Below are 72,089 nucleotides of genomic sequence, written 5' to 3'. Positions count from 1 at the left end.
TCCTTTAGAAATGTAATTATTGCTGCGGCATATTCTATACATTGCACAGATGCATTACTTTACAGGCAGAATAAGGGGACCCCCCAGGTATGATATTTAAAGGAATATTTTATTTTTATTGTTTCACTTTAAGCATCATTAAAATCTCTGCTCCTTTAAAAACAATTGTTTTAAAAACTTTTTTTTGCATTGATACATGTTCCGTAGTATAGTACCCGGGTCCCCATACACTTTTTATGGCAATAACTTGCATATAAGCCTTGAAAATTAGGACATATTCATGCCCCGTAGACTTTAATTGCGTTTTCATGTTTGCTAGAACTTTTTGCCTGTTTAAGATGTTCTGGTCCAAACCGGGGGGGGGGGGGGGGTGTTCAGCCCATCCCTTATCATATCTAGCTGATCCCCCCAGAAGCTGGAAATCACTGTAGTAGGTATATGTCCCATGCCGAGTGCTGCTTAGCAAACACAGGAGGCAACCTGCTTAGCACAGGCACCATTCAGAGAACTTTGCACTTTCTCAAATAATGCAAAGAGTTTTCTGATTGGAGAGGTGGCATCCTCATCCAGGCAGATAACTCTTAGCACTTATTGAGAAAATGCAGGGAGTCCTGTGAATGCCACCCTTGCTGAGCAAGTGACCTCCTGGCAGGGCAACACAGGACCCAGAAGCCAATGGAAATCACTGTAGTAGTGATGGTCTATGCTGGACTAATATAATTGGAATTCACCTTTAAGCTGTTTATATATACTGTATATATCAAAAATACTGTTTAAATACTGTTAATATAACTATATTTGTTAAATTGAAAAGTGCAATGGCCTCCCGGCTTTAGCTGCGAACCCTAATTTTATTAGTATCATAAATCTAGAATTGTAGCCTATTCATATGCTAATTCATATTATTTGTTAATGCTGATAATAGATCTGATGAAGAGCACACAGCCCACAACATTGTTTTGTGTGTTTGCCGTGTTTGTGATTTAATAGATTGGCCTCGGGGGAGAAGCAGTAAAATAGTAATGTTGCTTTAAATAGCTAGCAACATGGTGTGTTCCTGCATCTCATTACATGTCATCTGACAAAACCGGACTTGGTTGCTCCAGCCTTGTTCAGAATGTGCCAACAAAGCAAATGTGGGGATTAGAATTTCTTCCATTGTTACAAAATTCAATTATACTGCCCACCGTCTCCGAATCAATACAGAGCATTAGTAAATGTGCTGTAAAACACTGACATCTTGTGGTATTGGATAATCCTGGAAGATTAATAGGAAATTGTTTAGTGAAAGGTTGCAAAGGTGGAAGATAAGGCCAGATATAAACATTAGTTGGTAATTAGCCAACTGCATTTACCATAAGTCACTCGTGTACTGGTGTCTTAGGAAGTAGGGATACAGGGCTCAGCACCAAGAATACAAAAAAATTTATACATTAACTGCTTAACCTCCAGAAGATTTAACCCCCCCCCCCCCCTTCCCATGACAAGGCCATTTTTTGCGATACAGCACTGCGTTACTTTCACTGACAATTGCACGGTCGTGCAACGCTGTACCCACATACAATTTATGTCCCTTTTCCCCACAAATAGAGCTTACTTTTGGTGGTATTTGATCACCTCTACTTTTTTATTTTTTGTGCGATAAACAAAAAAACTGACAATTTTGAAAAAAATAGCAAAATAAGCTTGATTTAATAAAAGCAAATTGACTGTGTACTTTGCAAAGTGCAGTTGCCCCAGAGCTTAGTAAATGAGCAGAAGCTCTGCTGACTTCCATCATCCAATCATGTGCAAGCAAAATTGCTGTTTTTTACATTTTCCTTGCAAGTGATTGAGTACTTTTATGCAACATAAAGCCTTACATCATTTACTAAGCTCTGGAACAACTGCACTTGTCTTTAGTAAATCAACCCCTATGTTTTACTTTCTGCTATAAAACCTAATAAAAAGATTGAAAAAAACGGGCAATATGTTTTCTGCTACATATTTTTGGTAAAATAAATCCCAATAAGCGTATAGTGATTGGTTTGTGCAAAAGTTATAGCGTCTACAAAATATGTTCATTAAAAAACTATTTTTATTTCATTTTTTTTTGTATGTTAAAAAACTATTTTTATTTATTCATTTATTTTTAACTAGTAATGTCAGTGATCAGCGACTTATAGAGCAACTGCAATATTGCAGCGGACAGTCTGACGCTTTTGACACTTTTTGGGGGCCAGTGACACTAATACAGTGATCAGTGCTAAAAATATACACTGTCACGGTACTAATGACACTGGCTGGGAAGAGGTTAGCATCAGGGGCGATTAAAGGGTTAACTATGTGCCTAACCAGTGCTTTACTATACTGTAGGAGGTGCTTTTACTAGGGGGAGAGATGGATTTAAATCCCTGCTTTGAGGGGGGCGTGGCATGAACAGACATGCTGACTGAGAGTGCTGCTCCACAATGCCCGGGCTCCAGGAAGACAGGCAGCGGTGGTTCCGCAGGCTCCTGACCAGCTATGGCATGTCTACACACCGCCACAAAGCTGCACTCCCACTCAGTGGTGGGGGAAAGACCCAGGCGAACAGGCTCAGAGCCTACCTTATGGCACAGCGCGTGGACTCAGGGAGTGCAAGTATGAGAACCCCTGGCCTAGGAGGGAAGGAAATTCGGCTCCCCTGATCTGAAGGGAGAAACGGGGAGGGGCGGACACGCTGTACAGGGCCGAGGAGCGGCGGGCTTAGGAAGGGGAATTATAGTACCCGGCAGCGGTCGTGCGTCCCTAAGCCCACGGCAGAGCTGCACAAACATGGAAAGGGACCTCCGAGGAGAAGAGAGAGACCCCATGGCTCACGCTGATGAAATTGTGGGCCTGGAGGGTGAATGTACTGGAGGTGGCCCAAATCTTCAGGAGGGAATTCCTGTCAGGGCTGGCTCAGCCCTTCCTTCTCTGGGCTGGCTGCTAAGTTGTTGGCTAATTGCCAGCTCTCATCTCTCTCCACAGTCACCCAGCTGTTCCTGATCCTACTCGTCAGACCTGCCTACTTAAAGCTGTCCAGATCACTTCATCTCTGCCTTTGCCTTGGTCACATCACAAGAAACCAGCTCCTGCGGTTCTGTTTAAAGACTGGCTTGCTGACATCCCTTCTGGCTCCTTGCCATGCTTGCTGTTGTTCCACTTGGATCCCTGACTTCTGGCCTGGCTGATTACCCGATCTGGTTATTGAACTCTGCACTGGCTGACTACTCGATCCGGTTACTGGAATCTGGCTATGCTTTGACTATGCTTACTCTATTTACCTTTTTATTTTTTATTAATAAACAAGTGTGATTTAACTGTATTTTTGTCTCGGTCTGGTTCATGGTTTCTGACAGTAGGCGAAGGCCATGAATTCAGGAGATACAGTCAATCCACTTGTCTGTAATATTTTTTCCAGATTGGATGAGCAAGATCACCGCATGGATCAGTTTTCCATATCGTTACAAATGCTCCTGAGTCGCACGGCTCACCTGGAATCCCCCACTGTGGCTGCTCCTGAGTTGCAGGCCGTCCCTGCTGCTGTGCCAATCTCTGTGCAGGCACCCGCCTCGAGTATTACCTCTATAAGAGGTATGTCTGGTTCCGCTCTGCTTCCCCAGCAATTTGGGGGTGATCCAGTTCAATACAGAGGGTTTCTCAACCAGGTTGAGATTTACTTTGAAATGCTGCCTCAGGCATTTCCCATGGACAGAAGCAAAGTAGGTTTCTTGATATCTTTGCTTTCTGAGAGAGCCTTGGCCTGGGCAAACCCTCTATGGGAGACGCAAAAACCTGTTGTTTTGAGTTACCCTGACTTTGTGGCCTCCTTTAAAAGGGTATTTGACGTTCCCGCACGCTCCACTTCTGCTGCCAAGTGCCTCATGTCCATCAAACAGAGTACAAGAACTGCTCCCGACTACGCCATTGAATTCCGTACTCTGGTAGTAGAGGTTGCTTGGAACAATGAGGCCCTCGTGGCTGCTTTTTCTCATGGTGTTTCGGATTCCATTAAGGATGAGATAGCAGCCCGAGATATACCCACTGAGTTGGAGAGCTTGATCTCGTTTGCCATCCTCATTGACTCCAAACTCAGAAAAAGATCTTTTATGAAAGAGCGCTTGCGGAAGCCTCCCGTACGTGTGCCTCCGAGCTATGCAGTCCCGCCCATGCCCCCCTCATCTCCCATGCCTCCTGGTACCGAGTCGGTCAGTGAAGATGAACCCATGCACTTGGGCTTCACGCGTCTCTCTGCGGATGAGAGAGCCTTTAGGGGGAGGGAGAGATTGTGCCTTTATTGTGACCAGGCAGGTCACCTTTTGAAGTCTTGTCCTACCCATCCAGGGAACGCACGAATCTTGAGGTCCTGTCATGGACAGACCTTAGGTGGCATTGTTTCGTCCCCAGTTATCCAGTAGGATAAGCCCTTGGTTCCGGTCATCCTTTCTTGGGCTGAGTCGTACATCGAGATACAGGCTCTAATCGACTCTGGAGCTGCAGGCCTGTTCATTGATGCTGCATTTGTTTCACAGCACTTGATTCCGCTGCAGCTGCGTGACACTTCACTTGCCATTGAGGCTCTTGACGAGAGACCTTTACAGCCTGCCCATGTGACTCATGAGACGGTTCCGTTGTCCATGGCCGTAGAGGCTTTTCCCCATGAGATAATCCAATTCCAAGTTATTTCCTCACCCAGGTTTCTGCTGGTTATTGGTTATCCTTGGTTATAGAGGCATAACCCCTCGTTTGATTGGCTCCGTGCTGAGGTTCTCTCCTGGTCACCACAATGCAGTGAGACATGCTTCCTAAAGGTATCCAAGGTCCTGTGCACCTCTTCCCTCACCTCCCTGCCCAGGGAGTACCGCGATTGGCAAAGATCAAGCTGGTAGTTTGCCTCCACACAGGTCTTATTATTGCACAATTGACCTTCAGCCTGGTGCCATACCTCCTCGTGGCCAGGTTTACCCTTTGTCGGCCTTGGAGGATAAGGCCATGGAGGAGTATGCTGCAGACTCACTTTCTCAAGGTTTCATCCGCAAATCCTTGTCTCTTGCTGGTGCTGGTTTCTTATTTGTGAAGAAGAAGAGCGGTGAACTGAGACCTTGTATAAATTATAGGGGTCTCAATCATGTCACGATTAAGAATGCCTACCCGATTCCGTTGTTTCGAGTTATTTGACCGTCTCAAGGGAGCAACAGTTTTCACAAAGCTTGACTTGAGAGGGGCATACAATCTCATGTGCATTAAGGAGGGTGAGGAGTGGAAAACTGCGTTTAATACCAGAACAGGCCATTATGAGTACCTGGTAATGCCTTTTGGCCTTTGTAATGCCCCGGCAGTTTTCCAGGAATTTATTAACGATGTCCTCCAAGATTTGTTGCAGTTATGTGTGGTGGTTTATCTCGATGATATCCTCATATTTTCCATGTCCCTGGAGAGCCACCACACAGATGTCTGTCGTGTGCTTCAGAAACTAAGAGAGAATAATCTCTATTGTAAACTGGAGACGTGCGAGTTCCATCGTGAACAGGTTACATTCCTGTCATTTCCACTGCTGATTTTTTGATAAACCCAGAGAAACTTTCGGCAGTCCTACAGTGGCCTCGACCTGTAGGTTTACATCCTCTGCAGTGTTTCCTGGGCTTTGCCTAGTGCTATCGGAAGTTTTTTCGTAACTTCTCATCTCTGGTCAAGCCCCTTACTGATATGACCAGAAAGGATGGTAACCCACAGAGTTGGTCTCCGGAGTCCATTAAGGCCTTTGAGACTCTCAAGGCTGCCTTTGTTTCTGCTCCTGTGTTGGCACATCCTGAACCTATGTTGCCTTTTATCCTAGAAGTTGATGCTTCTGAGACTGAAGTTGGCACCCTTCTGTCTCAACGTCCTAACTCTGAGAGCACTATGCATCCGTGTGGCTACTTTTCCAAGAAATTGTCACCTGCTGAGTGCAATTGTGAGATTGGTGACAGAGAGCTGTTGGCGATCATTTTAGCCCTGAAAGAATGGAGACATCTCCTTGAAGGTACCACTGTGTCGGTTCTTATTTTTACTGACCATAAGAATCTTACATTCTTGTCTGAGGCTAAGCGCCTCTCTACCAGAAGGGCGCGATGGGCTCTTTTCTTGTCGAGTTTTAATTACATTGTCTCATTCTTACTAAGAATGTAAGGGCTGATGCCTTGTCACAACAATTTTCCTCCACTTCCAAGTCGGAGTTGGTACCGGTTCCTGTGATTCCTCCTGGTAGTATCTTGGCTACAGCTTGCACCAGTCTTACTTCTCCTTTGGGTGACAAAATTCCTGCTGCTCAGGTCCATGCTGAGTCCCTTGGTCTAAGATAATCTCCTGAGGGAAACCAACCATGGCAAAGATTCAGAGCAGGGCCTCCACTACTGTCTCTGCATGGATGTTTATCAGAGGAACTGCCTCCAGGTAACGAGTAACATAATCCACCACCATCAAGATATATCTCTTCCCAGAGGGACTGGGTTGGGGTAATGGTCCTACCAGGTCTATGGCTATCTGGCTAAAGGGCTCAGCTATAATCGGTAGGAGGTGCAAAGGAGCTTTAGATCGGTTGCCCTTCTTTCCTACAAGTTGACAAGTATCACATGTACAGCAATATCCCCATTTATCCCTGGCTAGAAGAATAATTGAGTCAAACGGTGAACAGTTTTGGTCACTCCAAAGTGACCAGCTAGGGGAATGTCATATCCGATGCTAAGCAGGTAACGCCAATATTTCTGCAGCACGACCAGCTGTCGCTTGGGCATTGGATGAAACCTCTTTCCTTCGGTCACCCGATAAAGTAATTACCAATCCCACTCTATCTGTTCCCTTTCTAATCCCCCGATGTCCATCCCTGCCCTCTCCCAGTAACTAGCTAACGTTGAATAGTAGTTAGTAGTAGTAGTTCCTGAATAAAGTCAGTCAGGGTAGCCCAGGTAAAGGGTGGTACAGTCTGGTCGGGATTATGGAAGTTAGGCCTTACCCGGGTCCCATCATCAAGTGCCTCCTCGGCTCTCCTTGCCTGCTGCTGGGTGGTCACACTAAAGGCTTCTGGGGATAAATCAACATGGAAAGATGAAGAATGATGTCCCAAATAATTTCAAAGTAGAACATCTGTGGGTATATCTCTCATAACTCCAACTTCCACGTCTCTGTATCCCAAGCCCCAATCCATATACACAGTAGGGATGCGTAAAACTTCACCTCCAGCCACTCGCACAGATATGGAGCTCCCGGTTTTCCCAGGCATTGTAACCATGCTGGGTTGCACCAAAGTAATAGTAGCTCCTCTGTCCCTGAGTCCTTGGGCAGGTCACCCATATACCCATATGGCCTGTCGGTGATGCCTGTGATTATCATCGGCAGCAGCTTGTATTGGGTGCACCTCATGGAGTAGCCCAAATTCCTCTTCACCCCAGCCAGTGGAGGTAGATGGTGGGGCAGCTTCCAGGTAATGAGCAGCTGCTCGGGCTGGGCCAGGGGCAGAACGGTTCCATGAAGTGATATTGACATTTTGAGGATAGTTAGCTCGTTGGTGTCCTATTTGATTACACCCATAACAGCAAGGCCCAGTCTTCTTGATGGGTATAGGCGGTCGGGCCATTGCAGGGTGGGCGACTGACTACTGGGTGGATGGCTGGATATGGGCAGGTGCTGGCGGTGGTCTGGAGATACCGCAGGGCTCTGGTTGGTGGGATCTTTGGGTATCCATATACTGGTCAGCTAGTTCCTCTGTTTTGTCTACCGTCAAGGGCTTTTGGTCTTGGACCCACTGGCGAACTTCACTAGGGGATTGGTTGTAAAACTGTTCCAGTAGGATCAGTTGGGCAGCATCCGCTAAGGTAGTTGCCTGACAGCCGGAGAACCATGCATCTACCAATCGGGACATCTGATGAGCCCATTCCATATAGGGCTGGCCCTCTTTCTGTTGTAGGCGAAATTCAGACCTATGAGCTTTGGGGCTGATTGGTATCTTACCAGCAGTCGCTCCTTGACTCGTTCGTAGTCTTTTTTGTCTTCCCCAGGTATGGCTTCAAAAGCATCCCGTGCTCGACCTGACAGCTTGCTGATGAGGATGGTGACCCAATCAGCTTTGTCAATTTCCTGGAGATCACACTGGGTCTGGAAGACATGTAGGTACCAGTCGATTTCCTCCACCCCATCCTGGAAGGGTCGAAAAGCTGTGTAGGGTTTCTTGCGGCTACCCCGTTCTGCAGCTGCAGTACCCCTTATCTCCTTCTGAACCTCAAAGCATTTTCAGATGTTTCATGCCTGCAATTATCTGGGTGATCACTTCTTGGGGGGGAGTGGTGCTGTATAGCGACAGCTGCCACTGGATGTCTCGCTGGAGCTCGGCCATCCTGGACCCCTCCATAGCTGGCCCTCTGCTTCAGTTGCTGGCCTGGTCATTTTCCATCAACTTGGCAATTATAGTTGCCTTTGACTAGTTGCTGGCGTTCTGTACCCTTGATTCCAGCAGATCCTTCAGTGTGCTTCACTTAAGGCTGGAGTAGCAAAGATCCCTCCAACAAGGTCCCGTTGGTGGTTTGGATGTTCCAGGCACAAGAAAGCATCCCACCACTGCCAACCAAATGTGACAGACTCCAGACACCCTGTTGGGTATTTCTGTCAAGAAGCTGCTTCCCAAGTCCTGGAACACAAGATCCAATAAATCTGGCTATAGAAACCCCAAGGACCAGACACTAGTCTTGGAGTACACCAGAAAATGAACTGCTTTATTTTTAGAAACACACTAAATTTATACAGCAAACCATCAGATAAGGGCTACTCCTATTATCTCAGACAAAGGTCACCTTACACAGTAGAGCTAGTCCTATTATCATAACAATGACCTTCTTAGACAGTCCGGCTCCCCGGATTAACTTGCATAAGAAGCCACAAGCAATTAGTGACCAACTTAAAGCGGGAGTCTGCCGGGAGTCCGCCGTTTTTTTTTTTTTTAAAAGCCAGCAGCTACAAATACTGCAGCTGCTGACTTTTAAAACCCGCCCAGAGCGCCCGCGATGTCGGCACCCGAAGCCGATCTCTCGATCGTCTCTCGGGTGCTGCCGCCGCCATCTTGGGTATGGGAATCAGGAAGTGGAGCCTTTCGGCTTCATTTCCCGGTTCCCTACTGCGCATGCGCGAGTCGCGCTGCACAATAAGGATGGTCCCCGCTGTCTCTGGGATCCGTGTGTTTCCCAGCAGGCAGTGGGGGACTTTCGGAAAGGGGCGTAGATTCTGCGGAAAGGGGCGTACCTTCTGCAGAATCTACGCCGGAAGTGGGTGCAGATACCTGTACTGTACAGGTACCTGCACCCCTCTCCCTCTGAAAGGTGCCAATTGTGGCGCCGGAGGGGGGGAGGATTCCAATGAGCGGAAGGTCCACTTTAGGGTGGACCTCCGCTTTAAGAACACATTAAAACACAGAGTTCTACAGGGAATGGTTCTCCTGCAGCCCAAAGTCTGTGACAACTGCCAAATAAGAATGGTATAGGAATATAAATGGAAGCCCAGGGTTCATGAGGTATCCTGTTCATATTTTTAACCATCTTTCCCCCAATAGGTCGGTCCTGAGACAGGGGACTTTTTATTCAGTGGGATGTACAGATGGATCAGTTCAGGTGGCAGGCATAGACATGGTCAATAAATGGGCAAAGGATCAGTCCAAGCAACAGGCAGAAACGTGATCAGTCAAGAGGGTCATTAGAGCCAGCAGGCAGAGGCAACACTGCACTGGTGTTTTAGTGATCATGAACACTGTTTCTGCACAGGAAAATCGCCAGTGTTAAAATCCTAGTGTTATGTTGTTTAGAGTAAAGTGTTAATATGGTGTTGAATTACAGGGAATTAACACTATCAGTGTAAACAAATCTCTTTAGCCGGTGAAAATACAGAGTTGAACAACTTTTATGAGTGTTAATTTAACACTGACATTGTGGATTATATAAACACCAGGAAAGTGTTTATATAAGGTGCCTTGCATAAGTATTCCCCCCCCCCCCACCCTTGTCATTTTTCGTGTTTTGTTGCCCCACAACCTGGGCTTAACAGAACATGCCCACAACTTTGAAGATGTTTTTTATTTTTATTGTGAAGCAAACAACAAATAGGACAAAATAACATAAAAAGTCAATGTGCATAACTATTCACCCCCCTAAAGTCAATACTTTGTAGAGCCACCTTTTGCGGCTATCACAGCTCCAAGTCGCTTTGGATAAGTCTCTATGAGCTTGCCACATCTTACTACTGGGATTTTTGCCCATTCCTCCTTGCAAAACTGCTCCAGCTCCTTCAAGTTAGATAGTTTGTGCTTGTGAACAGAAATCTTTATTCTGACCATAGATTTTCTATTGGATTGAGGTCTGGGCTTTGACTAGGACATTCCAACACATTTACATGTTTCCCCTTAAATCACTCAAGTGTTGCTTTAGCAGTGTGTTTGGGGTCATTGTCCTGCTGGAAGGTGAACCTCCGTGCTAGCCTCAAATCACACACAGAGTGGTACAGGTTTTGCTCAAGAATATCCCTGTATTTAGCACCATCCATCTTTCCCTCAACTCTGACCAGTTTCCCAGTCCCAACTGAAAAACATCCCCACAGCATGATGCTGCCACCACCATGTTTCACTGTGGGGATGGTATTCTTTAGGTGATGTGATGTGTTGGGTTTGCGCCAGACATAGCGTTTTCTTTGATGGCCAAAAAGTTCAATTTTAGTTTCATCAGACCAGAGCACCTTTCTCCATACATTTTGCTAGTCTCCCACATGCCTTTTTCGCAAACTCAAAACGTGCCATTTTGTTTTTTTGCTAAAAGTAATGGCTTTCTTCTGGCCACTCTGCCCTAAAGCCCAACTCTATGAAGCGTACGGCTTATTGTCGTCCTATGTACAGATACTCCAGTCTCTGCTGTGGAACTCTGCAGGTCCTCCAGGGTTACCTTCCATCTCTGTGCTGCCTCTCTGATTAATGCCCTCTATGCCTGGTTCGTGAGTTTTGGTGTGCGGCCATCTCATGGCAGGTTTGCTGTTGTGCCATGTTCTTTCCATTTGGTTATGATAGATTTGATGGTGCTCCTGGGGATCATCAAAGATTTGGATATTTTTTTTATAACCTAACCCTGACTTGTACTTTTCAACATTGGCCCTTACTTGTTTGGAGAGTTCCTTGGTCTTCATGGCAGTGTTTGGTTAGTGGTGCCTCTTTGCTTAGGTGTTGCAGCCTCTGGGGCCTTTCAAAAAGGTGTGTATATGTAATGACAGATCATGTGACACTTAGATTGCACACAGGTGGACATCAGTTCACTAATTATGTGACTTCTGAAGGTAATTGGTTGCACCAGAGTTTTTTATGGGCTTCATAACAAAGGGGGTGAATACATACGCACATGCCAATTATCAGTTTTTTATTTCTGAAAAATATTTTCTCAAATAACATTTTATTCAGTATTTTGCGGTACATAAAAAAAGAAGAAGAGTAATGCAGCACATGTTATGTTAGTAAAGAAAAAGCAGGGAGATTTCTGTTAGCACATATCGTAGTCCTTGCATAGCATTACTTAAGGAAAAAATCTCTCTCACTTGGCTGATAGTAGCGGGCCTAAAGTCAGTCGGCCTGTGCTTACTCATGAGTGTTCTTATAACATGGTGAGAGTCACAAGAATACTCCCAGTAGAGGGAGAAAGAAGGAAGATTAGACTATTGTGTTCTGATCCATTACATATAATTCAGATTAAAAAAACATTGAACTAAAGGCTGTAATGTAACAAAATAGGTAAAAAGCCAAGGGGGGTGAATACTTTTGCAAGGCACTGTAATCCCATATAGTGAAATTTAACACTGCTGATTTTCCTGTGTGGCTCTGGTGACACTGTACTGATACAGTGCCAATTAAGGACAATGTTGCTAGCTGCACTGGCTCTGATGACACTGTACTGATGTGGTGGCAATCAGGGACACTGTTGATGGCTGCTCTGGCTTTATTGACACTTGGACCAGTGTGGCTAGTGATCAGGAACACTGTTGCTGATTTACACTGGTCTGTTGACACTGAAACTGATGTGGCTGCAGCCAGGTACCGTCATTGAGTTACCCTGGTCCAGTGACACTGGGACTGGTGTGTTGGTGATCAGGGACACTCTTGCTGATTCAACTGGCTCTGGTGTGGCAGTGATCAGGAGCACTGTTACTGGCTTACACTGATCCTCTGACACTGTGACTGGTGTGGCAGAAATTAGGAACACTTTTGCTGGCTACACTGGACTGATGACACTGGGGCTGCTGTAGTGATGATCAGGAGCACTGATGCTGGTTGAACTAGTCTGGGTCATTGGCACTGGTGTGGCAGGAATTGGGGAACACTGTTGAAGGCTGCATTGTATTGACGACACTGAGACTGGAGTGGTAGTAATAAGGAACACTCTTTCTGACTTAAAGCCCTTGTACAGACGGTCGGACATTCCGACAACAAAATCCATCGGATTTTGTCCGACGGATTTTGTCCGAAACTGGTGTTGCATACACACGGTTGGACAAAGTTGTCGGAAAATCCGATAGTTCGGAACGTGGTGACGTTAGTTTATTACGATGGGACTACGTTCAGGCTAGTAGCCAATAGCTTTGGTCTCGTAATTTGATCTGAGCATGCGTGGCACTTTGTCAGATTTGTAGAGGAATTCTCTACAAACGATTGGACAAAGTCCGATCGGATCATGTTGTCGGAAAATTTTATAGCCCAGCTCTAAAACTTTGTCGGTCGGATATTCCGACGGAAACAGTCTGATGGCGCCCACACACGGTCGAATTATCCGACAACACGGTCCGATCGGACATTTTCCATCGGAATGTCCGACCGTGTGTACAAGGGCTTACACTAGTCTTGTGACTCTGGGACTGGTGTGGCAGTGATCAGAAACATTGTTGCTGGCTTGTGCTGGTGTGGTGACACTCGGGCTTGGTGTGGCGGTGATCAGGAGCACTGTTGCTAGCTGCACTAGTTTTGTGACACTGGAATTGGTGTGGTGGCAATCAGAAAAACTGTTACTGGCTTAGACTGGTATGGTGACTGGCCGTAGTGATGAGAAACACTGTTGCCGTATTATACCGATATGGCGGAAATCAGGAGCACTGTTGCTGGCTTACACTGGTCTGGTGACACTGGAACTGGTGTGATAGTGGTCACCACACCACATTACAGTGTCACCAGCCCAACGAGGCTAGCAATAGTGTTCCTGATTTCAGCCACATCAGTTCTAGGTGCAGCAATTACAAATACAAGTCCAAAAGTATTTAAAGTGGAACATCAGTCATTTTTTCATCTCTCCATTTATTAAATCTTCTGCTCTTGTTGTTTCAATTTTGGATAGTAAAACATTTTTTTCTGCCAGTACATACCTTATACAGCTCGCTTCCTGTTTCTTGTCTGGTAAAAAGCCTAGGCTTATGACATCATGGGAACAGGGGTGGTAGGTTGCGCTATGGAGCTTATATGTAAGTATAGATAAAATAAAGTGAAAATAGGTAGGAGCTGCCTCTATTAGTATCCACCTGGTGGGGTGGAGAATGTTAGATTGGGGGTTGCTATGAATAGATCTGGCGCTATACCTATATATAGAAGTGTGTCTCCAGGGACTTAATAGATTAAAGGTGTTATTATAGCCTGATATATAAGTGACAATGTGCAATATGCTATTCCAATAAAAAATATGTAAGTAAAAATTGAAAAATGTGTAAATAAAATTATTTATCACATTGGTAGATATTTGCCAGCGTGCTGGCTGTGAAATGAAATTATGTGCAAAGCCATAAATAAGTGATCATTTCTTATCTAAAACATATAAATACCCAAAACATATAAAGTGCTGCTGCTAAGTTTGCTTAATATATGGTGACAAGTATGAAATATAAACGCAGGTTTACCAAACTATAAAAATTTAAGGTGCACAAATGTGACGGTGGAATATGCATGCAATTATAAAATACACAATAAATATATGATAGATATCAGTACATCAAATGGAACATGCCAAAAAATGGGAGTGAAAAAAGTGAAAAATTAAAAAAGGTAAAAATGGAAATGTTGAATATTAGTCCAAGAGAATAAAAATGTATAAAAAAAGTATAAAACGCATAAAAAGAATATATATGAAAAAGAGCAAGAAGTCTCTGGTGCAGTGCGATAAATGTGGTTTCTTCCGTGAATAAAAGGAGGGGATGTGATAGATTCAAATCTATTCTTCATGCATTGTGGGCACTTCTAGGTTGTACTCTCACCAGAAAAATAACCCCATCCGGGGAGGATCAGCCTTCACAGTATGAGCTACTGTGTCGCTCTCTGGCTTGCTTCCAGTGGACTGCTGGGGATCCCTCGTTATTTCCCGGTGGAGTGTGCCACAGTATGTATATGTTAAAAGAGAGGACCATCCATAGTGTGATACCGTATAAAACAATTTATTAATCAAATACTTAAAACTACTCACAATTTTCGATATAGGTAATGGCATAAAAGGTTTGCTGTATGAGAAGTAAGGAAGCTGCTGCGAGCGTTCCGTTCGGCTTCCACGCCGTTTGTGTTAAAAGTGTGTGTTCGATAAGCCACGCCCTACGCGTTTCGTCACTAGGACGTCATCTGGAGCGGCCATCTTCACACACCTTACGCTCTATATAGAGCACAATACATCTACAGCGCATGCGCGGGCAAACGCCACCATTTTAGATATGGGAATGCCCTTATGTCGAATAAAGCGATGCGGTGATTGTGTTCCTGCTACTATCCTTTGGTGTATTCTGCAGTTTAACCCACCGGAGGTTTTTCAAAGCCTCCTAATCATATGTGTACATATTCATGTATATATGCCTATTCTTTATACTAAAACCAAAGTTATGATTACAGACTAATAAAATATGAATATAAATATGAAAATACAGAAAAAATGCAAATAAAAATGACATTAACAATAAACAGACCATGCTATAAAAAGTAGAGTACAGATGCCAATAATAAAAATAATAGTAAAAAAATTTTTTAATAAAAATTTTTTTTAAATGGATAATACTTAGATTTGATTATGTGATGCAAAGGGAAGGAAGTATGTTGTGAATAGGGATGGTCATTCCTTAGCAGCATAAAGTATATCTGGGCAAAAATTAGGATGCATGTGTATATTGAAGGATTGGATTAGGATGAAGTGAATGGAATTTATTTACTATACTGCAGAATACACCAAAGGATAGTAGCAGGAACACAATCACCGCAGCGCTTTATTCGACATAAGGGCATTCCCATATCTAAAATGGCGGCGTTTGCCCGCGCATGCGCTGTAGATGTATTGTGCTCTATATAGAGCGTAAGGTGTGTGAAGATGGCCGCTCCAGATGACGTCCTAGTGACGAAACGCGTAGGGCGTGGCTTATCGAACACACACTTTCAACACAAACGGCGTGGAAGCCGAACGGAACGCTCGCAGCAGCTTCCTTACTTCTCATACAGCAAACCTTTTATGCCATTACCTATATCGAAAATTGTGAGTAGTTTTAAGTATTTGATTAATAAATTGTTTTATACGGTATCACACTATGGATGGTCCTCTCTTTTAACATATACATACTGTGGCACACTCCACCGGGAAATAACGAGGGATCCCCAGCAGTCCACTGGAAGCAAGCCAGAGAGCGACACAGTAGCTCATACTGTGAAGGCTGATCCTCCCCGGATGGGGTTATTTTTCTGGTGAGAGTACAACCTAGAAGTGCCCACAATGCATGAAGAATAGATTTGAATCTATCACATCCCCTCCTTTTATTCACGGAAGAAACCACATTTATCGCACTGCACCAGAGACTTCTTGCTCTTTTTCATATATATTCTTTTTATGCGTTTTATACTTTTTTTATACATTTTTATTCTCTTGGACTAATATTCAACATTTCCATTTTTACCTTTTTTAATTTTTCACTTTTTTCACTCCCATTTTTTGGCATGTTCCATTTGATGTACTGATATCTATCATATATTTATTGTGTATTTTATAATTGCATGCATATTCCACCGTCACATTTGTGCACCTTAAATTTTTATAGTTTGGTAAACCTGCGTTTATATTTCATACTTGTCACCATATATTAAGCAAACTTAGCAGCAGCACTTTATATGTTTTGGGTATTTATATGTTTTAGATAAGAAATGATCACTTATTTATGGCTTTGCACATAATTTCATTTCACAGCCAGCACGCTGGCAAATATCTACCAATGTGATAAATAATTTTATTTACACATTTTTCAATTTTTACTTACATATTTTTTATTGGAATAGCATATTGCACATTGTCACTTATATATCAGGCTATAATAACACCTTTAATCTATTAAGTCCCTGGAGACACACTTCTATATATAGGTATAGCGCCAGATCTATTCATAGCAACCCCCAATCTAACATTCTCCACCCCACCAGGTGGATACTAATAGAGGCAGCTCCTACCTATTTTCACTTTATTTTATCTATACTTACATATAAGCTCCATAGCGCAACCTACCACCCCTGTTCCCTCCTTTTATTTTGGAGCCTTTTTGACTCCCAATAACAGGTTGCAGCAATGGACCTTTTTAAATATGTTGACAACAGAGCCATTAATCTAATGGAAATTTTTAACCAAGAACATGTAGCCAATAAACAGGATTTAGACAGTTTGTTCAAACAATTAAAGCACAATTTAGAAAAGCAACTAAGAGTATGGTGGGACATAGCCATCCTGGAGATGTACATCTCAGCAAAAATCACCCCCAGGAGGCTAAGATGGGATATTTCCCCCAACGACGCTCTAAATGACAAACACCTAATGGAAGACTGGTTTAAATTTTTCAATGAAAGTGAAACTCTGCTACTACAAAAGATTGTACTGAGAAGACAAGTCAAACTCAAAAACATTGAAGTAGAGATTTCACAGATTAAAGAACAACTGTCACCATATAAAGAAACAACCGAATACAAGGAAAAAGAACAAAATTTGCAAGAAGCAATCAGGAAATATGATAAGGATGTACAACAAAAAAAGCAGAAAAAATTCCGGAGGGATGTACTGGATTATAAAAATCAACAAATCTACAAGTGGCAAATGGATACCACTTATACAGATGAGGACAACAACATTTCCATGGGTGATGACCCAGATGAAGATCAAGGAAATGGAGGAGATGTAGAATGGCAACAACCCACCCAAACACCCAATAGGGCAATTAGACTAACAGAACCCTATACACCTAATTACAGAGGATCAGAAACCAATCAGAACACAAACCGGGACAGAAGAGAATGGGACACTCCTAGATATGTCCCTCAACCACACCAGGATCCTTATAACATTCCAAGACATTATAACAGGTACTCCCCTCTCAGAAGATACCCTCAAACCACCCCCTCTCATGGCAGGTACCAAAACGATTTTTTTCACAGGGGGCAAGGACACAGACCACCGAGAAACCCCCCTTTTGGACCAAGAGATGGCTGGAGACCTTTCCGGTACCCAACAAGAAGCCATCATCAGAGACCTCCGAGGAGATATGGAGGATGGAATCCCAGGTGGACAGGTCCAGGAAATACGAGAGAAGATCATGCAACACAACAGGGCTACCGAGAGAACCAAGGGAGAGAGTACAGACCCCCAAGGTGGGCAGAAGGAAACGAAAGAGGGGCAAAAGAGGAGGCCTCAAGAAAAAGAAGGCGAGAATATTAGGTGAAGGTATATACAATCTAAGTGGGACCACTTTCTGCGAGGAGGAACTCAAAATACTTGATTTAGGCTTAAAATATGCGCCGGACAAAGATTTGGATAAATTCGAAACCTTTATCGACCTACAAAAGTTCATTAGGAAATTAAATATAAAAAATTTTTTTGCCAACAATAAAAACTCAGAAAAAGGGAAGGAAGCAACAAGTTTTAAACATTCTGAGTTGAGAAATAATTCAATTTTTAATCCCAATCAGCAGCAAAACGAGGGAATTAAAGTTTTCAAAAAATTGGTTGAAAGAGACATTAGGGAATTAACAATTAAACCCTCTAAGAGGAAGGGAATTTGGAAGACCATAAAACAGCTGGAAAAAAAGAAAGATATAGTTATAAGACCAGCGGACAAGGGAGGTGGACTGGTCATACTCAACAAAACAGACTATGAACAAGAAATGGCCAATCTTCTGAATATTCCAGACACGTACCAACAATTGAAGAAAAATCCAAAAACTATATATAAGAACAAACTTAGCAGCTACGTCCAAAAAGGCCTAAAGAAAGGGATTCTTAATAAAAAAGAAGCCCAATACTTAATTCCAAAAGCACCAAAAATTCCTGTAATTTACTATGTCCCAAAAATCCACAAGAGCCAAACGCAACCCCCAGGGAGACCCATAGTAAGTGGAATTGACTCCCTCTTTTCGAGACTGGGAGCATATGTGGATGGTTTTTTACAACCATTAGTAACCAAAGGCAAATCTTATCTAAGAGACAGCAGACAATTATTGAAGGAACTGGATAACATCAAGATAGATGAAAAGGATTTATTAGTCACTATTGATGTCAATTCTTTATACACTAACATTAAACAGAAAGACAGCCTTAATGCGGTAGAATGGGCCCTCCACAGAAGATCTGATTTAAAACAAGAACAAATAGACTACATATTGGAAGGATTAGACTTGGCAATGAAACATAACCACTTCTGGTACAAAGACAAATATTATGTCCAGACCAAGGGAGTTGCCATGGGGGCCAAATACGCACCCAGCGTAGCAAATTTATTCCTGGACCACTGGGAGGAAGAGCAAATTTATGGAACCCCCAGAAAGAATCTAAAAATGTACAGAAGGTATATAGATGACATTTTAATAGTCTGGGGGGGCTCCCAAGAGGAACTACGGTCCTTTCTGGAAGAAATAAATCATAACATTTATGGCATCACATTCACAGATAAATGGGACACACAAAGTATAGACTACCTAGATCTACAAATTTTTAAGTCAGAAGGATCACTAGGTACAAAAACTTTCTTCAAGGCTACGGACAGAAATGGGTACATACCTACATCAAGTTGCCACCATCCAAGATGGATAGGCAATATACCCAAAGGACAGCTCTTAAGAATATATAGAAACTGTACCAAAAGAGAGGATTTTGAAGCACAAGCGGAGGTTATAATTAGAAGATTCACACAGAAGGGATACAAAGAACCCTATCTCAGAGCCCTCAAAGAAACCATAAACAAAACGGAAAGAAGAAAACTAATAGAGGACAAGACGACCTCCAGGAGCAAGAAAAATATAGAAACGGCTTTTTTTACAGGTTTCAATAGACATCACAAACAAATAGAAAAGATCATAAAGAAACATTGGCCAATCCTAAAAACAGATGAAACGCTAAAGAAAATATTACCCAATAACCCCGCTTTTATTTACAAGAAGGCCCCGAACCTAAGAAACAAATTAGTTAAAAATACTATCGATCCCCCACGACACATAAAAATCAGTAAACACCTGAAAGGCTTCTTCAAATGTGGACAGTGTCTCCCATGTCGCAAAAGCAAAAAAACCCAAAGAAAAACCACCAAATTCATGTCAGCTACCAATGGAAGGGAATTCCTCATAAAAGAACTGATTTCCTGTAAAAGCACGCATGTGACATACGTTATAGAATGTCCGTGCCGCAAACAATATGTAGGAAGAACAACACGGGAACTACATATAAGAATCAGTGAACACATCAAAAACATTAAAAAAGGATATGACAAACACAGTGTCTCGAGGCATTTTAGAGATTTTCATAACCAAGATCCCAATCAAATGATTTTTTATGCCATTGATAAAGTGAAGGGACACTGGAGAGGAGAAGACATGACTAAAAAGATTTCACAGAATGAAACAAGGTGGATCTTTAATTTAGAAAGCCTACACCCAGCAGGAATGAACATAGACCTGGATTTGAATTGTTTTATAACTAATTTTTAATTCAAAATTTTTTTAAAAAATACTTTTAAATTTCCAACAAATTTAATTTCTGATTAAATTTCTAATAATCTTAATTAATTTTTTTTAATTTTTTTAATTAATTTTTTAATAATTCATCCAGATCGTATGTAACTCTTTCTACAATATTACCAAAGGTATAATATATTACTTAGTGTCGAATTTGTGATCGAATATAGTCCACAACATTTTAGGCCGAATGCTCCACTTAACACAAGCTACCATTCAAACATTAAAGTAAGGTCGAATTTGGATCGAATGAAGCCTGTAGTACCGAGGGTCGAATGTCATCTATTCGACAAAACAACATCCCAACCCATTATTCAATATAAAAAACAATAACTGTGGAGGGGCATTTTTAACCTTGAAACATTCCTCTCTTTGTACATACGTATATATATATATATATATGTGGGTATATATGTGTGAACATAGGGTTTTATATAACTTAAGTAGTCGGAAAGTCCAAACATCTTATAGTAAATAAATTCCATTCACTTCATCCTAATCCAATCCTTCAATATACACATGCATCCTAATTTTTGCCCAGATATACTTTATGCTGCTAAGGAATGACCATCCCTATTCACAACATACTTCCTTCCCTTTGCATCACATAATCAAATCTAAGTATTATCCATTTAAAAAAAATTTTTATTAAAAAATTTTTTTACTATTATTTTTATTATTGGCATCTGTACTCTACTTTTTATAGCATGGTCTGTTTATTGTTAATGTCATTTTTATTTGCATTTTTTCTGTATTTTCATATTTATATTCATATTTTATTAGTCTGTAATCATAACTTTGGTTTTAGTATAAAGAATAGGCATATATACATGAATATGTACACATATGATTAGGAGGCTTTGAAAAACCTCCGGTGGGTTAAACTGCAGAATACACCAAAGGATAGTAGCAGGAACACAATCACCGCAGCGCTTTATTCGACATAAGGGCATTCCCATATCTAAAATGGCGGCGTTTGCCCGCGCATGCGCTGTAGATGTATTGTGCTCTATATAGAGCGTAAGGTGTGTGAAGATGGCCGCTCCAGATGACGTCCTAGTGACGAAACGCGTAGGGCGTGGCTTATCGAACACACACTTTCAACACAAACGGCGTGGAAGCCGAACGGAACGCTCGCAGCAGCTTCCTTACTTCTCATACAGCAAACCTTTTATGCCATTACCTATATCGAAAATTGTGAGTAGTTTTAAGTATTTGATTAATAAATTGTTTTATACGGTATCACACTATGGATGGTCCTCTCTTTTAACATATACATACTGTGGCACACTCCACCGGGAAATAACGAGGGATCCCCAGCAGTCCACTGGAAGCAAGCCAGAGAGCGACACAGTAGCTCATACTGTGAAGGCTGATCCTCCCCGGATGGGGTTATTTTTCTGGTGAGAGTACAACCTAGAAGTGCCCACAATGCATGAAGAATAGATTTGAATCTATCACATCCCCTCCTTTTATTCACGGAAGAAACCACATTTATCGCACTGCACCAGAGACTTCTTGCTCTTTTTCATATATATTCTTTTTATGCGTTTTATACTTTTTTTATACATTTTTATTCTCTTGGACTAATATTCAACATTTCCATTTTTACCTTTTTTAATTTTTCACTTTTTTCACTCCCATTTTTTGGCATGTTCCATTTGATGTACTGATATCTATCATATATTTATTGTGTATTTTATAATTGCATGCATATTCCACCGTCACATTTGTGCACCTTAAATTTTTATAGTTTGGTAAACCTGCGTTTATATTTCATACTTGTCACCATATATTAAGCAAACTTAGCAGCAGCACTTTATATGTTTTGGGTATTTATATGTTTTAGATAAGAAATGATCACTTATTTATGGCTTTGCACATAATTTCATTTCACAGCCAGCACGCTGGCAAATATCTACCAATGTGATAAATAATTTTATTTACACATTTTTCAATTTTTACTTACATATTTTTTATTGGAATAGCTTATGACATCATGCACAGCTCTCTCTCTTTTACTCTCCTGAGAGTTTGCCAGGAAGGGAGGAGCGTGAGTCATAAGAGGGCCAATGAGAGCTGCAGAGCTGGAGGTGTGCCTCTGTATGTCTGTGTAAATCCAGGAAGTGAACAGGCAGCAGCTTCAGCTGCCCACAGTTAAAATGCATACAACCAGACTTAGTGGAGGAACATTTCTGCAGCATATTTGGCAAGTACATAATCACAGTATATATAAAATAATATGCAATAATATGCTTGGAGGGAAGCTTCAGAATGGCAAAGATGTTTTTATTACAAATTATGTAAGCAGACTGCAGTTACTCTTTAAGTGAAGAATCCATCCAACGCCACGTGCATTGCAGCATAGGGTCAATGCTTCACTGCCATCCAATCAACATGCTCTTCTCCCAGATAGCTAGGCCTCTATTTATATTATATTTCCTGGATATATTTATATTATATTTCCTATATTTCACTTCCTGGATTCGGCTTCCATGCTGTCTCAGGCAGCCTAGCTGTCTTCCCAGTATTTAGGAGAGTTGTGGCTTCCATCTGTCGTTCACTTCAGAATATGCTGCCATAGAATCTCACCCTTGGATATCACTGAGACTCCTTGGGACTACCAGAACACCAGAACCCCGGACCACCTGCCATATTACTAATATGATGTGCTTTTACCCATCCACCCTTTAGTAAGTGTTTTTAACCCTTTTGGGTAATATAAAGTTTTACTTCTGTACTTAGAAGTGCCTTTTTTTCTTTTCATTTTACTTTTGTTTCTCTCTTCAAGTGCTGCCGAAAGTGCATGAAGATGCACTCTAATTCTATATAGACTGATATCTGCTTGGTTTGTTACTCAGAGCACCCTAATACACACTTTTATCTATATTTGCAGAAACACACTAAAGTCCATTAACATGGATTCCTATGGGGCACGTTCACATCTCTACATTTTATGGAAAGGGCCAGGGATTTTTTTCTTGTTTTTGGTTCCATAGACTTCAAAGCATCAAAAACATGTATTGAAAAACACAAAATGCACCCGGAATATGCAAACTGCAACCTGCATAGGCCTGATTCACACCTATGCATTTTTAATGCTTTTTGCATTTTGCAGATTTGCATTACAGAACGTGTTCCATAGGAAACCATGTTAAAGTGGAGTTACACCCATAAATGGAACTTCCACTGATCGAATTCCTCCCCCCTCTAGTGCCACATTTTGCACTTTTCAGGCAGGAGGGGGGAGCAGATACCTGTCAAATCCAGATATCTGGGAAAGATCGCTACACATAGCGGTGAACTATGTAATATCTGCCCCTCCAGCTGCCTTCTGGGAGACACAGGTCCCAGAAGACAGCAGGGACCATTCAGAAAGCGCAGTGCGACTCATGCATGCACAGTAGGAAGCAGCCTGTGAAGCCATAAGGACGGGTGGACTTTGGGTGCCCACATTGCGGACTCCAAGGACAGGTAAGTGTCCTTATGTTAAAAGTCAGCAGCTACAGTATTTTTTTTACTCAGGCAGAATTCCGCTTTAAATGGACTGTGCTGCAAATCTGAAAAATGCAAAAAGCACAAATAATGCATAGGTGTGAATTGGGCCTTAGGCTTGATTCACACTAACGCGTATTTTGATGCATTTTGCATTTTACAGAAATGCAGAGAAATTTTTTAACATGGGTTCCTATGGAACATGTTCACATCAATGCATTTTTGTGCCTCTGCGTTTTTGGAAAGGGTCGGGGACTTTTTTTCATGCAAAATGCAGCGTTTTGCATGTAATAGAAGTCAATGGACCTGCATCAAAAATGCAAGTACCACTTTTTACCGTGTTTTACCGCAATTTGCGTTTTGCGGTTTTTTTTCTCATTTTTTGTATATCAAACTTTCACTGTATATATCTGGTTTCTAAGCAACCACAGTGTAAAAAAAGAAAAAGAAAAAAAAAACGCAAACGCAGCAAAATCGCGGTAAAAACGCATGTCCAAAAACACGACAAGCACCACAAAAAGCACTGCAAAAACGCTCAAAAGCAACATGCATAGATGTGAATCGAGCCTTAGAGAACCAGAGCCAGCAGCATTGAGCCCTGGTTCACACTGATGCAATGCGGTAAACGCACAAGATTCACTCCCTTTCCCAGCATTGTATCACACTGCTTGGCAATCACACGCCATCCATAGGATCTGCTGCGGGTGTCAATGTTAAATGAATTAATTATTCCCCTGATGAAGTCACGTGCCGTGACGTAACATGTAGGGCGTGGTCAGATGTTCGAGCAAACCGAAAGTGACGTAAGGATAGTATTTTGCACGTGTATTGCACTGTACAAGCCCGTTTTTAGCTACCTTTATGTAAGAACCCACTTGGCACTTTAATAAATATTGATTGTTTATACATACTACACTATGGGAGGTTCTTTTATATTCTTTCTTTAATGACCAATACCAGATGGTAACTGTGTCATTGCGAGGTCCCGAGGAAAATTTGGTCTACAGCAGAGGGAAACTAGAGCCCGACAGATCCTCACCCACACTCAGAACTCCCCATACGGACACCAATTGGAGATTCGTGTGCTGTGTACCCATTCCCATCACAAGATATCCATGAGGCTCAATATACCCCATATGGAGGTAAGGGCTCTGCGAGCATTAAGTGGTTGTATAGTCACGAAGACCCCCCCCCCCTTAAAGCGGTTCTAAATGAATTATTTTTTTTTTTACTCACCTGCAAAGGAAAAGGCATAATGAGCTAGTATGCACCGCATACTAGCTCATTATGAAATACTTACCTTAGAACGAGGCCGCGACATCTGGCCTGTTCCACGCCGAGGGAGCTGACATGTTCCCTCAGCGTTTCTTCCGGGTATCACGGCTCCAGCGCTGTGAGTCGCCGGAGCCGCGATATCGTCACTCCCGCTCATGCGCGCGGGAGATTTCTCTCCGGCAGAGTCCGGTGCCTGCTGGACTTTCAGGCGAGAATCCCCCATGCACATGCGCGGCAGCAGTCAGCGGCGCATTGCGAGGGGAATATCTCCTAAACTGTACAGGTTGGTTTAGGACATATTTTTTTTACCTACAGGTAAGCCTTGTTATAGGCTTTCCTGTAGGTAAAAGTCCCAAAATTGACTATAAACCACTTTAAAAAGCATATGTATTCATTATATAGAAGATTTGTCTCATTTTTATTTTCACTTGATTGGGCCATTATTCATTGTCATTTTTATCACCACAACTTTTTGAATATTTTGGACTTTAATATTGCATTTCACATTTTGGATAGAGCTCACTTTGAATTTTTGAGTTTTGATGGCACACTGTACTTATTGGTTTATTGGATAGACTCTACCTAGTGCTTGGCACAACTTTCACTACTCAGAAACTCGCGCTGATCACATCATTAATTTATTATTGTTTTGTGCATAGTGCACCCTTAGATTCAGCAGCGATTTCATTTAATTTCCATTTAGTTTGATTATTACGAAACAGATCACAAAATGCAATACGATTGCCAGAATTGCATTGCATGGCTGTGAACACCCATGCGATTCAGGTGTGGGGGAGAAAAATGGGTCCTGCCCTCATTTTGGTGCGGATTCGATTTGAGTCATACAAAATGTATGTTAAAAACATCGCATGTGATATACACAAGAATGCTGTGTAATCCATGCACCAGTGTGAACCTCGCACTATCAAATCTTGGTATAGGGATTTGAACAAAGAGTTTACTGCAGCATTTTTATTTTCTTGTGCTCCATGTGTTAAGCTAGAAATCGAAGAGGGATTAATACTATTTTAAGCATATCCCCTCTGAATTCTAGATGAAAAAAATGCAATGAAAATACATATCAATGCTCATTAAAACGCATGTCAACACACAAAGATAACACATGACAACTCACCTACTCAATGCTACAAAATATGTATCTCTATGAACATGCATACATCTGAATGGGCCCCAAATAATTATCCTGCCAACCAATAAGAAGACATTTCAGATCCAGGATTGCTGTTTGCCAAAAATCCACTCCATTTTTTCACTCCGAAAAATAATTGTTTAAGTGTTTTGTTTTTGCTTGTTTCTGTTTAGGATTTCAACCATAAACAAATGTTTTTTTTTCTGTGTCAGTTTTGCTAAATCTTTTTTTAGGAAAGAAAATCTGTTATGCGGATTGAAGAAAATAAATGAATAATGTGGCAAAGTGTTTTGTCAAAATGTAGGATTTTTTTTTTTTACAAATGCAGATCAAGTTATATATAATCTGTCTGCAGTGTGACACTTGTGTGTAATGTTTGTGCATAGCATTTACCTTAGAGATCGGAAATCTGTTCATTCATATCAAAATAATGTGTCAAGCGTATTTAGACTTCATTTCTGCAGCACATATCAACAGGCCATATGTGGAAGAAGAGGATGGTAGGATTTGAAGGAAACTAATTATTTTGGAGCGTGTGATCCATTTTTATTTTTTTGCAGATTATTTTTTTTGATTTTTATTTTTTACTTATGTATTTGGGGAATAATAACCCCCTTTATGTCTGGGCAGCAGATCGTTCACAACCAACATTTAAAGTTTGCCTGTCATTTATTACAAACATTCTGCACTGGAAGAGGCTAGGATGCATAAGAAATCTCATAAAAAAAAAAAAAAGAGAAAAAGTCATTAGGTATTAGGCAATCAAAAATATAAAAGTACTTTATTTTGAATCCAATAAATACATCCACAATACACTTACTAAAAGTGCCCTAAAAAAATACATAAAAACAATCCTTTAAATACATTAAAAAACATTTGAAAAAACATTTTTTTTTAACTTACCAGAAATGCCTGTTGCTAGGTAGATCATCCTAATCTGCCTCTTCCTATTCCGCGGTGATCTTCAGTCTTCTCCTCCTTGCGTTGACCTCAGGGGAATGGGGCGCGCTGTGTTCTGGGAACTGTGTGTGTCCCAGAACACAGCGCACCCCATTCACAAAGCGCTGCCCGACTCGTGCATGCGCAGTAGGAAACAGGCAGTGAAGTTGCAAGGCTCCACTGCCTGTTTCCCTTAGTACGAATGGCGGTGCTGGGATCTGAGAGCCGATTGATGGTCGGACTCGGGTGGCTGACATCACGGGCACCCTGGATAGGTAAGTGTGCTTATTAAAAGTCAGCAGCTACAGTGTTTGTAGCTGCTGACTTTATAAAAAAAAAAAATTCTTCAGCTGGCCCTCCTCTTTAACCTCCCTGGTAGTATCATTATTTCAGATTTTTGATGCTCTAAGCGGTACAATGTTTTGCATGTAAATTTGGCGTTTTATATTGTAGGCCTGTAATTGTTATGCCATATACACACGATCGGACATTCCGACAACAAAATCCATCAAATTTTTTCCCACGGATTCTGGCTTTACATATTCTTGCATACACACAGTCGCACAAAGTTGTCAGAAATGCTGATCGCCAAGAAAGCGACGACGTACAACGCGTACGACGGGACTATAAAGAGGAAGTTCAATAGCCAGTAGCCAATAGCTTCCGTCTCGTAATTTATTCTGCGCATGCGTGGTACTTTGTGTGTCAAAATTGTCTACACACGATCGTAATTTACAAATCTACATTGGATTTTGTTGTTGGAAAATTTTGGAAAATTTTATATCCAGATCTCAAACTTTGTGTGTCAGAAATTCCGATGGAAAAAGTCAGATGGAGCCTACACATGATCGGAATTTCCGACAACACGCTCCGATTGCTCATTTTCCGTTGGAAAGTCCAACCGTGTGTAGAGGGCATAAGGAATAACACACTTAAAGCGGGAGTCCACCGGGACTCCGCGTTTTTTTTTTTTTTTTTTTAAAAGCCAGCAGCTACAAATACTGCAGCTGCTGACTTTTAAATAGTGACACTTACCTGTCCAGCGCGCCCGCGATGTCGGCACCCGAAGCCGATCGCTCGCTCGGCTGCCGGGTCCCGCCGCCATCTTGGGTATGGGAATCAGGAAATGGAGCCTTTCGGCTTCATTTCCCGGTTCCCTACTGCGCATGCGCGAGCCGCGCGGCGCAATCCGGACGGTCCCCGCTGCCTCTGGGAGCTGTGTGTTTCCCAGCAGGCAGTGGGGCACTTGCTGAAGGGGGCGGGCGCTTGCGGAACGGGGCGTAACGTACGCCCCGTTCCGCAGAGAGCTAGCCCGGAAGTGGGTGCAGTTACCTGGATTATCCAGGTAACTGCACCCCCCTCCCCCCTGAAAGGTGCCGATTGTGGCGCCGGAGGGGGGGGGGATTCCGATGAGCGGAGGTCCATTTTAGGGTGGACCTCCGCTTTAAATCTGTCCAAACAAGAGTCTAGTAAACATCCTGGGTATGATAAAGTTTGAAACACTAAATCATAAATTATAATATAATAAATAACTATAAATACCATATTTATCGGCGTCTAACACGCGCTGGCGTATAACAGGAGGGAATTTTAAAGTAAAAAAACTTTTAGAAGGGAAGTTTAAGGAAAAAAACTTACATTTAAATGCCCATTAATGCAGCCTTGTCAGTCATTTGCAGCCTTGTCAGTCATTTGCAGCCTTCCATTGCAGCCTTGTCAGTCATTTGCAGCCTTCTATTGCAGCCTTGTCAGTCAAGTGCAGCCTTGCATTGCAGCCTTGTCAGTCATTTGCAGCGTTGTCAGTGTCTTTTGCAGGCTTGCCATTTAAAAATTGCACCGCCGAGATACAGAGCGGATGTTCTGTGTATCTCGGTGGCGCTCGGTAGCTCTCGGCTGTCCTCAGCGGCTTTCAGCTATTTTGGCCCGCATGCGGCGCTCGGCTGCACTGGCCATTCTCGGTGGCTTTCGGCTTTCCGAAAGCCACCAAGAGCAGCCGGGAGCGGCCAAAAGCCGCAGAGAACGGCCAAGTGCGGCCGGAAATAGCCGAGAATAGCCAAAAGCCACCAAGAAAAAAGTGTGCGATATACGCCGATAAATATGGTAATTATAATAATTAATAATATAATAATCTAAATCCTGACATTAATCTTGGGATTTCTCCAGAGTCTGAGTGACGTCAGCCGATAACGGACATTTGCCTGCTCTTGGCTAAATACAGGCCTCAGGAGTGGAGATGGGCCCAATGACCCCCTGTCTGGTTCGCAGCAGAACTTTGGAACATCACAAACGTTTGGAACTGAATAACAAACCCCTTTGAAGTCTAAGGGACCCGAACTGGAAAAATCAAAAGTGCCCAATTTGAAGATTTATATGCAAGTAATGGGGCATACAAAGGTGATGGGGGATCTGGGTCTGCCCTGGGGGACATATATCAATGAAAAAAAAGTTTGTAAAAAACATAATTTTTAAATGAGAAGTGATTTACTGATGCTTAAAGTGAAACCATAAAGATGAGAAATAACAATAAAAATGAAAAATCCCTTTAATTATAGTGCCTGGGGTTCCCCTTAGGCCGCGTACACACGAGAGGATTGTCCGTCCAACTTAGTCCGCTGAAACGTGTTTCAGCGGACAATCCGCTCGTGTGTGGGCTTCAGCTGACTTTTTCGGTGGACAGTCTGGCGGACTAAGTCTTTCGGAATTTCCGTAATATTGTCCGTCCAAACTTGGTTTCAGCGGACAATCCGCTCGTGAGTAGGCTAGTTCGACGGACTAAGTATGGCGCATGCTCAGAAAGGATTTACAAGGCCGAAGGTTGCATTGCAGTGTATTGGACGTCGAATTTCTAGTCCCGTCGTACGTGCCGTACACGTCATCGCGCAAGCTTTCGGCGGACTGTCTGTTCATCGTGTGTGGTCAAGTCCGTTCATTCGAAAGTAGGACGGACTGTCTGTCGGATTGTCTGACGAACTTAGTTGGCCAGACAATCCGCCCGTGTGTACGCGGCCTTAGTCTGCCTGTAATGTGGCACATCTGTACCATGTATAGTGCCTGCTACAGCAATGACATTTATAAAGCCCAAAAAATGTCCTTCTTTCATTCAAGCTTTCTTTATTTTATAAACAATTGCTTGAGGAGCCAGTCTGTATGATGAGGCCACAATTTTGTGCAATTGGAACAAAATTATAGATTTTTTGGATAAATTCTGGTGTCTCTTTCACAGACTTAGGATAGAACTGACAGCTGCGGAAAAAATGGTCTTTGGGTGTCGGTAGTGCCTTCACACTGTAACCCTATAGATATACTCTGATATCAAGGCCAATTCTTGCTTTTATCAAAAGATTGAAGTTATATACACCTGTCAAACAGGTGTGGAAAAATTGGTCCTAGGGTGTTATTTGTGTCCATGAAACCTACACAAAAAATAATAATTCCAGATGAAATCAACACCCACAAAGCTAAGCAGCCTAGACAATCTTTCAGAGATTCCAGATCCAGAAAGCACTTAATCAGTGACATCGGCATCAGGGGCTTGATAGCTGCTGCTAATCCAGGACTGATTCATTTTGATATATGCCAGCCAGTCCACAGAGTCTGTGGACAGACACACTCTCTTATCTGTTACAAAACCTCTGGCATCACTGAATGGCCATTCAGAAAGCATACTGGATGCAGGGCAGTCCAACAGCTCAACTGTATACTGGGCAAGTTCTGGCCAGTGGTCTATTCTCACGATCCAGTAACCCAGTGGATCTTCAACTGGAAAGCTCTCTATGTCTGTTTTCGGCTCTAGATAATCTCCCACCAGATGATGAAGACGCTGGTGATGGGATGTGGAAGTTGACAGCTCTGGGTGCCGAAGACTAAAAAATTTTAAAAGGCATCACTGAGGCCTAACTAACTAATCACTGAGGCCTAACTGACTAACAGAAGCCTAAAAACTAAATTTTCCACCAAACTGTAACCTTCTGCTCCCTCTGTGGGGATGGAATGAGTTCTAAGACTTTCCCCTTCTAATGGTGGTCAAGGAGGGTTGCCAACCAGTAGTGATCCTTCTCCTTGATGCCACGTATTCTCGGGTCCTTTCGCAGGCTTCGAAGATTGAGGGAGCCCTCAATGTGGAGACATAAGAAGAAAACTTCTTGGGGTCACTGAGGATTATAGAATCTGGAACTGCCTCCTCACAGCTACACACTACTCTCAAGGGTTCTGGGGATGGAAAACTACCTGTTAAGGGTTGACGTATGTCTTGGGCTGCTTCAATGCCTCCAAAACTGCTAGAATCCTCCTCTTCCCTTGTGTGTTCTGTGGCAAGGAAAGAATGATGTCTGCATGAAGTGGTCCTTAAGAAGAAAGGAAGTCCTCCTCTTCCTCCCGCTGCTCTGCCTCAAGTGCCCTGTCTATAATGCCGTGCAGAGTCTGCTCCAGCAGGAACACAAGGGGGATTATGTCACTGATGAATGCATTATCACAGCTCTCCATCTTTGTGGTCTCCTCAAATGGTCACAGTACAGTGCATGCATCCTTACGACCAGCCATTGGTGTGGGGAAAAAAACCAGAGCCAGCCTGAGCCTGTTGTTGTGCCATACTTAAACAGGTACTAGTTGACGGCCCTCTGCTGCATGTGCAGCCACTGCAGCATTGCTAAAGACGAGTTCCACCTGGTGGGCATTGCACAAATCAGGCAGTTTACGGGCAGGTGGAATTTTTCGCTGAATTTCAGCCAACCAAGCATTGGCTGTGTATGATTGCCTGAAATTACTACAGACTCTTCTGGCCTGCTTTAGTAGATCTTCCAACCCTGGGTACCTATTTAGGAAATGCTGCAGGAGGTTTGTGCCATTATCACACACCGCCATTCCTGGCTCCAGCTGGCATGGCATGAACCACCTCTGGGCCTGCCTGTGCAGAGCTGCAAGAATCTCTAGATAAAGCGACTGAAGCACTGCATGACACCTTTTAGCCTGACTCATTGAATGGCCCCTTGAACACTTAGTGGGTATTTGTAGGTCATATGAAAATTCAGCAGAAGAGGGCATGGAGGAGGAGGAGAAGGGGATAGAGCTGACAAATCTCGCATCATCACCACTAGCTGTATAAAGACATGGTGGCACAACAACCTGCAGCACTGATACCTGACCTGCATTCTTCTGAGTTGCAAGCAGATATACCCAGTGTGCTGTGGATGAAATATATTGTACCTGACCATGCTTGCTGGACCATGTGTCAGCAGTAATGTAGACCATGTGTCAGCAGTAATGTAGACCTTGCCCAACAATGCCACAACAATGCCACAAGTAGAGAGCTTCAATGGCATTTTGTAAAAAAAAAATAGCAAATGGGAACCTGCCATTGTGGTACAGCACATTCGGAAAATTTGCGTAAGGGGGCAGAATCCACCAGAAGGCAGGAGTTGTAAAACCAGCAGCTTTGACAAGCTTGAATTTAGACGCTAGGCATGTGGGTGGCAGTGACTGTATTTTTTTTACACTGCAGCAGATGGGGCATAGAAATTTGCTTGCTATAGTCTACAGCCAGTTGTGTGCTACTGGCAGATGTGCTGCAAGGACCTGGGACACCCTGCATTATACGATCATCCCTGTCAGTGGTGACTGCTGAGAGGTATAGTGAGGGTAGACCGGGAAAGCTGAGGAGTGAGGAGGAGCAGAATTGCATCCCTTCAGTGTGGCTTTCAGGTGTTCTTGCCTATGGGCTGAGTGGTGGGAGGTTAAATTCATTGTCAAGCATGTGGTACCCAAATGGCTGGTGTTTTTGCCACGCTTGATGTGCTTGAGGCAAAGTTTGCAAATTTCAACAGTGCGATCAGCTGCACATGTGCTAAAAAAGGGCCAAACAGCTGAGCTGTGGGAAGAGGGTCAGGAGATAATAGCTCCATAATCTGGTGGATTATGGTGGCTACTCTCTACTCTTCCTCGATGACTGCATCTTTGGGGTTGTGCCTCATCCTCACTTTCCTCCTCTGCTCTATGCGACACCAAAGTCGTGTCAGTGACCTCCTCCTCATCATAATCATCCCATCCATCCTCATTATCACTGGAGACAACTTGGCAATACACTGCCACTGGGGTAACCTGAAAGCCAATTTGTTGTTTACCAGTGTTCTCCCCTCACTGTAATCACATGTTCCCACCTTCTTCAACCTCAGAACCAAGATCTGAATCAACTAATGGCTGTGCATCTTCAAGGAGCAAATGGCTGATGCTGTGTTCAAATAACTCAGCTGACTCCTCCATGCCTGATGCTGGCACTATGACCGGAGTAGTTCTGGACAAGGGGGCAGAATAAGCTGGAGAATGAGGATGGTTTAGTGAGCCAGTCCACCACCTCCTTTGCATACTGTGGCTGGATAGCACGGACATCATCATTAAATAGAGGAAATGATGCCCTGCCTGAGGATGGACCAAGTTCCCCTTTGCCTGTGGACACATATGCTGCTGGCCACCTCACAGTGCCGTGGGAACTTCTGCCTCTCCATGGTTGGGGGGGAGGTGCTTATTAACAAAATGCAATAAAGATGTGGAAATGTGTACGTGGATGCACTTTAATCAATGGAAAGTGGTGTTTGGTGCACTTTATTTAACTTGAATACTCACTACACAGACACACTCCACTGACACACTACATACAGTATTGCTGCAGTAAAGCTTCACTGATGCACTGCATTATACTGTGGTAAACATGCAGTGACGCACTGAAATATATTGCATTAAACTGCAGTAATGCACTGAAATATACTGCAGGAAACCTGCCCTAACAAAATAAACTGACACTCGAGTAAAAATGAATGGTCACATTACACTCACGCTGCACTATCACTAGATTCACACTAAACTGATATTCTACACTGACAATAGAAACAGAATATCACACTATAGCAGACTAACTCGCTAGTAGCACTGAACAGAGCCCTGTTCTATACCTCTCCACGCCAATATCACACTACAAATGGCCGTTATGGGGAGAATATTTTTATAGTGTGGGGTGGGACTATGAGCAATGAGCCATGATTGGATAGAGTCATCATTACTTTCTCCAATCATGGCTCTGACAGTACTCTGCGCCATAATTGTGCAAAGCTTTCATTGCTTCAGCAAATCAGGGCTTTCACGGCACTGTGCAGCAATGCAGTGCACTATGGTTGTTCAGCAGGCCGAATAAAAGGTCAAATGCGCGGATAATTCGGGTGTTCATTGAACATGTGAACAGCCAATGTTCGGCCCAAAACTCATGCTCGGGCCGAACCATTCGCCCAACTCTACTCAGGAGTGCTTTGGCCCTACCTCTCCTTTAATGAGTTTGTGATAGTTGCAACATAAGTGCTCTGCACTGTAGAGACTTCAGGAGTGGTGTAAGTAAAGGGGATGTAAACATTCTATGCATTAAAGTGAAAAAAACATCCGACGATTAGCGCCCCCAGCCCCACCGTTTACTTACCTGAGCCCTCGAAAGTCCTGCATCGTGAACGTGCTGGCTTCTTGACCGGGCTTCTTGGCTCTTCTGGGCTCATTCATCAGATGATTGATAGCAGCACAGCCATTGGCTCCCGCTCCTGTCAATCAAATCAATGACGCAGCGCGCCGGGGGGGGGGGGAGTGATACAGTCGGCGGCTATCATGTGGATTAGCTGATGCGGGAAGGAGCTGAGACAGCCACCGGGGGACTCCAGAAGATGAAGATCGGGGCCACTCTGTGCAAAGCCAGCTGCACCGTGGAGGTATGACATGTTTTTTATAAAAAAAAAAAGGAACCTTTAAAACCCCTTTAAGGAATAGTGTACTTAAGGACCCTGTTCAGGAAGTCAGATTATAGACTGTAATTCTATGCAAACACTCTTTAGTAAACATTGAACAGCATTGTTGGTAGTGTTGTGAATTTTTTTATTAATGTATGTTGTCAGATGTCCCCCAGTGTCAGTTTTGCTGTAATACACTCATGCGAGCGTATTCGCACATACAGACAATGGTGGAAGACCATTGACTGTGGAAACCTTCCCGTGGACACGGCAGATCTGTTTGCTCTTTTAAGGATGGTCATTCATGCCTCACCAAGGGACGGGCCACTTTATGGCGACTGCATTAACGCTCCCAGTAAGCAGATCTGCGTACATGGGAACCATAGCATAACCATACAAAATTAAGGCCCACTGAGCCATGATAGAGTACGGCTTGCGTCATTGGTAGCAATGGAAGTGCACGATTGTGTTCAGAGCCCTGTAAGCAGTGTTCAAATTATAAGGCACTTTTTGTCTCACAGGACCATCTGCACAAGTCACTACTGGCATTCTATTTGAATATATACATGTGTGTAATTGGTTCTTTTGAAAGAATGATTGGCTGATTCTGAAGCCACCTCCTTCCTTTGTTATTCATGTGAGCATTCTATGGCAGGATTCTGCTAAGCTCAACGTGATATCAGCATCTGTGTCTGTGTTACTTGGAGATATACAAGCGCGATTTCCCGGCATTATACAAGAGAGCTGTATTTGTGCTTTTAAGTGCAAAGAAATGATTTGCTTATAAGGAGAAGCTTACAATTTCCAGGACAGTAGACATTCTTTATACAAGGGTGGGCCTCATGACTGAAGTGACGGTGACACAAAATGGCAGATTCTCTCCTAACAGACAGGTGTGTAGGTGCTAGGGTTGCCACCTTTTCTTCAAGCCAAACCCGAACATTTTCACGGCGCAAGCAATTTTTTTGTAGTACACGCTATAGGATTGTAAAATACCTTGGGTTACCCAAAAAGAGTAGTAATGAAGTGTGCTACAGTGAACAGTTGCTATAGCCAAATTGCATTAACAGTGGAGGGACTTAAAGGGGCATGATTAAATAAAACAAAAGCATTTAGTGTACCCATAAAATATGATTTGATTAATAAAAGAAATGTCAGTGACAATAGCCTACCTTAAAAGTGGACACTGTCAGCCAGTAGGGCAGCGGACAGTGTCAGTAGAGCAGTAAATGGTGTCAGTAGAGCAGTGGACAGTGTCAGTAGAGCAGTAAATGGTGTCAGTAGGGCAGTGTACAGTGTCAGTAGGGCAGTGGACAGTGTCAGTAGAGCAGTAAATGGTGTCAGTAGAGCAGTAAATGGTGTCAGTAGAGCAGTAAATGGTGTCAGTAGGGCAGTAAATAGTGTCAGAAGAGCAGTGGACAGTGTCAGTAGAGCGGTAAATGGTGTCAGTATAGCAGTAAATGGTGTCAGTAGAGCAGTAAATGATGTCAGTAGGGCAGTAAATGGTGTCAGTAGGGCAGTGGACAGTGTCAGTAGAGCAGTAAATGGTGTCAGTAGAGCAGTAGACAGTGTCAGTAGAGCAGTAAATGGTGTTAGTAGAGCAGTAAATGGTGTCAGTAGAGCAGTGGACAGTGTCAGTAGGGCAGTAAATTGTGTCAGTAGAGCAGTGGACAGTGTCAGTAGAGCGGTAAATGGTGTCAGTATAGCAGTAAATGGTGTCAGTAGGGCAGTGGACAGTGTCAGTAGAGCAGTAAATGGTGTCAGTAGGGCAGTAAATGGTGTCAGTAGGGCAGTGGACAGTGTCAGTGGGGCAGTGGACAGTGTCAGTAGAGCAGTAAATGGTGTCAGTAGAGCAGTAAATGGTGTCAGTAGATCAGTGGACAGTGTCAGTAGAGCAGTAAATGGTGTCAGTAGAGCAGTAAATGGTGTCAGTAGGGCAGTGGACAGTGTCAGTAGAGCAGTAAATGATGTCAGTAGGGCAGTAAATGGTGTCAGTAGGGCAGTGGGCGGTGGCAGTGGACGGTGTCAGTAGGGCAGTAAATGGTGTCAGTAGTGCAGAGGATGGTGTCAGTAGGGCAGTAAATGGTGTCAGTAGAGCAGAGGACGGTGTCAGTAGGGCAGTAAATGGTGTCAGTAGACCAGAGGACGGTGTCAGTAGACCAGTGGACAGTGTCAGTAGGGCAGTAAATGGTGTCAATAGAGCAGTGGATGGTGTCAGTAGGGCAGTAAATGGTGTCAGTAGGGCAGTGGACGGTGTCGGTAGAGCAGAGGATGGTGTCACCCGGTGAGAACTGTATATATGGCTGGTGTCTGGGGGAGTGAAGAACAGTATTTATGGGGGGACTGTATATATGTATAGTGTATGGCGGGGGGAGGGGGGTGTATGGTGGGGGGAGGGGTGTATTCTCTCCTAACAGACAGGTGTGTAGGTGCTAGGGTTGCCACCTTTTCTTCAAGCCAAACCCGAACATTTTCACGGCGCAAGCAATTTTTTTGTAGTACACGCTATAGGATTGTAAAATACCTTGGGTTACCCAAAAAGAGTAGTAATGAAGTGTGCTACAGTGAACAGTTGCTATAGCCAAATTGCATTAACAGTGGAGGGACTTAAAGGGGCATGATTAAATAAAACAAAAGCATTTAGTGTACCCATAAAATATGATTTGATTAATAAAAGAAATGTCAGTGACAATAGCCTACCTTAAAAGTGGACACTGTCAGCCAGTAGGGCAGCGGACAGTGTCAGTAGAGCAGTAAATGGTGTCAGTAGAGCAGTGGACAGTGTCAGTAGAGCAGTAAATGGTGTCAGTAGGGCAGTGTACAGTGTCAGTAGGGCAGTGGACAGTGTCAGTAGAGCAGTAAATGGTGTCAGTAGAGCAGTAAATGGTGTCAGTAGAGCAGTAAATGGTGTCAGTAGGGCAGTAAATAGTGTCAGAAGAGCAGTGGACAGTGTCAGTAGAGCGGTAAATGGTGTCAGTATAGCAGTAAATGGTGTCAGTAGAGCAGTAAATGATGTCAGTAGGGCAGTAAATGGTGTCAGTAGGGCAGTGGACAGTGTCAGTAGAGCAGTAAATGGTGTCAGTAGAGCAGTAGACAGTGTCAGTAGAGCAGTAAATGGTGTTAGTAGAGCAGTAAATGGTGTCAGTAGAGCAGTGGACAGTGTCAGTAGGGCAGTAAATTGTGTCAGTAGAGCAGTGGACAGTGTCAGTAGAGCGGTAAATGGTGTCAGTATAGCAGTAAATGGTGTCAGTAGGGCAGTGGACAGTGTCAGTAGAGCAGTAAATGGTGTCAGTAGGGCAGTAAATGGTGTCAGTAGGGCAGTGGACAGTGTCAGTGGGGCAGTGGACAGTGTCAGTAGAGCAGTAAATGGTGTCAGTAGAGCAGTAAATGGTGTCAGTAGATCAGTGGACAGTGTCAGTAGAGCAGTAAATGGTGTCAGTAGAGCAGTAAATGGTGTCAGTAGGGCAGTGGACAGTGTCAGTAGAGCAGTAAATGATGTCAGTAGGGCAGTAAATGGTGTCAGTAGGGCAGTGGGCGGTGGCAGTGGACGGTGTCAGTAGGGCAGTAAATGGTGTCAGTAGTGCAGAGGATGGTGTCAGTAGGGCAGTAAATGGTGTCAGTAGAGCAGAGGACGGTGTCAGTAGGGCAGTAAATGGTGTCAGTAGACCAGAGGACGGTGTCAGTAGACCAGTGGACAGTGTCAGTAGGGCAGTAAATGGTGTCAATAGAGCAGTGGACGGTGTCAGTAGGGCAGTAAATGGTGTCAGTAGGGCAGTGGACGGTGTCGGTAGAGCAGAGGATGGTGTCACCCGGTGAGAACTGTATATATGGCTGGTGTCTGGGGGAGTGAAGAACAGTATTTATGGGGGGACTGTATATATGTATAGTGTATGGCGGGGGGAGGGGGGTGTATGGTGGGGGGAGGGGTGTATGTATAGTGTATGGTGGGGGGTGGGGGGAGGGGGTGTATGGTGGAGGGAGGGGTGTATGTATAGTTTATGGTGGGGGAGGGGGGGTGTATGGTGGGGGAGGGGTGTATGTATAGTGTATGGTGGGGGGAGGGGGTGTATATAGTGTATGGTGGGGGAGGGGGTCGTATAGTGCATGGTGGGGGGAGGGGGGTGTATATAGTGTATGGTGGGGGAGGGGGGGTGTATGGTGGGGGGAGGGGTATATGTATAGTGTATGGAAGGGGGTGTATATAGTGTATAGTGGGGGGAGGGGTGTATGTATAGTGTATGGAGGGGGTTGGGGTGTATGTATAGTGTATGGAGGGGGGTGTATATAGTGTATGGTGGGGGGAGGGGTGTATGTATAGTGTATGGTGGGGGGAGGGGGTGTATGGTGGGGGGAGGAGAGGTGAGAGTACTATGAAATCCTGACAATGAAAAAACTTACCTTACAAGCTGGGCTACAGTCCCATCGATCTCTGCACACATTCCAGAGCAGCAGAGAATAGGGAGGCTCCGCCCCCCTCCTTGTTCCTTATGCAGCCAGCCAGAGGATTGGAGGAGAGCACCATGGAGGCTCCGCCTCTGCCTCTGTGTCTGACTCCCGTCCCGCACTGACAGCTGAACAGCAGCTGAAATAAAGCAGTGCTACGCCGCTGCAGACCCGAAATTGAGGAGACACGGCCGCGCAGGGAGCCAGTGACGGGTCTGAAATGAATAATGTGCCCGGGTCTCAGGTGGTCAGAGACCCGGGCACATGTTTCAAAACCCGTACTGTCCGGGTGAATCCCGGACAGGTGGCAACCCTAGTAGGTGCCCTATCCAGAGAAGAAGTGGGAACTGGTCCAGCTAGGTGGGGACCACTGTCCAGGGGCGGTGGCATATACAGAGTAAATGACCGCCTTGTTTATGGGTTTGTGTACAGGCATCCTATGTTTCTCTGTAGGGATGCAGCGGCTGTACAGACTGCTTGTCCTTATGTGACAGGCATGAACTGCTTTGGGGCTGCTAAATTGACTGTTTAAATATGGAAACATGGGTGTCCCCATACAGAAACATGGGCTGCCTGCAGATCCAGCTAAAAAATAAGGCACTTATTCACACTGTATGGGCCACAGTGCCTGTGTGAAGGAGCCCTAAAGAGTCAAGATAACAGCCAGTGAACAAGCAGTTCCCAGAAGGAGATCAGCATGGCGGCCCCTACATGTCATTAGTTATTTTATAAACAAGCACGTTGTGTTCAAAGCAGAACTAAACCCATCGATTCTGTTTAAAAAAAATAAAAACAGTTACATTCCTGGAATGGTGGGATTCAGGGGCGTAACTATAGGGGGTGCAGCAGTCGCGACCGCAACCGGGCCCTGTGATGCAGGGGGCCCATGCAGCCCCCTCTACATATGTCCGGCAGCAGCATAGGCAGCTAGGGGTACCAGTGCACCATGCACACGGGTGGCTGGAGGTGGAGGGTGACTAGCAGAGCTCCATGCTCGACTATCGCACTGACTGCTCTTTAGTTGTGCATTCCCCGCATGACCTGTGTCCTCGGCCGGCTCCTCAGAGTACCCCTCTCCTGCTCCATGCATTGCCGCTCAGTCCGATGTCTGTTCTCCCCAGCCAGAGTCCCGCCCCCCCCCCCCCGAATCCGGCCCACACTGCACTGCATACTTCTCCCGGGTAAACAAACTTTAAGCACACAGATGCAGTGCAGCCCTATGAGAGCCCCCCGGAGGACACTGCAGGCTTGTCTGCCAGCCCCCCTCCTCCCCCGTCATACACAGATGATGAAAGGTCTTTCTGGGAGATATGCTGATCGCCTGTCCAGCACACTGGATGGAGCCCAGGCCAACATGGATGAGTGCGCGGCCTGCAGATTGGTCATGGTGAGTGAGAGGACCCCATCCCCCACACACCATTACATACCCCCTCCATCTCCCCCTGGGGACAGGGGCCCCTTCTCACGTGGGGACAGGGACCACCACCTCCCCCTGGGGACAGGGACCCCTTCTCAATTGGGGGCAGTAACTTCATCTGCCCTGGAGAAAAGGACCTCATCTCTTCTGGGGACGGGGACCCCATCCTGCCTAGGGACAGTCCCCCAATGGGGCACCTAAATATTAAAATAAAACTAATTAAAAAAAAACTACTGATACCAGTGGTGGAACTACAGGGCTCACAAAGGTCATACCTGTGACCACGCCCTGGAGTTCCACCGCCGGACTCAGAGGGAAGGGCCCTGGCTGGGGTTCAGGGGGGCCCTTCATGGTTTCTTGCATCGGGGCCCTGAAGGTTCTAGTTACGCCACTGGTGGGATTGCTAACTATCACATTTGCTTGTAAACTCAACCAAACTGTCAAAAAATCAAAAAGCTGAAACCATAACTGATCACATGTGTAGCACCATGGCAGTTGCAGATCAAACAGAAGCTAAGGTGGCAGCTTCTTTGGTTGAAAAGGATAGGAGGGTTTAGTTCCGCTTCAAATTCAAAAGTTGGTTGCCAAAAGTGGCCAAGGATGTTGTGGGATTGGGGGAGTTTGGAGTCTTTAACAACTTGCTTACAGGGCACTTACACCCCCTTCCTGCCCAAGCCATTTTTCAGCTTTCAGCGCTGTCGCTCTTTGAATGAAAATTGCGTGGTCATGCTACACTGTACTCAAACAAATGTTTTATTATTTTCTTCACACAAGTAGAACTTCCTTTTGGTGGCATTTAATCACTGTTGGGTTTTTTTTTTTTTTACAGAAAAAAAAGACCAAAAATAAAAAAAATAATGTTTTTTCCTTTTTTTTGTCAGTAAAGTTTGGACCCAAGTAATTTTTCACCTTCACTGATGTGCGATGATGAGGCAGCACTCATGGGCACCTATAAGGTGAACTGGTGGGCATTGATAACGGGACACTTATGGGCACTGATGAGGGGGCACTTATGGGCACTGATTAGGTGGCAACGATGAGGAGGCGCTAATATGCCACACTTATTGGCACTAATAGGTGGCACTGATATGTGGCGCTGATGAGCACTGGTAGGTGGCACTGATGGGCACTGTTAGGTGTCACTGATGGGCACTAATAGGCGGCATTGGTGGGCACCGATAGGCAGCATGGATAGGTGGTACTGATGGGCACTGATGGGTAACACTAATGGGCATTGATTGACAGCAGTGATGGGTAGCACTGATAGGTGGCACTGATTGCCAACACTGACTGGCATCGCTAATAGGCACTGATTGGTGGCACTTGTGGCAGTGGTGGGTACTGATATTTGGCACTGGTGGGCACTGATTGCTGGCATTGGTGGGCAATGGTGGGCACTGATTTGTGACACTAGATTGCTATATTGTAATCAGGGCACTGATTATCAGTGCCCTGATTACATTCCTAGATGTCCCCCTGCGTGGAGATGTCGCTGATTGGCTCTCCTCGCCACACACTCTGTCAGTGTGAGGCGAGGAGAGCCGATTACCGGCATCTCTGTGTCGACATGTGACCGGCTGTGATTGGACACAGCCGATCACATGGTTAAAGAGCCACGGCTCTTTACAGAGATCGGGGTGGCGCCATGTCCTAGCAACACAGTGTGGCCATGCTGCGCGCCCCTGCGGGCGTGCCAGAGCTGCCGTTCTGGGATGCCATCATATGACGGTGGGCGGGCGGCAAGCAGTTAACAGTGTTGGAGGGAAGAATGTTGTCCAAGGTACATTCAATCTTAGACAACTCCTCTCACCCTCTCCACAATACGCTGGTCAGTCTGCGGAGTACCATCAGTGACAGATTGTTACAACCACGATGCACAACAGAGCGACACAGGAAATCATTTTTGTCTGTGCCCATCAAGTTATATAATTCTTCTCTGTGAGAGCTGGAGGTGAAGATTTAATTCTGGTTTATAAACAGGATTTTATGTTGTTTTTATAGTTGGTATTGTGTTAATTATTATTTGGGATAATGCTAGAGAAAGCAGTGTATTATTTGCATTTGGTAGCTTGATTTCTGTTATTATAATCTGTGTTATTTATTCTATGTTGTATTTTAAATGTATGGATGGTTTTATTTGTAGTGTAGTTTTAATTAGTTTTATTTGGTGCTGGTGGCTGTTATTGGTAATTTTGCTGTGTCTTTGTATCCTGTTCTGTTCATTGCTGTGATCTTGTGTTGTCTTTGTTGAGTATGGCTGTGTCGCAACAACTTCCCTTTGGGCAGGGGTGGCCTGTCCATTAAGGGCACACGGGTGCCACCCCCGTCCATCGCCACTTTCCCTAGCCATGCGCCCGGCCCCTTTCAGGACACCGGCGCATGGATTCCAATGCGGAGGGGCTGTTTTTTTGAAGCACCGATTAGAGCCAGAGGCTCTATAAGGCTTCAATATAGGGTGGGCTTGGGTCGCAGAGAGTACGCTCCGCACCCAGACAGGTATGTTACAACAGTGAAACCCAACCATAGGGGCTCGCAACCTGCCCATAGGAGCCTGCAAACCACCCATAGGAGCCAGAAAACTGACCATAGGAGCCAGAAACCCGACCATAGGAGTCTGCAACCCATTGCTCATAACAGCCAGAAACCTGCCCATAGGAGCCCGCAACCCGCCGCCCATAGGAGCCTGCAACGTGCCGCCCCTAAGAGCCCTAAACCCGACCATAGGAGCCCGCAACCTGCCCACAGGAGCCCGCAACCCGCCGCCCATAGGAGTCCGCAAACCACCGCCCGTAAGAGCCAGAAACCCCACCACAGGAGCTCACAACCTGCCCATAGGAGCCTGCAACCTGCCCATAGGAGCCTGCAACCCATCACCCACAGGAGCCCGCAACCAGTGGTGGGACAAGGCCATCCAAAGCCCAGGGCAAACCTGCCAAATTGCGCCCCCCCCCCCCACCACAAAAAAAAAATATTGCCACTCTACGATATTACTTTTATAGCACAAAACTCCCAAAATCCCCCCCCCCCTTCTAGCACAAATCCTCTCCCATCCCTCTTCCCAACACAAATCCCCCGAAACCACCACTCCTAGCACACCTCCCAAATTTGCCCTCCTAGAACAATTCTTACCCCCTGACACCCCCCCCCCCCGACCTTTCGTAACACAAATCCACCTCCCCCTAGCCTCCTTGTGGTGCCCCCCTATCTCACATGATACCACAATGCCCAGGGCAGCCGTCCCTCCTGCCCACCCCTTGTCCCGGCCCTGCCCGCAACCCACCCATACAAGCCAGAAACCCACCCACAGGAGCTTGCTACCTGCTGCTGCCTGCCGACTGACGGAGGGGGGGGGGGTTGGATTGGTCAGTACACCAACTGCCACTGCCTTTAAGATTAATAAAGTATTCTTATCTGTACATAAAATAATGGATGTCTTCTGTGTATGAAGTGTAATTATGACTTCTCTTAGTTGCAGTTATTTAGATCACCCCAAATAACCCCTGGTATCCAAACTGTAACCAGCGCTCTGATAGGTTCCCCACACCTCCCTATAGGGCAGACAAGCTGGAGCCTGGATACTGAGCAGACATGAAGCGCAGACTCCTCAGCTGTCACACGGTATAGACCCCGCCCCTCCACCTGGGGGAGGGATTACACCGATTCTGCCAGTCATGGTTCAGCACGTGCCTGTCACTAAAGAAAACACAAACAAGTGATGTCATCAGCGCGAGACAGACCATGACACAGCGCATGACACAGCGGATCCCGTATAGAGCTGTGTGGAAGGTTCTGGCTCCGGTGGGTGGGGGAGGCGGATGATGACTCGGCGCTTCAGGCCGGTTACTCAGCATGTGGGGCGGCGACGGTGGCTATATAATGGTGACTGTGGGCGGCCGGGCCCGGAGAGACCGGGGAGAGCTGGACGGCAACCGGGTAAGAGAGAGTGCGCTGTGTGTGTGTATGTATATATATATATATATATATATATATATATATATATTTTGATATATGTGTTTTAGACGTAACCAAATAGGTGGGTGGATGGTGCGATGATCTCATTCCCTGTCTGAGGGGCTCCTATGATCCACAATGTAACAAATACTAAGGATCACACCGCATACCAAAGTGTAAAAATAGAGACTTTATTCTAATATGAAATCTACCATTTTAATGAAAACTACAACCATCACATTTTTTATGTTGTCATAATGCGACAAACATTAGATCTGTGCAATTTGTTTTGTTTCAAATTCGTTTTTCATCAAAATTCAGCATTCCTTCATTTGGAAAGCATCAGAGCGAAAGACTATTTGACTATTTTATTTTTTACGAAAATTCTAAAAAAAACAAAAGCATTTGTATTTTTTTAATTGTAGGTAATGGAATTTCTTTCAAATTTGGCAAACTGTTAGTGAATGTAACAAATGCATCCAAAGTTACGAATTTATTGACATAATGAACGATCTGATAAATGGGGGGGATGAAACGAAAAAAATAATAATTTGTTGACAGTGCTGATGTCTAACAATCATTGTGGTGTGATGGGGACATCCGCATGATGACAATGCTATCGTAGACGTGTGTGTGTGTGTGTGTGTGTGTGTTTTTTTTTTTTTTTTCAGCTAGTGGTGGGGACAAGTCAAAAAACGTTACCCTGTGACACTGCGCTATCCAAAAAAAAAAAAAAAAAAGAACCAAAAAAAGCTGCTAACACAATCACAAGGATATAAAACAGTGAATCATTAACAAATATTAAATCATAGTGTAGCGCTAGAAAAAGCAAACAGAAGTGATCTAATACATGACGATACGTGATCATACAATGTTTAACAAAACATTAAACACAAAAATCATAAAATGTGCAAAAAATACACCTTAAGTGCATAATTCATAAGTGTATATAATAAAAAGTACAAGGTAAAAAGAAAAAAAAGTCTCTATATAAATGTTGATCCAATCCAAACGTGAGATAAGGGTCACCATCCACCTTCTTTAAATGAGACTAACATGCAGACACCATGTGGTATTCCCGTCACCTTTTAAGATAGAGGCTTACCAGATGTAATAGATCCAAACGAATGTACATTCGAAGGATCACAAGGGCTTGTGCACTCGTATGCGAGATTTCAAACGCAAATTTTCCAGGGAAGTAACGAATCAAACTATTCATTCAGGTGCCCCAGATAGTTGTTAAATCCTCAGCGGTAAAATCCAACTCAAAATGTTGAACCCATACAAAGAAAAATAAGGGCCACAATAGTGTAATTCCGTTTAAGAGAAAAATTTAATATAAAAGGTAATGAACTTACATGTAACCAAAGAATCAAGCGCTTATTCAATAAAAACAGTGCTACAGTAGGACTAGTACTGTAGCACTGTTTTTATTGAATAAGCGCTTGATTCTTTGGTTACATGTAAGTTCATTACCTTTTATCATTTAAAGAAGGTGGATGGTGACCCTTATCTCACGTTTGGATTGGATCAACATTTTATATAGAGACTTTTTTTTCTTTTTACCTTGGACTTTTTATTATATACACTTATGAATTATGCACTTAAGGTGTATTTTTTGCACATTTTATGATTTTTGTGTTTAATGTTTTGTTAAACATTGTATGATCACGTATCGTCATGTATTAGATCACTTCTGTTTGCTTTTTCTAGCGCTACACTATGATTTAATAGTGGTGGGGACAACAATTGTCAGCTTGTGTCACCTAGATGAGTAATCCACAATTACACTGATAGAGCTCTCTATTCCCGGGAACCTGAACCCAATCTGTACACACTGTATACAATGACGGCTTGTCCTACAAGCATGATTTGGTGTGTGTGCGGAAACCAGAATTGGTTAGAGTAGGAATGATCATAAAGCCCTAATAATCTTTTATTTGCTTCCTTTTTGGTTTATTAATTATACCAATTAAAATGTTTTCTCATATCTGTTCAATAAATCTTGATCCTGCCAGAAATCCAGTTCTGTGAACCCTAAAGTTTATCTCAAACAACGCTGTCAGGCTTCCACAGGTTACTACAGACCCCCCCACCCTCCATTATGTAGATAATAGTGGGAGGTGTTCTGTAGTCCTGACACACTTCCTGTCCTAGGGTGACATTGCTCCTGCTTAACTACTTGCCGCCCTCTTTAGCAAATGATGATCACAGCGCAGCCGACCAGTTCTGAGAGGACGTCGTATGGCCGCCTCCTGTGATTGTGGTGTCCTTAGGACAGAGCTGATCACAGATCAGGGTAAAGGGCCAATCACAATGGCTCTTTACCACGTGGTCAGCTGTGTCAAATCACAGCCGATTATGATGTAAACACAAGCCAGTTATTGGCATTCTTTTCCCACTGACAGAGAGAGGAGTGGCAATAACGGTTTCTGTGAAAGGGGCATCTATACTGATTATCAGTGCAGCCCCAACACTGCCTATTACTGTCGCCTCATCAGTTCCCCCAGCAGTGCCGTCTGTACTGCCTCATCAGCGCACATCAGTAAAGAAGGAAAATGACCTGTTTGCAAAATTTTCTAACAAACTATGAAAAACTTTTTTTTTTTTGTCTTTAATTCAGTCTTTTTTTGTTTATTTAGCAAAAAATAAAAAAACTCAGTGATGATTAAATACAATTTAAGCAAAGCTCTATTTGTGTGAAGAAATAGGATAAAAATGTCACAAGGGTATAGTGTAGCATGACCGGCAAGTGTCATTCAAAGTGTGAAAGCACTGAAAATTGTCCTGGGCAGGAAGGGGGTAAAAGTGCCTACTAGTCAAGTGGTTAATGGAGCTCAGGGAGTGAGCACCATCATCCTAGGGCAGGAAGTGAAGAAAAATTATTGCAGCCACCACATCTAAGCACAAGAATGCCGCAATGTGTTTCGTTTGGGTTACTATTTTTTGGTTACATGCTTTTACTATGTGGAATGGTTATATTACATGCATATACTAACCCTCCTCCTTCTTTTTCAGTTAATGCCTTCATTTTTTTTTTTTCATTTTTACAGATTGTTCAATTGCCAAAGCAAGTATCAGCATTGTACAATGGAACTTCCAGACTTGGGTAAACATTGCTCAGAAGACACCTGCAAACAGCTAGGTAAGTGATCATTTTCTATCAGTCTCCTATGATGAGAAGGTGTGGTTTAGACTGGTCGTAGATAGATTCATCATAATGGGTGGTGAGAGTTTTCCATAATCTCCTTGAGTTACATGGTGCAGAGATTCCCCTCCATTTTAGGCAGGGGCAGATCTGGTTCAATGTATGTCCTACTGCTCAATTATTTCCATGCTGTTAAAGCTGAACTCTGAGAATTGCACAAAAATACCCTTGAAGTGGGACCTGTCTCCCCCTTCACCACCATCCACCCCCCATCTCCCTAAAATTCAAGGGTTAAATGCTCCTTAAAGTGGATGGAAACTCTGACATATCCCCAATGAAGTGAACAGCCTCAGATGATACACAGAGATGAACAAATCTCCCTACATAAGTTTTACATGTATATCTGCTATCTTAAGCTGTATATATCTTTTAGAAAGTGCTCTTCGTGTTACAGGTTTTCTCTTCCTGGTTAGCACTGGGAGTGGATTATTGGCATACAGCCAAGACTGCTGATTGGAGGAAAGGCGCACAACCCCACTCCACATTGGCAAAGGAAGGAAGGAATTTGCAGGGCTTTGCTGTGAGATGGAAAGCTGTCTGCTAATCTATTTATAGCAACCTCCCATGACACACTTCCGGCTGGCGTCTCTTGGCCCGCTAGGCTGCATGCTCGAGTGTGGATTTAGGGGGGACCCCATGCCATTTTTTTTTCTACTTTGGGGCCCACTATATATATATATATATATATATATATATATATATATATATATATATATATATATATATAATTTATTTATTTTTTTTCTCACATTTTATTGCTGGCAATTTGGTTTACATTCACTGACAGCTGATGAGCCGTTGGTTGTCAAGGACGCCGTGGCTGGCTTCCCGGGCTGCTCCTGAATAATCGGCTATTGTTCAAGTCTCTGGTGGCTGCCGACTCTGAAAATTTGCAGTGAAAAGGGACTGAAAGTTCACACCAGATATATGTGAATCTAGCCTAAGTCTAGGGGTAGAGGAATAAGCTGTGGTACTTGCCTTATTCTCTCTGGTAGGCTCCAATGCGCTCCTTTTTCTGTCTGACGCTCTGGATTGTTGCTGGGCCTTCACCATCCTCGCATTCAATGCAGGACTATTGGTCCTGCATTGTATTTGATGACATCGGCTTGTGACCACTGGCCGGAAAGCCATAGCGAAAAGGCTTCAGGGGACTGATCATACAGATGGAGGGGGCCTGCCATAGTAGAGATTCCAAGATTCTCACTATCTATGGCAACTTTGTTCTAGCCAGAGTAGGGAAGGGTAAGAGCATCAAATATGTTTTTTTTTACTACTAATTGGAATGATAAGCATTTCAATCCTGTTACTGACATTGCATCTTGTAATTACAGTGGCTGTTCACGGGCTTTAGTTCACACTAATACGACTTGAGTCAGATGACATGTGAAAACACATTATCTTCAATGGTGCTCATTCTCATCAATACAACTCAGCACGGTGTGACTTTAGAAAAGGTTCCTGTGCTACTTTGGTTCAATTTACAGTGCGATTTGGTCCCATAGAATATGCAAAGTCGCATCAAAGTTACACTAGATAATCTCATTGAGATTCACATCAAAATTGCATGGCAGCAGTATAAAGTGCATAGTGAAAGGATTTTGTGGACATTGCAGTGCTGCATTTTTTTTTTCTCCTGATCTGACTGCAGTTCTATTGTTTGTGTTTGTTTTTTTTTTTTCTTTTGAGGCCATGCACTCAATGCGTAAAGATGTGTCAACTTGCACTGCGTTCAGATATATAAAATCATGTGCAACAATCACACATAAATGAATTTACATATTTATTCACATGAAATGTAACCTACAAAGCTTTGATGTCTCTTTTTTTTCAGATTTTCTTCCACTGAAATGTGATGCTTGTGAGGACCTATTTTGCAAGGACCACATAACCTACGACCAGCATAAGTGTACTTTTGCGTACAAGAAGGTATGTCTGCTGTGTTTTCCCAGTTCTGAAGTGGAATATTAGATAATATACCTCAGTTTTGCTGGTTTTAAGTACATTGAAATGTACTTGAATTGTTTGGATATTTAAAAAAGAAAAAAAAGACAATAAGCAATATTGCTTTTTAAACTTAATATGATTTAATACCAGATTTATTGGTTCTACCTTCAGATCCAGGTATATATCATGTACTTTGTGTGTTTTTCCTGTGCTGCTTCAGAGTGAATGCAAAGATTTATTTTCTTTCCCTCACTCCTTTCTTAGTAAATCAAGCTGTGTACACATTGACTAAACCAGGGGTCTCAAACTGGTGGCCCTCCAGCTGTTGCAAAACTACAAGTCCCAAGAGGCATTGCAAGACTGGCAGTTGCAAGCATGACTCACACAGGCAGAGGCATGATGGGACTTGTGGTTTTGCAACAGCTGGAGGGGCCGCCAGTTTGAGACCCCTGGACTAAACACTTGAAGGCTTCCCGACCCCTCCTCTAGCAACCAGCTATATACAGTGTTTGAAGTTTATGTGGATAATGACAGAACTCTGGACGGCCGCACTCCAATGCTAAAACGATGCTTTATTCAAATAATATTTAGGACACAGCAAATGACATCACAGCGAAAGATGCTAACAGCTGACGTGTTCGCATTAAGGCTAGTGCTTACTCATAGCTGGCAACCAGCTATGAGTAAGCACTAGCCTTAGTGCGAAACGAATCAGATGTTAGCATCTTTCGCTGTGATGTCATTTGCTGTGTCCTAAATATTATTTGAATAAAGCATCGTTTTAGCATTGGAGTGCGGCCGTCCAGAGTTCTGTCATTATCCACATTATCTGCATGCTGTGGCTCGCACCTGGATCCCTTCACCTGGAGAAATTATCTCTGAGTTCCCAGAACCTGCCTTTGAGCGGTGGTGTATATCTCTCTAGTGTTTGAAGTTTAGTTTTCACAGTTTATAAAAAAATCATTTTAAAAATTGTTCTGATATAAGAAAGGGGGTTAGAGTTGTCAATATCAAATGTACAGCTTCAGTAAAGTTATTTCTATCAATACACAGCTACAATATGCATATTATGTGTCTGTGGCAATAACACTTATTTTTTTTTTTTTTTTCCCCCCCCCAAGGATGTGCAAGTACCTGTCTGTCCACTGTGTGGCACTCCTGTTCCAGTAAAAAAAGGAGAGCTGGCAGACCTTGCAGTAAGCCAACACATAGACAGAAGGTGCAGCTTGAAGCCAAAACAAAAGTTTTTTTTTTTTTTTTTTTAATCTGGTTTACAACTTTGCTTCTGGAAATATTACTCCTTACTAGAAAAATCTGCCCAGTTATTTTAGGATTTTTATTTTGTATTCAATTTTCTCTAGATATTTATATATAGCACAGACAGTTTACACCGAGTTTTACATTCACATCAGTCCCTTCCCTCAAGGAGCTTACAATCAACAGTCCCTATCTCACATGCATATATACACATAATGGGGTCAATTTTAGAATGGTCAGACCAGCATGTCTTTGGAGTGTGGGAGGAAACCCACACTAGCACACAGAGAACATGCAAACAGCATGCTGGTATTGTTCTGGCTGGGATTCAAGCCAAGAACCCCATTGCTGTCTTTTTAAAAACAAAAACTTTAACAATACCACAATCTATAAGCACCATCCTTTGTTTAGAAATGTCACCCGCAGCTCTTTCCTTGGCAAAGTATAAAAGTGGAATTTTAATGTAGAAGATTTTTACAGGTTTATAATCCAGGCAGCTTTGTACTCTTTCACTTTCAAGCATGTTTGACGCTAACATAGTTACCACAGATCATCCACAACAGCCATCAAATTTGCTGGGACTTGGAGTTTTTCTTTTATCCAATCTTTTTAAATTTGATGTATGCATTTTTTCCTGGAATGACAGAAAAAGCATTACATCAGATTACATAATGATCAGATTTTTTTATTATTATTATTTTTTTATATATATATATATATATATATATATATATATATATATATATATATATATATATAAAAGGGGGGAGGGTTGATTACAAGGTTATACTTGCCTGCTCTGTGCAATTGTATTGCACAGAAAGGTCCCTTACCACCTCTTCTGCTGTTGCTGTCCCCTCCTAGATTGCCACCTTGGGAAGCTGGGTGGTAAGGAGGCACCTGTGTGCGCGCATAAATCTAAGCAGTGCTCTGTGCGTCCATAGAAACACACAGCACTGGTAAGCTATGCCCCTGATCCTTGCTCGACAGAGTCTGACTGACAGCAGCAGCTTCTCAATGTCTCATGTGAGAGGAGTGGTGCTGCATGGTGCTGGAGTTATGACAGGAGTCAGGCAATTGTCTATGGATAAGGGTGGTTAGGATATTTAGTGAGAGGTGTTTTTTTTATTTTTATTTTTTTTATTTTTTACCGTCAGGCAGATAATTCATTAAGGTAAAAAATATTTAGACTTTAGAACCTACAACAAAGGGCCAATTTGGAGGGCTTAGTAATATAAATGCAAATCCAGCAGTTGACCTATTCAGCTTCTAAGTCTTGGACTATGGCTAGGCCTGGTACTAGTGGTTACAACACCGGGACACAGCACATGTGCACCACTAGTTTAGGCACTTTTTTTTTTTTTTTTTTGTTATACCTGCCACTTTCTAGTAATAACATACCAAACCCATGGTTTCACTCCAGACTTGCTCTTTTTATCCCAAGTGGGCAACCCGAGCGCTGATTACAATGGCCTGTCTCCACTCTCAGTCAAAAGTATGAGAATTATAAGCTGCAGTCCAGAACTTGGCTCTTCCTTGAACTCCTTACCTCTTGACGAGAGAGCAGCTTGTATTTTTATAAGAAATTCTTATAACATGTAAACGTCTGCCTTCATGTCATTGGCCATCATGAGAGAGCTTGATATCTGCATATTGCCAGCTTCTTCTATGCAGAAGAGTTTTTATTCTTACCTATTTATACACACACACACACACACACACACTTATTTATATAGCAAGATATTATACAGAATGTGTTTTATTTCTTTATTTAATTATTATATTTACTTTAAATGAACCAGATTTTCACAAATCGTTGCTGTAAACCAGGATGCAAAAAGAAGGAGCTGATGAAGATCGAATGTGATCAGTGTCATAATAATTTCTGCCTGTCTCATAGACACCCACTAGATCATGACTGCAAGACCACGGGACCAGCACTTTCAAAAGCTGGGTACGTCTACTCAGTTCTACAGAATTATTGGCTGCAGTGTTTGTGTGCAATATCCACTCTATTCCCAAGATATAGACTGGAGAGTTGAGACTTTAGATGAGGCACCTCATAAGATGTGCCTCCATCCCGAATTCAAATGAAATAAAACAGGAAGTTGGGACTTTAAATGAGGTGGTTGACTCGTGTAGAATGTAATCAAATTTTATTGCGAGAATACAAAGTATATAAATGCATAGCAATAATATAGTTCATGTAAAAGATACCTTACAATATTTGCCCCCCTGAAGAAGTGTTTATACACAAATGAGTCAGGCCTTAAGGATATACAGTGCCTTGTGAAAGTATTCGGCCCCCTTGAACTTTTCAACCTTTTGCCACATTTCAGGCTTAAAACATAAAGATATAAAATTTTTATTTTTTGTGAAGAATCCCCAACAAGTGGGACACAATTGTTAAGTGAAACGAAATCTATTGGATTTTTGAAACTTTTTTAACTAATAAAAACATGAAAAGTGGGGCGTGCAAAATTATTCGGCCCTCTTGCGTTAATACTTTGTAGAGCCACCTTTTGCTGCGATTACAGCTGCAAGTCGCTTGGGGTATGTCTCTATCAGTTTTGCACATCGAGAGACTGAAATTCTTGCCCATTCTTCCTTGCAAAACAGCTGGAGCTCAGTGAGGTTGGATGGAGAGCGTTTGTGAACAGCAGTTTTCAGCTCTTTCCACAGATTCTCGATTGGATTCAGGTCTGGACTTTGACTTGGCCATTCTAACACCTGGATACGTTTATTTGTGAACCATTCCTTTGTAGATTTTGCTGTATGTTTGGGATCATTGTCTTGTTGGAAGATAAATCTCCATCCCAGTTTCGGGTCTTTTGCAGACTCCAACAGGTTTTCATCCAGAATGGTCCTGTATTTGGCTGCATCCATCTTCCCCTCAATTTTAACCATCTTCCCTGTCCCTGCTGAAGAAAAGCAGGCCCAAACCATGATGCTGCCACCACCATGTTTGACAGTGGGGATGGTGTGTTGAGGGTGATAAGCTGTGTTGCTTTTATGCCAAACCTATCGTTTTGCATTGTGGGCAAAAAGTTTGATTTTGGTTTCATCTGACCAGAGCACCTTCTTCCACATGTTTGGTGTGTCTCCCAGGTGGCTTGTGGCAAACTTTAGATGAGACTTTTTATGGATATCTTTGAGAAATGGCTTTCTTCTTGCCACTCTTCCATAAAGACCAGATTTGTGCAGTGTACGACTGATTGTTGTCCTATGGACAGACTCTCCCACCTCAGCTGTAGTTCTCTGCAGTTCATCCAGAGTGATCATGGGCCTCTTGGCTGCATCTCTGATCAGTCTTCTCCTTGTCTGAGCTGAAAGTTTAGAGGGACGCCCAGGTCTTGGTAGATTTGCAGTGGTCTGATACTCCTTCCATTTCAAAATGATCGCTTGCACAGTGCTCCTTGGGATGTTTAAAGCTTGGGAAATCTTTTTGTATCCAAATCCGGCTTTAAACTTCTCCACAACAGTATTACGGACCTGCCTGGTGTGTTCCTTGGTCTTCATGATGCTCTCTGCGCTGTCAACAGAACCCTGAGACTATCACAGAGCAGGGGCATTTATACAGAGACTTGATTACACACAGGTGGATTCTATTTATCACCATCAGTCATTTAGGACAACATTGGATCATTCAGAGATCCTCGCTGAACTTCTGGAGTGAGTTTGCTGCACTGAAAGTAAAGGGGCCGAATAATTTTGCACGCACCACTTTTCAGTTTTTTATTTGCTAAAAAAGTTTAAATTATCCAATAGATTTCGTTCCACTTCACAATTGTGTCCCACTTGTTGGTGATTCTTCACAAAAAATTTAAATTTTATATCTTTATGTTTGAAGCCTGAAATGTGGCAAAAGGTTGAAAAGTTCAAGGGGGCCGAATACTTTCGCAAGGCACTGTAGTTATGTGCCCCACCAGGTTACACATTTGGACATGTCATATTTCCTTTTTTTTATTCATTACTAAGGCTGCCAATTGCTATGGGAATCAACCTTGCTATTTTTTTTACTAATTCATTGTTATGTGCTGACTATGTATATAAATGTAAATACAACGGTATTGTCGTACACATGCACCAAGGCGTTGACATTATGCATTGATCCTTTTACGTGAACTATATCATTATGTATTTATATACTTTGTATTTTAACAATAAAATTTGATTACATTCTACACGAGTCAACCACCTCACTTAAAGTCCCAACTTGCGGTTTTATTTCATTATTCCCAAGATAGGTTCAGCCTGTAAAAAAAAAAAAAAAAAAAAAAAATGGAAACACAAAAGCCTTTTATACCATTTTATGTAATATAGCATAAGGTTCTTTAACCGGTTCCCGACCAGCGCACGACGATGTACGTCGACAGAATGGCACGGGCAGGCATATTGGCGTACAGGTACGTCCAATATTCAATGCCGCCCTGCCACCGGGAGCGTGCCGCCGGCGGCGCGTTACCGCGCTGGTCGGGACCCCAGTGAGTCCGGTCGCGGGACCCGCGGACTCGATCGCCGCGGGCATCCCCGCGATCGTCTCACGGGAAGGCTGAATGGAGGAAATGCCATGTAAACAGCATTTCTCCATTCTGCCTAGCAACTAGTGATGCTGATCTCTGCTCCATGTGATTGGAGCAGAGATCAGTGTTCACTAAATGAAAGCCCAACCCCCCCACAGTTAGTAACACACCCCTAGGAACACTTAACCCCTACACTGCCACCCACTGGTTAACCCCTTCACTGCCAGTGTCATTTACACAGGAATCACTGCATTTATATAGCAGTGATTACTGTATAAATGACAGTGGTCCCAAAAATGTGTCAAAAATGTCCGATGGGTCCCCCACAATGTCGCAGTCACAATAAAAATCGCTGATCGCTGCCATTACTAGTAAAAAAAAAAAAAAATAATAATAATAAAAAATTATTAATAAAAATGCTTTAAAACTATCCCTATTTTGTAAACGCTATAACTTTTGCGCAAACCAATCAATAATTGCTTTTTGCGATTTTTATTTTAATTTTTTTAACCAAAAATATGTAGAAGAATACGTATCGGCCTAAACTGAGGGAAAAAATGTTTTTTTTATATATTTTTGGGGGATATTTATTATAACAAAAAGTAAAAAATAATGCATTTTTTTTCAAAATTGTCGCTCTATTTTTGTTTATAGCGCAAAAAATAAAAACTGCAGGGGTGATCAAATACCACCAAAAGAAAGCTCTATTTGTGGGAAAAAAAGGACGTCAATTTTGTTTGGGAGCCTCGTCGCGCGACCGCGCAATTGTCAGTTAAAGCGACGCAGTGCCGAATCGCAAAAAGTGGTCTGGTCTTTGACCAGCAAAATGGTCCGGTCTGTAAGTGGTTAAACAAAAACAAACCTGCAATGCAAACTTCATGTTAGATGTATTGGATTTCCGTTGATCTGTCCATGTACTATTTATTGTTCAAAAATGTTAGGTGGTTAAGTTGCACTTAAACCCAATCACAAAAATCTCATGAGTTTTTAAGAAGTTAATTTTATTTTCAAAAGTCAGTTTTCATATCTTTAAATCTGCAACTTTTCTATAAAAAAAAAGCGTTGCTCCTTCTGTGTAACAAAGGCTTCTGAATGAGGCTTCAAATGGCTCTTTAAATATATTTAATGCAGCAATGATCCACAGTTATCACCATCAGTAAACCCTCCATAAAAAATGCAATGCAAGTTTTTAATTTAAAAATCATTGCAACTGTTTGATGCAGAATGCTTTAGAAAACAAAATGTAATTCAGTAATGGTTACCATCTACTTTTAGGCCACTTTAACGCCTGAGCGTTTTGTAGCTCGATGCTCCAAAGCGCATAACCTGGGGGAAAAAATGCTTTTGTAATTGTGCCTGTTCACATCTGAGCGTAGTCACACTTGAGGGTTGTAGCTTGTAGCTTGAAAAAGCACATACGTTTATTTTGAGCTACAAGCTTTAAATGTTTTTGTGCCCAATTAACTTATATTGGCAAATGCTCAAGCAAAAAATGCAAAAAAATAAAAAATAAATCTGTAAAAATGACCAAAGATGTTCAATGCAGCTTGATGTGACTTTAGATTTTGGGGTCTTCAAAAATGTTACTAATTGTTTTACAAAGGGTTTAATGCTTATTTTTTATTTTTTTTTGCAGATATGCAGCTTTGATGCGATCTCAGAAGGCTTCTGAACAAAATACAGCAGCAGTTAAAAGGCCATTAATTTTTCAGAAAGTTGAACAGCCTGTATCCTGTAGAGCTGAAGCAAAAAGGTAATGAAAAGCTTACGGTTGCTGCTTTTGTAGATGATTCTTACATAGTGATAAATATCATTGTGACTACCCATGACTTGATAAACTACCAGATCTGAAACTTCCATATCTCCTTTATTAACGCGTACACTGAAGGAAAATGTGTCTCCACTTAACATTTGTATCTGTCTGATATTTTATCTTTTGTTTTGTTTTGGAGTGCTGCTAAAATTGTATTTATTTTTCTTTCTATTTAGTGACCCTCTTGAGAGTTCTGGAGTAATTGATCTTCACAATGGTCTGGTAAGTTGTGTTCTCATCGTATCACCTGTGTTTTGAAGGGGCAAACAGTAAGATGAGGCTCGGTCTATATTTTCAGCAATTTAATGAAAAATATATAAAATATATGGTTCTACCTAAGCACTGTTTGTATTTAAACTGACCACATAATAGAACATGAACCCTTTTTGTAGTGTCGCAGAAAAAAAAAGCAAGAATTCAAATTCATGAAATCATTGCAATCTAACAGAATCTCAGGTGTAATGCTTGACAAGTATCCTTGCTAAATGCAGGTAATACACTTGGGCTTCTGGTAGACATCATTGGGACATATACAGTATGTTGATCAGTTAGCAGTAACAAAGTATTGTGTATAAATATTTTACTCCTATAAGATGAAGCTACCTCCAAGACCTCTGGTTCATGTTCCTGCTTGTTAGTTATTTTGTAAGGGGGTGCTCTGGACACCTTTTTTCTGCCATTTCACTTATTGCTTGGGTGTCCGGTGTGCCCTTTTGTATTTAGGGAGGGGTAGGCACCTTACAGGCATAACTGCCCTTAACGTGAACTGTTAAGACAGGACAATGTTGGTTTGTTGCTGGCTGGTAAGTTTAGCTAGGAATGTTTCTTTGTTTGGTCAGCAAGTTCTGGAGCTGCACACCACTCCCAAAAGGTAAAATCAACTTTATTGATCAGACACCCCATCCAGAATCCTCCCCGTCCAATCAGGTAAAATCAACTTTATTGAGCACAAGCACAGACACCCCATCCAGGTTCCTCCCACTAATATGTTTTGCCTGTTAGATCGGCTTAATATTAGAGACCACTAATGCGGGCCAAACATTATACAATTTTCCTTTTTTAGATTTACCAAACCCATATAATATGAGGTCAGAATAAACACTTTCAATTTGTATGCAATCAGGCAAGCCCTTGCACTGCAAAGTTGAAGGTAAATCTAAATTTAAATTGAATAAGAAAATTGTATAATGTTGTGGGGCCGGCTTTAGAGGAAGAATCTTAGGAGTGTTTGTATTGAACAATAAAGTTGATTTTACTCTATGGAAGTGGTTTTTGAAGCTCCAGAACTCTGCTGGCTATTTTGTATAAGTAGTTGCACATACTGTCCAAAAGAGGGCAACAGTAGACACAGGGTAACAAAGTACCCATGGTTATATCTAGCAGGGTACATAATGTGCACTTATTAAGAGAACGTGTGGCCAGAAAAGGTATGTGGTGGTGGTTAATTTTTTTTTTTTTTTTTTTTTTTTTTTTTTTGCTGACCCCTCCAGAGGGGACGGGTGAGCCCCAGTTGCAATTTGTTTGAGAGTAGGATTTGATTTTTGGTTTGGATTAGATGGGGAAAATGTGCTGATTAAACACTTCTTCATTCTATAAATACAGGCAGAGTCTGTTGAGAGACCCGACCCCCATTTATGAACTTTGCCCAGGGGGACTTTTGTTCTATAGTATCAGAAAATCATAGCTGGCTGTAGAATGGTCAAAACAGCAGACAAGGCCTGTTTAGTAATTTATGTATAAACTATTTTTTTTATTGTAGTTTTTATACAGGGAGGGGAAGGTGTAAAACCTATGTCGGGTCATAAAACTCCTCTGATCTGTGTCCCAAGTAGGGAGATGACTTTCTATCCCTATAGGCAGTGGGAAGTAATGAGAAGTCTTACCAGTGGTGACCCAGACATTTCCTTTGGTAAAATTGGAGAGGGGTCACACCCTCTGTCAGGTTAGCATTGCTGGCTGTGTCACCAGCCTCTCAATTTCTTATGCAGCTGTTCAGACTGTGGCAGGGATAGGGAGTGAGATGAGATCTTTACAACATTTTTATAGACATGAATAATGCTTGATAATTGTTTAGACTTCCTCTCTTCCTCAGCTTTTGTTGAAAAAATGTTTTGGTCGGTTTGAAAGTAAATTTTTTTTATTTTTTTTGTGCTTTTGTATATTTGCAACTAAGTAGATGTGTGAAGTAAGAAAGATCCTGACTTCATAAAAAAACACCCTCCTTTTTTTTTTTTTTTTTCCTTATTCCAGAGTGAAGATGAAGCTCTGCAGAAGGCTCTGGAACTATCCTTACTAGAAGCTGGAATAAATCTCCTGACAATGAGGTAAATTGTCTGTTTTCTAAATTTATGAGTGACATTGCTTTGTCTGTCTGTCTGTCTGTCTGTCTCAGCATTTCCAGGTTCTGAGAGAATTGGGGTTTAAAGTTATTTGCATACCTTGTGCCTTGAAGCTTTCTTTTATAGGAACACTATAAAACGGAACTATCATTTGCATGTTTGTTTGAGAACCATACCTGTCATGTAAATGACTTGGATCACCTTGCGTAAGCATATTTATAGCTCAACATAGAACTGAGGTCTGTCTTCACATGCAACAGTCAAAGCAACAAGTGATCTCTTTTGATAACCCTCTGCATGCTTTACACACAAATCGCCCAACTTCGGGCTCAGTAGTAGAGCTGCACGATTCTGGCCAAAATGAGAATCGCAATCCTTCTAGTATAAAGATCACGATTCTCACGGTTTTACATTATCCCCCCCCAAAAAATTGGGCTGTTTTTTTTTTTTTTAAATTGAAAAGACTGCTATATATATATATATATATATATATATGTATATATGTATGTATGTATGTATGTATGTATGTATGTATGTATGTATGTGTGTGTATATATATTATTTGAAAACACGCAAATGTAAGAAAAAAAGGTTTACTGTTTTTAAGTGGTTAAACTTCCCTCATTTACACACCAAAGTGTATTCCTTTGCGCTAAAGGACAAATCGTTACAATGTTTAGAAAATCTGGAAAATACAAGATCGCAAGGGGGGACAAAAATTGCGATGACTCCTCTTTTAACGATTAATCGTGCAGCTCTATTAGGTAGGCAAACCAATGTCTCATCTTCCCAAAAGCACCTAACGCTGGCCGATGGGCTAAACTAAAAAAAAACAAATGCTGGGACATTGTATTCTGATAGCAGGACTCTCCACTGTAGGAAACATTGATCACCAGCTGCATAATAAAGGGGAGAGCCAGTTTAATTACAGTTAGACATGGTTCCTATGTCCTGTCAGATTAGAAAGGGGAATGAATGGAGGCTATTTTGGAATTTCATGGTACCATACAAAGGCTCAACATACACCAGGTAAAATGAAGCCATATCAAATTTTATTACAAAGTATTAAAACATACAAACATTTTACAATTGGGGCACAAAAACCTGTGTCCTAAATACCAAGGACACAGGTTATTGTGCCCCAATTATAAAATGTTTGTATGTTTTAATACTTCATAATAAAATTTGATATGGCTTCATTTTATCTTGTGTATGGTGTGAAACTCCAAAATAGCCTCCAGTCACTGCTCTTTGTGATCACCAGCTGCAGTCCATAATCTGAGTTTTCCAACATTCTTATTCAACAGAAGTTGATCTAATGATTGATTTCGGTTGAACAGGGACAGCCACACATGGATTGAAATCCAGCTTGTCCATTCTGAAACAGCCACATTTTGATCTATTTGTGAGTAGCTTTAGTCTGATCACAAAACTTCATGCTGTTGAATCCATTTTGTTAAAACTGTATGTAAACCCTAACCATGAACTTAATTTGCTTCATATGTTCAACCTTTCAGGATGTTTTAAAAGAGGAGTATGGGGTATAACAACATTAGACTCGCCTAGGTAGATGCAGCATTGATTGCCCACCATCTCCTAAGATCGACAACTGAACAAACACCACTGAATGCTCTGTTCTCCCCCTCTGCTCTGAGCAGAGAGCCATGCCTGTCAGTCACTGGCTCTCTGCTCTGCCCCTCCAGCCCCTACTGGAGAACTGGGCTGGGGAAAGGAGGGAGCAGCTGACTCGGTCTCCCTGTGGTGCAGCTTAGATGCTGAGCCAGCTGCCAGTCCAGGTATCTGTGTGGACCCCGAATGTAAAGTCGGGATCTCTCCCCGGTCTGGACCAGCTGAGTAACCGCAGCCAACAGTGGACTTTAGCTGAAAACTGGTCACAGGACTGCAGTTTGTTCTTCATAGAAGTATGGCCAAAAAAAGCTTTGGCGATACTTCTCATCTTTTTTTAATAAGCCTTTGATGTAAGCATTTTGTTTATTCAGTTTGATACTGTAGTGCAGAAAACATTGTCAGAAATGCAGAGCTTTCCTGTGTCCACTACACACTTCCTGTGTTGTCTCAAAGAGCTAGTTAGTGATTATCTTGGATTACAGACTGATTCACTTTTATGTTGAGATCCGACAGTGGAAGTTGATTATTTTTTCCAAGAGACAATGAATGGGGCTAACACTACTCAGTCTACAAAAAAAAAGCTGTGTGTTTCAGCCCATAATAGGAAATTAGGCACAGAGTGCCTTTCTGGAAGATCAGCAGGTATTTTATGTAGAGCCTTTAAAGGGGTACAGGACAGGTACATGTGCATATGTTGCAGAGCTGTACTGCAGGTTGGGTTTTTATTTTTTTTTTATAAAATTTTTTTTATTTTTTTTTGCTTTGACTTGCACTTTTTAAAGTGATTATTTAACCCCGGAATCTAAAATGTAACCTATTGCAGCTTACCAATCATTAGATGTGGTGGCTGCATTTGTTTTCTTTTTAGTCTCCTTTTTATTTTTTATTTTTTTTCCCCTCCTGTTTTAACCTGGTGATCTGGCCAGTAATATGCCTCCTGTATTAGATTGGACCCATTCTGGATGAATGTGAACAGGAGGCACATTTAGACAGCAGCATTGCCAGTCTGTGGGTAGAGGGAGTGTTAGATGCACTAGGAGATTTAAGTACACAAATTGAAGCCAAATTCACACTCTGTAAACAGTTGAAGCAAACTTTTTTTTCTTTTTTTTCCCTTTTTAGGGATAACGGTTTTGCATAAATAAAAGCTGATCATTGTAAGCACCTCATCAGTGCTGAATGGTTTGTTCTGTCCCTGTAACTGATACATCTGCAAAAGAGCTTGCTCTTTTGAAAAACAGACCTACTGGCTGAATAACCAGATGAAAATATATGTATGAAAAATGTGTGTCACTAAAAAAAAAGAAAACAAATGCAGCTATAACATCTAAGAATTGATAAGCTACAATATAATAAATGTTCGCTTTTGGGTTTAATACTACTTTTAGCCCTTCTGTGATGCCTTCTGTCTATAACAGGGAGGCTAAATTAACTGAGTCTCTGTACAGCAGCAGGCTTCTGTGAGTGTCTGACCCGATGGTCTGCATACAGTACATGCCTAGGAAGACTTGCTGAAAGTACAGAAATCAATTAATAATACTTGTTGATTTGCCAGAAATAGAGGGAGCTCCAGCTACAGAAAACATCCCTCTTTGTTCTTCTCTATAATATATAGTAGGGAGAGGTGTTCTGTAGTCCAGCATGAGAAACTCCAACATGGTTGAAATCGCTGATCCTACGGTTGGGACTACAGTGCAGCAAAAGCAGTGTGTCGGCTAACTATGGAAATTTACAAGCTCCCTGGATTTCTGGCAGATCAACAGGTATTTTATGTAATTGCAATGTTTTTTTAAAAGCGACAACCATTTGCATGCATCACTTTTTTGCCCATATTTACACTTTTTACATTTTATTTACGGGGGAAAAAAGCCGTTCAAAATGTTTTTCATCGCTTGCATGAGAGAAACAGTGTCTGCCTATCCTGACGTCCTTCTGAAAACACTAGCTGCCTGGCTGTGTCTGGCTTTAGTATCTGAGCTACAAACCTGTACATAAAAGTTGGCCAAAAATCAGAATTTCATATTCTTATACTTTTGGGTCAGCAACTAAGAGTTTTGAAGCCAGAACATCAATATGGCAGGCAGACAACTAACTTTTTAGATGAAGAGGTATTCAATAGCAGACTCGACTTCATTAAATTGCATATAGAACCAGGAAAATGTTCCTAAATGTGGCTGCAGTTGTTTTTCACACTATGAACCGCACTGCATTTCTGTTCAATTCACATGTGAACCGAACATTGCAACTGGATTGCATCGTACTTTTGTACCATGTGATCTGGTGCAGGCAAACCCACCGCCTTTGGGGTGCCGTTAAGATTGCACTGACACCCGCTGCAGTTTGCAAGGGCAGTGCCATTTAAATGTGGTGTAGGAAACGTGTGTGTGTGTGTGTGTGTGTGTGTGTGTGTGTGTGTGTGGTGGGGGGGGGGGGGGGGGGTTTCCTGCACTGCATTAGTGTGAACCTAGGCTTAGGTGTTTTTTTTTGTTTTTGTTTTTTCTTATATCTGTCGATCCTTCCAGTAACTCCCTTTCTGTTCTAGAGTAACAATGCTGACTGCACTGCATCTATGGAAAAGCAGTGTTATCCCTCTAGGACAAGTAATATGGTATATTTGGACTACATAAGACACCCCCCCTTCCCTTCCCAATCATTAAAACCTAGTGGGGATGTGTTCTGCAGTTCTAATAATATACTTTCTAATTACATTGTTTACATTAATACTGCAGAGTACATAAAAGCACTGAATTTTGGGCAGGATCAACAGTTTTTTGTTTGCACTTCTCAAGCACCAGAAAACACTTCCAATGGTATATTTATCACACCCCTAAACAGGATAAATAAAATGTTCATTGTTTTGGTTTTATTGAGTCTTATATTTTCTAACTTTTTTTTTTTCCCCCCCCTCCACAGACATCCACCCATTAATACAATAAAAACAGGACAGTGAAGTCTGAGACACTCTCTTGATTGTTGGGATGCAAGGAAAAGCCTTTTACTTTTTGAAGAGTGATTGCATTTGATCTTCAAGCACATTTGCTCATGAAATGGAGAAACTTGTATATGCTGTAGATAAGTAACAGCCTATATTTAAAGGACAACTAAACCATCACTAACCCCAACCCAGTTCTAAACTAAACTGTGCTACCAACATCAGCTCTTTGCTTACCACTATTACAGAGCCATGGCCTGCACCTGTGTGTGTATATCCTCAGTAATGGGAACTGGGTGCTGGCCAAAATGTTTTATACTGAGTGCCAACTGAATGGAACTGAATACTGAATATAAGTATTTCTAGTCTCCATATACAGCCCCATTCAAGTCAGTGAGGACTCGGCAGACAGGATTGTAGCTCTGCAGGAGCGTGAAGCACACAGGTTGGGGGTTAGTGCAGTTTAGTTTGAGGGGCTATGGTTGGATTATCAATAGTTTAGTTAAAGGTAAACCTATCCTGTATTGGCTTTCTTTGTTTGAGCTGAAAGTAATATCTAGTTTTATAGAAACTTGTATTGAAATTTGTAGTCTGCCACTGCTGTCATCCTGAAAAATGCTTGGGTGCCTGGCTGTCTGCTTTCATAGTTTCTGTGATACTTACCAAGAAACAAGCACACAGTTTGCAAAGTCAGATTGAAGCCAGGACTGTTAATCTGCATACTTCTGCCTAGCAAGCACTAAATTCATTGGATTAGTATAACAGCTAGAGAAATGGTATTTTCAGAAGGCTAGGGCGGCAGTTGCAACTTCCATACAGGTTCCTTTTAGGCTGGATTCACACCTGTGCTTTTTGCATTTTGCAGATTTCTGCTGCAGAATGTGTTCCATAGGAAACCATATTAAATGGACTGTAGTGCAAATCTGCAAAATGCAAAAAGCACTAAAAATGCATAGGTGTGAATCCAGCCTTAAGGCCCAATAAAAGTCTACAAATTACCAGTCAACCTTCCAGGCTGTATCCCGACTGCAACCTTTTTAACGTGTAATGTCTTATTTTCCTTTATTGCTTTTAAGGGCTATTTGTTTTAAAAGCAGTGTTTTTTTTTTCTAAAGTATTTTTATTGGATGAGATGTATATTTTAAAATGTGTAATAAAGTATTTTATATTTCCATATTTTATTTGTGTGTGTGCGTCATTGTAAAGTCGGTGGACTAAACCACCGATTGGATTTCTTAATTTTTTATTTTTTTTGTTTTGTTTATCTGTTGTATGGATTTATATTAGGTTGGTACACAAAAAAAGGTACATCCAAACAAAACCTAAACATACATTACACAACCTAAACAACCTTGCAGTGTCTTGTGAAAAAAGAGAAGAGCAATTACAGCAAGTCACATCAGAATAATGCAAATAAACTAGGCACTCCAAAACAGTCTGCAAAAGAATAAAATTGTAATTTCAGGATCCTAGATCTAGAGAGGACAGAGTGAGTGGGAATTATAAATTGGCTTGCCGCAGATCTTATCAAATCATTTATAGTTTTTTTTTTTTTCCCCTAAGTTCAAAGGTAAGTCTATATCTGGCATAGGCATGACTGACCCTTTCCAGGACAGTACATTTTATTTTATTTTTTTATTTCTTGCAAAAAAGTACAACAACCAAACAATTTGCAACAACCCTTTTAGCATGTTTATATAAAGCGTCAAATCCCAAATTATTCCCAGGTGTTTTTAGGATGTAGACTATTGCCTAATGTGGAACAGATAAATGACCCATTACCCCCACCCCCCCCCCACCAAACTGGTGAACTACAGCGCTTGACCAAAAACAATGGCGGTATTTCCGCAAATGGCGGTATTTCCGCAACCTCAGTCTGCTGCAGGATGCAAGTCCTTGTTATGTATTTTGAGTAAGTTGAGTATGATGTAAAACCTTGAGTATAATTCTAATTCCGCGTACACATGACCGGACTTTCCGGCAGACTATGCACGACTGACTTTTCAGCGGAGTTCAGACGGACTTGGCCACACACGAACGGACTAAGTCCGTTTGTTTTGAATGTAATGACATAAGATGGGACTAAAAAAAGTTCAATAGCCAGTAGCCAATAGCTTCCCTTGCATCATATTTGGTTTTCCCGATAGAAATTAAGTCCGTCGGACAGAATTTGAAACATGTTTTATTTCTAGGTCTGTCAGATTTTTATAACAAAAAACGATCGGATTAGCCCATGCACAATTGGATTGTCCGGACTGATCCCATCGGACCTAGTCTGCTGGAAAGTCCAGTCGTGTGTACGTGGCATACATGTCACTGAATTAACACGGTTGGAGCCAACCATGAATGTAGAGTAGTATTCACAGTTCAGTTAAAGTGATTGAAAATTCTCATTTAAAAAAAAATTAAACGTGTTCTATTCACCTGCTCTGTGCAGTTGGTTTTGCACAGGGCAGCCTGGATCCTCCTCTTCTCAGGTGCCTCTTTGCTCTCCTTATTGGCTAACTGACTTTGACAGCTGCGGAGCCAATGGCGCTGCTGCTGTATCTCATTTAGGCTGTGCTAGGAAGTCTGCTACACACAGAAGGCTTTTTATCTTCATGGCTAGAATGCATTAAGATTTAAAAAAAAATAACTTTCTGCCTTTACAACTTTTTTTAAATTCAGTAGGATCAGATCTCCTTAACAATTTCTTATTGTACATCATGGGACACAGAGCCATAGTATTTACTATGTGGGTTATAGACCACCTTAGGGTGATGGACACTGGCACACCCTGAGACGGGAAGTCCACTCCCTATATAACCCCTCCCACTACTGGGAGCACCCTGAGACAGGAAGTCCAATCCCTATATAACCCCTCCCACTACTGGGAGTACCTCAGTTTTTTTCGCCAGTGTCTAAGGTGTTGGTCTCGTAAAGATGTGCTGTGCTGAGCTCCACTGGAGCAATCCTTGCTGGAGCTAGCTATGTAGCCGGATCCATTCAAAGTGTCTTTTAGGCTGAATTGAATGGTACCACTACCCGGGCCTCGTGTCCGAAGAAACAAGGTTTTACCTGTAACGCTTCTCTTTTTAGAGAGCTGGACCCCGGGATCCAGTACGTTGGTATTTTAGAGCCATAAAGTTTTACTGGCAAGATGCTATAACAGGACTAGGAGTGTGGGTTCCCCAAGGGTCCCCGGTTCCTGAAGGTTTGTTAACGGAACACACCATGAAGGGTGAAGATTGGGTCTGTTGGTTTTTACCACAGAAAACCCTGTGGCGGGGAAGGTAAGTGGATTTTTTTTTTAAGACATTTTTAATATTTTCTTATAAAATGTCTCCTATAACTGCTTGCGGACCAGCCGCCACAGTTTTACTGTGGCAGATTGGCTCCGCTGTGTGAAATCCCGCTATTGTACATGATCTCGCGACGCTTGGCTAGCAGGCACATGCCCCGCGAGTCCGACCACGGGTCCTGCGGGGATACCCACGATCGTCTCACGGAGAGGACGAACGGGGAAATGCTTATGTAAACGAGCATTTCCCCGTTCTGCCTAGTGACACTGTCACTGATCACCACTCCCTGTAATCAGAAGTGGTGATCAGTGTTGTCACACACAGCCCCCCCCCCCCCACAGTTAGAATCACTCCCTAGGACACACTTAACCCCTGCAGCGCCACCTAGTGGTTAACCCCTTCACTGTCAGTCACATTTACACAGTAATCAATGCTTTTTTAATCGCGCTGATTGCTGTATAAATGTGAATGGTCCCAAAATGGAGTCAAAAGTGTCTGATGTGTCCTCCATAATGTCTCGGTCATGATAAAAGTTGCTGATCGCCATTACTAGTAAATGAAAAAATTTAAAATTATAAAAAAGATGCCGTAAAACTATCCCCTATTTTGTAGATGCTATAACCAATCAAACGCTTATTGAGTAGTGTGTGTGTGTGTGTGTTTGTTTTTTTTTTTTGTTTTTTTTTTTTGTTTTTTTTTTTAAATGTAGAAGAAAAATACGTATCGACCTAAACTGGGGAAAAAAAAGTTTTTTTAAAATATATTTTTGTTTATAGCGCAAAAAATAACCGCAGAGGTGATCAAATACCACCAAAAGAAAGCTATATTTGTGAGGAAAAAGGATGTCAATTTTGTTTGGGAGCCATGGAGCACGACTGCGCAATTGTCAGTTAAAGTGACGCTGTGCCTGAATGTTCAGTTTACGGAATTGTCGTGCCAGGATTCAATCCGACAATGCCACAGCAATGTCCTATATTAATCACCAAGGGGGCACAAGAAGTTGTGCGGCCCAGAGAAAGGTGAATCATATGCTATCTTGGACAGAAAACAATGTACTTTGCCTATCGGCAGTCTTCATTCTAGGAATAGAAAATTGGCAGGCAAACTACTTGAGTTGCCAGCAGTTGTTCCCGGGAGAATGGTTCCTTCATCCCAATATCCTTATGTCACTATGCCAAAGATGGGGGATCCCAGATGTAGATCTGTTTGCGTCCAGGTTTAACAAAGAAATGGACAACTTTGTGTCGAGAGGATCCGCTAGCATGCAGAACAGATGCCTCGCTCTTCCCATGGAATTGGTTCTCACTGATTTATGCATTCCTTCCTATTCCGCCTGCGTCCACGACTTCTTCGCAGGAACAAGCAGGCAGGGAAGTCGGTGATTCTTGTGGCCCAGGAAATCTTGATATGCAGAGATCGTAAATATGGTGGTAGGGGACCCATGAACCTTACCACCACTGCCAGACCTTCTCTCGCAAGGCCCAGTATTCCATCCTACTTTACAAATGCAAAATTTTACGGTTTGGCTATTGAGACCCACATTCTGGAGAAGCGTGGGCTGTCAGGTTCAGTGGAGTCTACTCTGGTTAATGCAAGGAACCCGGCCTCCAGAGTCATATATTCTGGAACGCATATGTCTCCTGGTGTGAATCCAGGGATTGGCACCCCAGGAAATATATCATAGGTAGAATCCTTGACTTTCTACAGATGAGATTAGAAATAAAGCCGGTCTTGATTACTATTAAGGACCAGGTTTCGGCCTTATCAGTATTTTTTCAGTGACCACTTTCTTCACACTCTTTGGTTCGTAGTTTTATTCATGGGGTAACGTGGCTTAAAACCTCCAGTTAAAGAGGAAGTAAACCCTGATGAGTTTACTTCCTCTTTTTTTTCCTGCAAAGGTAAAGCATAATGGACTACTATGCATCGCATAGTAGCCCATTATGTGTCACTTACCTGACACAGGAGCCAGCGAAGTCGCGCTGTCCCCTGTAGTTCGCCGCATCCATCTTGCTGGTGGGTCTCGCAGCTCCGCCGCTGTCATTCGGCGAAGCCGCGATGACGTCACTCCCGTGCATGCGCACGGGAGTCGACAAATGCGGCAGCTCCATTTTTGGAACTGCCGCGTTCAGTGTGCCTGCGCGCCGCTGTCTACAGCGCATGCGCCGTAGACAGCGGTGCCCGTTTTCGGGCAAATATCTCCTAAACCATATAGGTTTAGGAGATATTGCTTGGACCTACAGGTAAGCCTTAATCTAGGCTTACCTGTAGGTCAAAGTGGTTTGTAAGGGTTTACAACCACTTTAAGTCACCCCTGAACCCTTGGGACTTGAATTTAGTCCTGTCAGCATTACAGAAACAGCCTTTTGAGCCGATATGTCATATTCCCTTGATCCTTTTTGACAAGGAAACTAGTTTTACTGGTAGCCATATATTCTGCAAGAACGGTATCAGAGTTGGCTGCTCTTTCTTGTAAAGAGCCATATTTAATTATTCACAAGGATAAGGTTGTATTGTGTCCTCATCCTGATTTTCTACCTAGGGTATTCTCAGGTTTTCATTTAAACCTGGATATTGTTCTACCTTAATTTTTTCCCAGGACTCCGTTCTGTGGATGTAAAGTCACTGCATTCTCTTGATGGGGTGAGAGCATTCAAAATCTATTTAAGAACGACTGTTCAACTCTTCTCTTAAACAGTGGACTACGGGGCGTGACCGGATGCAGAGGGAGGAGGCTGTGTGTGTGTGTGAGTGAGCGGCATCTCGCTCTCCTCCCCATGCTGTTACACTGAGCGGCGTCTTCCCCCACCACCCCCGCCTGCTTGCGGATGGATGGCGGCCTGAATCTCGGACCCTATGCCGCATGGATATCCCTTTCTGTCTCTGTCTGCCGTTTCGCTGTGCGGCGGAGCCCGCGACCCGGAGGTGGTGGGCATAGCCCTGAGGAGGGGGTCAGTCCTTTTGCCTATCTCTCGTGGAGCAGGTAGGATCAGAGAGCTGTGAGCGGAGAGGCTGAAGAGCACCCAGTGAGAGACCAGGGTTGCTGCACACTCACTGCTGAGGGGAGAAGGAGAAGGGACAGGACCGGAGCAACAAGCAACATGCAGACGAGTACAAAAGGAAGGGTGAGAAACAGCTGAGGGAGGAAAAAGTTCCTTGCATAAATCCTCTTGCATAAATAGGGTGGTGAGTCAGTATTACTCAATGAACATTGCAATGTGAATCAGTTTGTATACTTTGTGGAAGGACGTGGAATAGCTGCTATAACTCCCACCCTATGCACTGTTTTTTTTTCCTCCCCTCTCCCCCCTGCTCCAACCCAGATAGTTAAGCGGACTGCTTGAGAAATAATTTGAAGACCTGGGGCTTTGTTTCATGGCTGCCTGGAGGAGTTGTTAACTCATTATAAAGAACTTGTCGGGACGCACAAACCCTGAGTGGAGCTGTTGTTGCTAGACCCATATTTTGATCTCTCGGGACACTGTTCCTTCCCAGGGTTTGATTGTTGTTGGGACTGCATAATACTCTACGAAAGCCACCTAGTAGATTAAAGCTCGTCAGCCTTTTAAAATACCTTACATACCGGTTTGCTTGCTCTTCTCCTCCACCTCAGTTTGGAAACCAAAGTCTTTATTCAAGAGAACAATATAAAGAAATGTATTGTATGTATTGGAGGAGTTAAAAACCCATGATGGAAAATTGCTTCTTTCTATAGTATTGATGGTAACTGCAGGGGAAGGGAGGGAAAGAGAGGATAAGAGAGGGGAGGAAAGGAGAGGAAAAATTGATTTATTTAGTTATTTCGTTTTCTTCTCCTCTCTTTTTTTCCTTTTACTGGGTTATTACATTTTTACAGGATACCAGGTAAACTAGACCCAGTGTTTTTACTTCTCCTGCCCCGGTATAGAGTCAAAGTCGCCATGGCGTCGCATCGTGCGACTAAAGCAAGCCAAGCAGCTGCAGCTGCGAAACTTGAGAAATATGCCCACAATCCGAGTCAGGGGCTCGGCCAGACCTCCCCGAAGGGTATTCAACAAGGACAGCAAAATCAAATTAACAGATTGTCAGGTGCCAAGGGCACGAGGAAAAGCCATGGGTTAAACCACCCTGGGATGGGATTGGTAGGAGGTGAAGATATGGAAAATACCCCAGGTCAGGCCACTGCTGCAATCTTGGAAGGAGCACCTGCTCCGGTTGAAGAGGGGGCTCGGGGAGGGGTGGAATTGGAACCTGAGCCAACATTAAAAGAAGTCCTGATGGCAGTTAACTCATGTAAAGAGTCCCTGGGAGGAGTGAGTGTTCAACTCATTTCCATCCAGGAGGAATTATCCTATGTCAGACAGGATATTCAAAAAATCCAAGAAAGGACTACAGCTTTAGAGGGCCGGATTGGTCAGGTTGAGGACGACCTAGACCCTTTGATACGGGTAGTCAAGACTATGCAAGAACAGTTAACCAAACAGGAAACCAAATTGGATGAAATGGAGAATAAGATGAGGAGGAAAAATATTCGGATAGTGGGCTTACCGGAACACTGTGAAGGACCAGACCCTATAGCCTTTTTAGTGAAATGGTTCGGAGATGTGTTTGGTCAAGATACATTTTCACAATTTTTTGCTATTGAAAGGGCACACAGGGTCCCTGCAAGACCCCCACAATCCGGCGCCCCCCCAAGACCAATTCTGGCCAAATTATTGTTCTACAAAG

At 42.8% G+C, this 72,089-nt stretch overlaps 1 protein-coding gene across 2 annotated transcripts; it reads left to right on the top strand.

Annotated features, from left to right (window-relative positions):
* The first annotated feature begins 44,216 nt into the window (after positions 1-44,216).
* ZFAND2A (zinc finger AN1-type containing 2A) lies at positions 44,217-65,277 on the top strand. 2 transcript variants are annotated; one of them, XM_077449116.1, is made up of 9 exons: positions 44,218-44,438; positions 47,510-47,601; positions 49,496-49,590; positions 50,730-50,852; positions 52,668-52,819; positions 57,025-57,141; positions 57,378-57,423; positions 59,452-59,525; positions 64,083-65,277. In XM_077449116.1, exons 2-9 carry the CDS (start codon positions 47,547-47,549, stop codon positions 64,117-64,119), a joined length of 699 nt encoding a protein of 232 aa, XP_077305242.1. In that variant the 5' UTR covers positions 44,218-44,438; positions 47,510-47,546; the 3' UTR covers positions 64,120-65,277. The 2 variants fall into 2 exon arrangements, with proteins under 2 accessions (XP_077305243.1, XP_077305242.1); XM_077449117.1 differs by lacking the exon at positions 50,730-50,852 and having other exon boundaries at positions 44,217-44,438.
* The last annotated feature ends 6,812 nt before the right edge of the window (positions 65,278-72,089 follow it).

This window comes from Lithobates pipiens, unplaced genomic scaffold (assembly GCF_037356315.1).
Source record: "Lithobates pipiens isolate NorthernLeopardFrog02 unplaced genomic scaffold, aLitPip1_a1.2 Scaffold_22, whole genome shotgun sequence".
NCBI lineage: Eukaryota > Metazoa > Chordata > Amphibia > Anura > Ranidae > Lithobates > Lithobates pipiens.
This window is presented reverse-complemented; position numbering and strand designations above follow the sequence as displayed.

What these genes read in the sequence shown, in the direction of transcription:
- ZFAND2A (XM_077449116.1), top strand. Translation starts at nt 47,547, where the DNA reads ATGGAACTTCCAGACTTGGGTAAACATTGCTCAGAAGACACCTGCAAA. An exon ending in AGACACCTGCAAACAGCTAG is followed by an intron (nt 47,602 to 49,495) that starts GTAAGTGATCAT and finishes CTTTTTTTTCAG; the next exon opens with ATTTTCTTCCACTGAAATGT. An exon ending in TTGATCTTCACAATGGTCTG is followed by an intron (nt 57,424 to 59,451) that starts GTAAGTTGTGTT and finishes TCCTTATTCCAG; the next exon opens with AGTGAAGATGAAGCTCTGCA.